The 72,089-nt window shown below is 37.6% G+C and overlaps 1 protein-coding gene across 1 annotated transcript; it reads left to right on the forward strand.

Moving 5' to 3' along the window:
- Nucleotides 1-4,782: 4,782 nt before the first annotated feature.
- Nucleotides 4,783-56,210, forward strand: ZPLD1 (zona pellucida like domain containing 1). The gene is made up of 10 exons (XM_005910174.2): nt 4,783-4,888; nt 28,593-28,813; nt 33,796-33,977; nt 36,333-36,405; nt 40,865-40,962; nt 42,376-42,456; nt 46,177-46,348; nt 48,332-48,440; nt 55,365-55,394; nt 56,035-56,210. Exons 1-10 carry the CDS (start codon nt 4,783-4,785, stop codon nt 56,208-56,210), a joined length of 1,248 nt encoding a protein of 415 aa, XP_005910236.1.
- Nucleotides 56,211-72,089: the final 15,879 nt, after the last annotated feature.

Raw genomic sequence — 72,089 nt, forward strand, 5'->3', positions numbered from 1 at the left:
GCTTTAAAAAACATTCTGATACATAGTCAGCCCTGAACACTCACTGGTACTATCATTAAATCAATTTGTGAAAAGAATACTTTTTTTTAATGACTCATTGCTTAAGTGAAATAGAGTCATGACAATTAAGTAGATATTAAACATATTTTGCCTCAATTGTCTGAATCCTTTAGTTCAAAGCATATTTTAAGAATACATTATTAATATAACTTACTTTTTGAAAAGTAACAAGACAATTAAATTTATTTGACAAACTCCAATTAAATCAAACAGAGTATTAGAATAATTCCAAAGATTAAGCTTGGTTTTGAATTGTGCTCTGCCATTTACTAGGTCTGTGACCCTGGGCAAGTCAATTGAAAACCTTAGGCTTCAGTTTTCACATGTGTAACATGGGTGAAAATTAAGTCTATGTCAGTAATTTAATATTAAACATAGCACAGTACCTGACACATAACAATTCTTGATAAAAGGAAGATCAAAAAAATATTATTAAATGTATAAAATCTAGTGAAAAATGTTTGTGACAAAGCTATCTCAATTTACATAAAATTGAGTGAGGATTAAAAGTGAAATTATTTTTTTCTGACCCCAAGTTTAAGCAAATAAATTTGAAATTCACATTTTGGAAGAAATTATCATTTTCAAAAGAGAACTTAATACAAGAAATACTGACATTTGATGCAAATCACTTAGCATATGACTTCCTTTGTATTGCTAAGTATAAAACACAGAGCCTCTTAGTACCAGTTTAAGGATGCAGGTGTCCTTTTAAAATCAACACTTCTAAATTCCTGAAAAGCCAACATATATACAATCCTCTGCTTCCCTATCCCAATCAAATTTAAACTTATGGAGGTACTGAGTTAGAAAGATGTTCAAAAACCTTATGATACATGTCTTCAAGGTCATTGTTATCTAAGAATGTGTTATTAATGTTTTATTATATGGGCCATTTAGGCAGTCTTGTACAACATTTTTAGCACCAAAGTAGGGGCATTGGATGCCACACTTAGTTATGGTGGAGAAGATGGGAAATGTTTCTGCTCAGGTTCTCTACACAGATTGCTGGAGCCGCAGTGGGAAAACAAGCCTTTCGGGTCATCCCAAGGTAGACCACAGACACTGGGTTCTACCTTGTGATATAAAGCTCAATGAGGTTTCTCGAGCCAGATCAAGACTGGAATACACATGTCTATAATTGTCCAGGATCTGGGAAGCCTGAGGAAACAGGACATTGTGCTCTAATGAGTGTAAAGAGTCTCAGCATTGTCTCCAAATCCCAAGCAACCCCATTTCAGAAAAGAACTTTAGAAACTGTGACAAATAACATCTCCAAGCTTGCTACTACTGTGAGCTGATACTCAAGTTTCCTGTGTACAAAGGAAATGATGGCAATAGGGTTGAGGATGGGGAATGTACAAGAAAATAGTCCATCTTGTTTTTAACTTATGGAATATAAAGAGCCTCTCAAAGTCTTGAAAATGCCATGCGTGCTGCTAATGTTACAAGGATCAGAATGTGGATATTGCCTGCATGAGAGATGTGGGTGTCCTTCAAAATTCCCCTGCTTAATGTACCTTAATATTAAAACACAGACCAGTACAAATAATGTTTTTATATAATAATGTGATTCAACTAATCAGGGCTGTTTCTAGGCTGGGGCCACCTTCGTGTCATGCAGTCTAGCACAGAAAAAGGTGGCTTAGCCCAAGGAACACAGGCCCTGTCACTACCCCTCTCTATTGGATTGAGAAAATCTTCCATATGTTCAGACCATGCTATTGATAGCTTACGGTGAACGATGTCAGATTTGTGGTCTCCAAGAAAGATTTAGCTTTGGGATCAGGGGCCAGGCTTGAATACTCAGAGCTTTTGTGTGGCCGAAGTTTTATTACAGTGAATAAGGACAGAGAACGCTTCTGACATAGACATCAGAAGAGCAATGGAGAATTCCCCACTTGCTAGTCTTATCAAGGCCTTACATACTTTTACCAGACTCACTCCCACAACATACATTTTAAATTAACAAGATTAGAACTAACAATAGAAAGGTCTTACCAGACCCACTCCCACATAAAATAACAGAATTAGTCAGAAGGTTCCTGTTAAGGAGAAACATGTCCTTAAGCAAGATACATTGTTGTTATATAATTAGTACAGAGCTTAAGAGAAAACATACCCTTGAGAAATATGAGTTGTTTTGTTGTGTAATCATTATCTCTGGGATTAAAGAAAATAACTTATGTCTTATGTGACTAAGACAAAACAATGTAGAAAAAAACGTTTGTCCTTTTCTCCTGCTCCAGAGCCCTGGCCCTTTCCTCCTTGAGGGCCCCGGACTCCTTATTAACCTACTTAAGAATTAACTCTCTCACTATGTCCCTTTTGTGTTTGTAGTTTATAAAGTCTTATGATCATCTTCTTGATTTTCAAATGTTACATATAGAAGATGCCTGAGGGAGGACTTGAATCTGTATCTGCTAAAATAAAAATCAGTGGGTTTTCTGTTAAAGCAAGCTGCCTTCTACCTCTACCTTCTACTCTTCAAAAAAATACTTATTAAGAATTTTAATATCTATGACAGGCTGTAAGTCTTGTTCAAAGAGTAGGGCTACATCTTTTAGACAACCTCAGATCTGATCTAAAGTTGTAAAGCAAAGGCTTTACTAAGCTGCTGTTAGTGGCCTGTTTCAAGTAACATGTGTTTCTTAACCATTTTTGGTAAACATATATGTGTCCAGTTTAGCCTGTAATAATAATTCTCAATTCTTCCACAATGAGGCCCTCCTCTCTGATTTTAAAAAATAATTTTCTTCCTCACAATGCCCATATTATAAAATACATCTATTAAACAAATTGCATTCACTACATAAGAATTTGTTTTTATATAAAAAGATCTATTAAAGGGTACACAATTTTAAAAGCTAAAAAAAAAAATGATGATAAATGGCAACCAAAATAACACTAAATATGTTTAATAACAGATGATGTTTAGGTAGCTTATGCAGCAAACTCTCATCAGAAAGGTCTGGAGTTGAATTCTAGTCCCTCCACTTGTTTTCCATGTCACTTTAGTATCCTGAGACTTATTTTTCTTTTTCAGTACACAGAGTAGTAAATTCAATATCATCAGGTTATAAACACCTGATGTTTATGTATGAATGAGGGACTATAGGAAAATTATCTGGCAATACACTGCTTTCTTTGTATACAGCATCCACTCAATAAATATTATTTTTCTCCTGTGGGAGAATATAAAAGCTAGAAAGCATTTCTGAATAATAAAAATGACTTGCCAATGAAAATTCCTGAGTCCCTCAGGCTGGGAGACCTCTCTAGATAGAGAGATAACAGTGTGTGTCTCCAGTGCCTTCTAGGAATTAATGGAATTCATCATGAGCAGGAAGTTGTAGAGACTTCACTGTGTGTGTGGTGGGATGTACCTTTCAGACATAAGCTGCTGTCTTTCCTAACAATCTTCTGTAGACTCCAAAAGAACAAGGCTGTTGTAGTCTATCTGAAATGTTCCGAGGAGCTAGACATTGAAGGCATAGGTGTGGTCAAGAGACCCCAGGGTCTGGGTCAGCCATTTGTGTGAGCCTTTTGTTATAGAGTGTCCTACCAGATCAGGCATATGGTTGTTCTTCCAAAAGTCATTAGGTTTGTGTCTGAGTGGTAAGTGACAGTGACAAAGAAGGAAGCTCCTGTTGAATTAATATTTTTTTCTGTTTATTTTTGGGAAGAAACTCGTGCTTTCCTTTCCCACATCCTCACCAATGTGACTTTGTTAATAATAAACATGTTATACTAAAAACATGATTCAAAAGCAAGATGTATTTCCTTCCTTTTGCTAAAGGCTACGCTTGGTCATCTAAGGGCAGATCATTAAGAACAGCTTAGACGTTATTCTTCCCCCAAACCCAAAAGCTTTAAACATGCAATAAATTATTTGAGTAAGCTATTTACAATTTTATTTTATTTTTGTTTTTTATTCACAGATCAAAACCACCAACCCAAAAGAATTATTTTCCCAATGCACAGACTGTGCTCTGATAACAAGCTGGGCACTTCTAGAAGATATTTTAATTCTATAAGGCCAGTAAACGACTTAGGAAAAAAAATTTAAACATCAGGCTGACTGGTATTTAAGTATTAAAGTCAATTTATATTTATTTGTTCAACACATAGACAATTTCTATTATACTCTTCTAAGAATTCAAGGTTTTCATAATTCTATATCAGATATCATCCACTAATGAGCAGTCACTGGAGGAACCATAATATTATTCCACACACAGTATTTTTCTGTTCTCCCTTTGCTTTATTCCTTTGTTTCCTGAGAAAATGATATATAAACCATCAATTTTGAGAAATATCAATATCCTGGGATTCCTTTGCTGAGAAGAAGGATTTCTTGACATTATTTGTTCATTAATAGCATTGAGGATTCTCTGAAAATCGACTCTTGGGGGTTAAATCCCTCAGACTATGGATATTCTACTTTAAATGGTATCTTTGCCTCCACATCATCAGTCTCCTTTGCTATGCTGTTCTACTCTACCAAATACTTGGTTTGAGTTCTTCCTATTTATAATAAAAATCTTTCATTTACAAATGTTTTGATTTATATCTTAGCTCTTCTACTACAAAAGTATAGCTTTGTTATACTTGGCAAACTGGAGTCAAAGAATGAGTTGAGATCAGCCTCAGTCTTCCCAGCAAGTAAGAGTGAAGGCTGGTGATGTCCACATGAAAAATAACTCTTTTCTAGGTTTTGCAATGGAACAGATATGGTTGCTGTTGCTACTAACAACTAGAGTGCTTCCAGGGTCTGCTCAGTTCAATGGCTACAATTGTGATGCCAATCTCCACAGTAGATTTCCTGGTAAGTCTGAAACCAATCTTTTCTCTAATTGTATCTGTAGAGAGTGATTATGTTTAAATAGAAAATCATTTAAATGCATATGTAAAATGAGGGGGATATCTGTCTTTATTAAGTGGATATTAACAAATGGAAAATGACAAAAGACATTTTTCTGAAGTTGTAATTTATAACCATATTAACATATAAAATGTTCATTGTATTAGTTTATATTATTATAATGGCTGCTCACAGATGTGAAAAATATTAGCTAATGATTCATAAAATTGGGAGAGGCTAATGTCATTCAAAGTTTGTCTACTTGATGGATTTTTTCTCATAAATTAATTCAGACTTTAAAAATTTCCATTATATTCTAATAGATTTATTTAGGAAGAATACTTAGAAAATGATTGTGAAATATTATATAGTACTCAAACAAAATACTCTTCCAATGAAATGTTGGTCACCAAAATACACAGGCCAGCTTCAGAATGCATTTCAAGCAATCCATTAATATTTTGACAGACATGAGACTTTGACCATCTTGATGGATGTGTCCCACAGGTTGTTAAAATCTGCATTTTTTTAGAGGTAATTTAAGGTTTCACTTAAGTATTCATCTTTTTATATCAGCTGAAGTTATAGAGCCATAGTTCAATATTTACAAAAAAAGGATTAGGTAATCTGAAACTATTTTTCTACATATGTATTGCAAACTGAGATACATTCTGTCATGTTTTACATGCTCCTATGTTTGGAGCACAGCAGAGCAACAGCACATCTACACAGAGCAATCAGTAGGTAGTTATTTAGTTGATGTGAAGTATTGAACACAGGTAATCTGGCTTGCTCCAGAATAAAGAAAGAATATGTAGAAATATCTTCATTAGCCCAGATCTAGTAGGAGACTATTTGGTAGGTTAAGTAAAATAAGGAGTTCAGGATGGGGAATGTCTAAAAGCAAGTATACAAAGGTAAGTTCAGGCAGGGTTCTTAATAATTTTGAGTACACAAATGATAGGATTTTTTTTTAACTGTTTTACTATGGAAAATTTAAAACATATTCAAAAGTAGAGATTAGTAAAAAAACAAAAACAAAAACACACACCCATAGTAATCATCCAGCTTCATCAGTTGTCAGCATTTATAAATTTTGTTTCATATGTCTTTCCTACTACTCCCATCCCTAAAATATTTAAAATAAATTAATTATTCATGTTTCATTATATATAAGTGACAAGAACTTTAAAATCATTACACTTATTTAACAAACTTAATAATAATTCTTTAATATCACTCAATATTCAGTCAAGTTGCCTCTAAATCAATACGGTACATTTGTTGATGTATTTCTTGAGTCTGTTTTAATATATAGCATGCCTTAGCTTTCCTAAAATGCCATTTATCTCTGTAAGTAACTTGGTCATTTGTTTCTTAGAATTCCAACACTTTGGATCTGGTTGAGTGTAACTCCTTTGTGTCATTTAACGTACTCCTCTTTCCCTATATAACCTGTTAACTTATTAGAGCTAGAGGTTTGAATAAATAAATGCAGGTTCAGTTGTTTGGGCAAAAGTAATTTGTGTAATGAAAGTGTTTCAACTTTATTTTGTAGGCAGTGAAGAGCCATTGCATCTTTTTAAACACACCTTTTTAAGGATTTTATATGGTCACATTTTATTTGAGAAAGTAGACATTGGGGAAAAATGTGAAAGACAGAATCAAGTTAGAAGAGACTAGAGGCAGAGAGCAGAGAAGGCAATGGTACCCCACTCCAGTACTCTTGCCTGGAAAATCCCATGGATGGAGGAGCCTGGTGGGCTGCAGTCCATAGCGTCGCTAAGAGTTGGACACGACTGAGCGACTTCACTTTCACTTTTCACTTTCATGCATTGGAGAAGGAAATGGCAACCCACTCCAGTGTTCTTGCCTGGAGAATCCCAGGGATGGCAGAGCCTGGTAGGCTGCCGTCTATGGGATCACACAGAGTCGGACACGACTGAAGCGACTTAGCAGCAACAGCAGCAGCAGCAGAGGCAGAGAGAAATGTCACGAAGCTATGGCAAGGGAAGCAGTAGAAGGAGGCAGCTATTCAGAGATAAGTATTTTGTGGTGGATACATCAGAACTTGAGAACTGATTTGATTTGGGAGGTGAGCCAAGGAGAAGACCAGAGGGTATTTTGAAATTGAATAATTGAATGTTGATACTGTTAACTGACACTGAAAGCATAGGGCATTTACATGTTTTAGAAAGGAAGTTTGGATTTGAAAAGAATGACTTTGAAGTACTTTTAGAATGTAGAGAGGCAGCCTCTATCCAGAAATAGGAAATACAGACCTGGTTTGAGGAGAGAGGCTGAAAATGGAAAAAAGCTGTGTGAGAGTTGAATCCCCGTGCAGCGAGTGAGCAATGAATGAGAGACAGGAGAAGGCAGAAGGAAAGGTGTGGAAATACATTACTCTTTAAATAACTTTGGTGGTAAAGAAAAGAGGGGGAATAAGCTGAGCCAGCAATTAAGTGAAAAAAAAAGGATTTGGGGATTAGAGCACTAGAGACACCTAATCTATTACATAAGAATATGAATCAGCAAAGGGGAAATATTCAGAGACTGGGGATACTAACAAAAAAAATACTAACAAAGTATATACATGAGCAAAGGGAAAGTATTCAGAGATTGGAATACTAACAAAGAAATACTTCATGTAATGAGGAAAGTAAATATGGAAGAGATCAAAGGTACAGGTGGGTAGGAGTTCACTTTGGAAAAGTGGTAGCTATTTACTTGATTTAGGAAAGAAGAGAGATAAAAGATACAGGCTGAGAAGTTGAGAGGTTTTAATTGTGTTCATCTCCTCAGTGAAGTCGGAGGCTTAAGCCCTCAGAGAGGGAGGGGCCATAGGCCTGGCCGAGGCCTGGGAAGGGTAGTCAAGTCTTAATCTATTATGGATGGAAAAGAAAGCCAAAATGTAGGAAGATTGCTCAGTAGAGAGAATATAGCTGATGTTGTAGTTATTATACTTGTAAAGGTAAACTGAACATGTAAATGATCCAAGGAGTGACTAGGACAGCAAAAGGAAGTATTTTTCATGTGAAAGTGAAAGTGAAGTCGCTCAGTTGTGTCCGACTCTTTGCAATCCTATGGTCTATAGCCTACCAGGTTTCTCTGTCCATGGGATTTTCCAGGCAAGGATACTGGAGTGCATTGCTATTTTCTTCTGCAGGAGATCTTCCCAACCCAGGGATCAAACCCGGGTCTCACACATTGTAGGCAGATGCTTTACTATCTGAGCCACCAGGGAAGTCACCATTTTTTTTTTTAATGTGGTAAATTTTAAAAATGATGTGGAAGCTTCCATCTACAGTAGTACTTACAGATCACCAGCATCAAAATCAGCTGAGATAGTTGTTATGTTTGGACTTCATCACTTCACCCCAGATGTGCTGTGCTGTGCTTAGTTGCTCAGTCATGTCTGACTGTTTGCGCAGCCCATCAGGCTCCTCTGTCCATGGGGATTCTCCAAGCAAGAATACTGGAGTGGCTTGCCCTGCCTTCTCCAGGGGATCTTCCCAACCCAGGGATTGAACCCAGCTCTCCTGCATTGCGGGCAGATTCTTTACTGACTGAGCAACCAGGGAAGCCCTTACCCCCGATATGTAGTGTCAGAATCTCTGAACGTGGTACTGGGCATTTTTAAAAAATCCTGCAGGTGAGTCTCATATGCATTTTGATTGAGAACAATTGACAATAATGTGTTAGATTATTGAGTCCATTATTCCAGTCAAAAGCATAATCATGTATTAAGGAAATATAACTAAAAACAAAATCTTCTCCCAACCCAGAAATCCTTTCCACTAACATGGAAGATATGAAAACACTCATTGAATTAGCATTAAACCAGAATAGGATATTCAATACAGGCAATTCACTGAAAGTTTGCAAAGGCAGAAAGGAGTCTCACTCTTTTACATAGTCAAGCAGAGACAACAAATTATATGCATATTTTCAAAATAAGTAATAACTGTCCTAAAGTAAGAGGGCTTGGCAGCACCATTTGTCATGTATAGTTCATCCTAAATTTACCTGGTTATTGGAGTGACCATTCATGCTAGTGTATTAGCTTTATCCAGAGAAAAAATAAAATTCTCACATCTTTATGAAAGGAGGTACTTTTGCAATTTGAAGCAAGGTTCCAACTGAAGTTAGGCTCCCAGCCTTCCCAAACTGTGATATAAGGGTACTACTTTCCTTGATGTTTATATTTCTAAGAGATAGTTCCCAAGTCCTTGAGAAAGAAGTCTCTCAGTCATAAAGCTAATTTTCAAAAGAATTTATATACATTTCACGAAGATGAGAAAGTACTTATGTGTTTTCTGATTTAAAATGATCTCTTTATTTTCAACAGGGAAAATTAAAATTTGTATTTGTTCTTACACATTTTTGCATTTTTATTTCTGTTGGGCTTAGACAAGTATCCAAACTTCCCAAACCTATGCATATACAAACACATATTGTTGCAATTTAAAATTTATATTAAAAAGTATCTAAAATTCAGATAAATTAGAAAGCCCAAGAGAGGCTTTAGTTATATGGATATTCTTTTCAAGAATTTTTGCAGCCCAGTTTTTAAACCCATTTTTGCAGATTGCTTGCAAAAGAAGATCAGAGTGAATAAATAAAGCCTGAAGGTTAATTGCTCACTTCCCTCTTGACTTGTGGCTTCTCTTCCACATCAAGATCACCCTTGATGTCATCAAGAGTTCCACAAGCTGCTCAGATACTAAGCAAAGGCCTAGAATGAGAATGAGTCTGGCAAAGGAAGGAGCTATCTAAATGCAAAGTAATGTTAATAATAATGAGAGTAATCATCTCACCCTATCTGACCTTTGCTGTTTCATGATATTAGAACTATTTTCTTTAATTTCCATGGCATTCATCCTTGAGTCAAGGGAACTATCATGGTTTAATTTATTTTAAATTTAAAGGGATACCATTTAATTTTAAAGGTAGTTAACTCTTGGCTATCCAAACTAATAGTAGGGAATAGACTCTTGCCCCACTGACATTATAATTATGCTCTTCCAAGAATAAAACTCAAACCATAGTTGACTTTTCGAATACCAAGGAATTATTTGGCTGCCAAAGTGAAATATACAGGTAAGTCTTTTTGGCTCCTGCAATAATGTACACTAGTCTCTTTTTTAGAAGACGGTGTATATAAGAGTCTGCTAGAGCTTCTAAGTCCCTAAAGAAATCTGTAATGATAAAGGCACAATCAAGGAAAAGATTAGGTTTATGACACCAGAAACTTTGTGACCTGACATTGTTTTATGATGAACTAATGAGTCATAGGAAACTGAATGTTAGTGTTATATAACTTGTCATTTTGTATTCTATTTGAAATAGCACCAAGAAGGAGTAAATACAATACATTACATAATTTTCTCTTTTATTTCTTAAAACAAACCTACAAAACTGTTTTTAATTTTCATTTTACAATACAAAGATTGAGAATTAGAATTTGTCTAGTATTGGGAAGCTAGCAATTGTCAGAGATATAAAACTAGAACTCTTTTCATCAAACCATGATGCTTAAAGTAATTTTGAACACTAAGTTTAAAAAATGTTATCTATAGAAAACCAAACAATCCAATTATAAGTGGGCAAACAAATGAATGGACATTTTTTTCAGAAAAGCTGTATAGATGGCCAAGAAACACATGAAAAGATACTCAATATCACTAATCCTCAAGGAAATGCAAGTCAAAACCACAATGAGATATTATCTTACATTTTTCATAATCGGTATTATGAAAGAGACAATAGATAACAAATGCTGGTGAGAGTGTAGGAAAAACAAGAACACTTGGGCACTACTGATGGAAATGTAAATTGGTGTAGCCCCTACGGAAAACAGTTTTATAAAGATTCCTCAAGAAAGTAAAAACAGTACTACCATACAATCCAGCAATTCCATTTCTGTGCATATTATGTGAAGGAAATAAAATCTTTGTGACAAAGAGACATCTGTACCTGTATATTCACTGTAGCATTATTTACAAATAGCCAAGACATGGAAACAATTGAAATGATTATCAATAGATGAATTGATGAAGAAGATGTGAGATACACACACACACATATGTGCACAATTCAACTATAAAAAGGAGGGAAATTCTGCCATTTGTGATAACATGGATGGGCTGTAAAGGTTATTATATTAAGCAAAATGCAATACAGAGAAATACAAATCTACATGATCTCATTCATAGGTAGAATCCAAAAGGCAAAACCAAAGCTCATAGAAAATGAGAATAGATTTTTTGTTACCAGACTCAGCGGTGGGGACATAGGAAAATGAAAGAGAGTGGTGAAAAGGTACAGACTTTGTAAGATAAGTAAATACTAGGGGTGTAATGTTCATTGGAAGGACTGAGGCTGAGGCTGAAACTCCAATACTTTGGCCACCTCATGTGAAGAGTTGACTCATTGGAAAAGACTCATGCAGGGAGGGATTGGGTGCAGGAGGAAAAGGGGACAACCGAGGATGAGATGGCTGGATGGCATCACTGACTCGATGCACATGAGTTTGGGTGAACTCCAGGAGTTGGTGATGAACAGGGAGGCCTGGAGTGCTGTGATTCATGGGGTGGCAAAGAGTCAGACATGACTGAATGACTGAACTGAACTGAATGTTAAACATGAGATTATAGTTTACACTGTTGTGTATTTAAAACATATTAAAAATTGCTAAGAGAGTAAATCCTAAAATTTCTCATTACAAGGGAAAAAAAGCACTTTTTCCTTGTTTTTTTTTTTTTTTTTCCTTTTGGTATTTATATGAATGATGGCTCAATATTCAGATCAGATCAGATCAGATCAGTTGCTCAGTCGTATTTATATTAAATTTATTACTTAAATTTATTTTTATAATCATTTCACAATTAATATAAGTCAATTCATTATGCTGTAAACCTTAAACTTATATGGTGTTGTATGTCAGTTAGGAAAGAAAGCTTACAGTGAATGGTGCTGGATTCTTGATTTCCAAAGAAGATTTAGCTTTGGGACCAGAGACCAGGCTTGATCACTCAAGAGCTTTTGTGTAGCATGGTTTTATTTAAGTATGAAGAGGGACAGAGAAAGCTTCTGATATAGACTTCAAAAGGGGGACAGAGAGTGTCCCCCACTCACTAGTCTTAGCAAGGGAGCTATATACTTTTTTAGTTGGTTATTCAGTTCAGTTCAGTTCAGTCACTCAATCGTTTCCGACTCTTTTTGACCCCAAGAACCACAGCACACCAGGCCTCCCTGTCCATCACCAACTCGCAGAGTTCACACAAACTCATGTCCATTGAGTCAGTGATGACATCCAGCCATCTCATCCTCTGTCGTCCCCTTCTCCTCCTGCCCTCAATCTTTCCCGGCATTAGGGTCTTTTCAAATGAGTCAGATCTTCACATCAGGGGGCCAAAGGATTGGAGTTTCAGCCTCAACATCAGTCCTTCCAATGAACACCCAGGACTGATCTCCTTTAGGATGGACGGTTGGATCTCCTTGCAGTCCAAGGGACTCTCAAGAGTCTTCTCCAACACCACAGGTCAAAAGCATCAATTCTTCTGCTCTCAGCTTTCTTTATAGTCCAACTCTCACATCCATACACAACTACTGGAAAAACCATAGCCTTGACTGGATGTACCTTTGTTGACAAAATAATGTCTCTGCTTTTTAATATGCTATTTAGGTTGGTCATAACTTTTCTCCCAAGGAGTAAGTGTCTTTTAATATCATGGCTGCAATCACCATCTGCAGTGATTTTGGAGCCCCTCAAAAATAAAATCTGACACTGTTTCCACTGTTTCCCCATCTATTTGCTATTAAGTGATCAGACTGGATGCCATGATCTTAGTTTTCTGAAATTTTTCTGAATTTTCTTAGTTTTTCTGAAGCCAATTTTTTCACTCTCCTCTTTCACTTTCATCAAGAGGCTCTTTAGTTCTTCTTCACTTTCTGCCCTAAGGGTAGTGTCATCTGCATATCTGAGGTTATTGATATTTCTCCCAGCAATCTTGATTCCAGCTTGTGCTTCCTCCAGCCCAGTGTTTCTCATGATATATTCTTCATATAAATTAAATAAGCAGGGTTAATTGGTTATTACAGTAAATCAAAAGAATGTCTCAAGGCTGTATAGATCTTACTAGACCCACTCTCACCATTTACATTTTAAGATGACAGGTTTAGAACTAACAGTAGAAAGATTTTACCAGACCAACTCTCATAAAATACAGTTTAGGATAACAGGATTAGTCAGAAGGTTTTCAAGAAGGAGAAACTCTCCTCAAGAAGGCTACATTGTTGTTATATGATCCTTAGTACAGAGTTTAAGCTGAGTTGTTTTGTTGTGTAATCATCTGCTCTGGGCTTAAACAAAAAACATTTTATGTGACTAAGACTAAGGAATGTAGAGAAAATAAATGTTTGTCCTTTTCTCCTCCTTGAGAATTCCAGATCCCTCTCTCTTCCTCTAGGACTCCGGACTTCTTATCAACCTGCCTAGGAATTGAATCAATTAATTGCATCCCAATAAAAGTGAAATTTGCTAATAACCTCAGATATGCAGATGACACCACTGTTCTGACAGGAAGCAAAGAAGAACTGAAGAGCCTCTTGATGAAAGTGAAGAGGAGAGTGAAAAAGTTTGTTTAACTCACCATTCAGAAAACTAAGATCATGGCATATGGTCCCATTACTTCATGGAAAATAGTTGGGGAAACAATGGAAACAGTGACAGCCTTTATTTCTAGAGGCTCCAAAATCACTGCAGATGGTGACTGCAGCCATGAAATTCAAAGACACTTGCTCCTTGGAACAAAAGTTATGATCAACCTAGACAGGATATTAAAAATCAGAGACATTACTTTGTCAACAAAGGTCCATCTAGTCAAAGCTATGGTTTTTCCTGTAGTTATGTATGGATGTGAGAGTTGGACTACAAGGAAAGCTGAGCACTGAAGAATTGATGCTTTCTAACTGTGGTGTTGGAGAAGACTCTTGAGAGTCCCTTGGACTGCAAGGAGATCTAACCAGTCCATCCTAAAGGAAATCAACCCTGAATATTCATTGGAAGGCCTGATGCTGAGGCTGAAACTCCAATTCTTTGGCCACCTGATACAAAGAGCTGACTCATTTGAAAAGACCCTGATGGTGGGAAAGATTGAAGGCAGGAAGAGAAGGGGAAGATAGAGGATAAGATGGTTGGATGGCATCACTGGCTCAATGGACATGAGTTTGAGTAAACTCTGGGAGTTGGTGAATAACAGGGAGGCCTGGTGTGCTGCAATCCATGGACTCGCAAAGAGTCAGACATGACTGAGTGACTGAACTGAACTGAACTGAACTGAAAGGTAAAAACAGCATGTAAATGGAGAATCACAATAGAAATTTCCATATTAAAGAATTTGAAACATGCTGTGGTAGAAAAATTTATTTAGCTTTTATCCAGGAGCATCTTTACTAAGGAAATCTTTTTTTCCTAATTCAGTTTAGTTCAGTTGCTCAGTTGTATCCGACTCTTTGCGACCCCATGAATCGCAGAGGCCTCCCCGTCCATCACCAACTCCCAGAGTTTACTCAGACTCACGTCCATCGAGTCAGTGATGTCATCCAGCCACCTCATCCTCTGTTGTCCCCTTCTCCTCATGCCCACAATCCCTCCCAGCATCAGAGTCTTTTCCAATGAGTCAACTCTTCGCATGAGGTGGCCAAAATACTGGAGTTTCAGCTTTAGCATCATTCCTTCCAAAGAAATCCCAGGGCTGATCTCCTTCAGAATGGACTGGTTGGATCTCCTTGCAGTCCAAGGGACTCTCAAGAGTCTTCTCTAACACCACAGTTCAAAAGCATCATTTATTCGGCACTCAGCTTTCTTCACAGTCCAACTCTCACATCCATACATGACCACAGGAAAAACCATAGCCTTGACTAGATGGACCTTTGTTGGCAAAGTAATGTCTTTGCTTTTGAATATGCTATCTAGGTTGGTCATAACTTTTCTCCCAAGGAGTAAGAGTCTTTTAATTTCATGGCTGCAGTCACCATCTGCAGTGATTTTGGAGCCCCCCAAAAATAAAGTCTGACACTGTTTCTACTGTTTCTTCATCTATTTCCCATGAAGTGATGGGACTGGACGCCATGATCTTCGTTTTCTGAATGTTGAGCTTTAAGCCAACATTTTCACTCTCCTCTTTCACCTTCATCAAGAGGCTTTTTAGTTCCTCTTCACTTTCTGCCATAAGGGTGGTGTCATCTGCATATCTGAGGTTATTGATATTTCTCCCAGTCATCTTGATTCCAGCTTGTGCTTCCTCCAGCCCAGCATTTCTTATAATGTACTCTGAATATAAGTTAAATAAGCAGGGTGACAAGATACAGCCTTGACGTACTCCTTTTCCTATTTGGAACCAGTCTGTTGTTCCATGTCCAGTTCTAACTGTTGCTTCCTGACCTGCATACAAATTTCTCAAGAGGCAGGTCAGGTCGTCTGCTATTCCCATCTCTTTCAGAATTTCCCACAGTTTATTGTGATCCACACAGTCACAGGCTTTGACATAGTCAATAAAGCAGAAATAGATGTTTTTCTGGAACTCTCTTGCTTTTTCCATGATCAAGCAGATGTTGGCAATTTGGTCTCTGGTTCCTCTGCCTTTTCTAAAACCAGCTTGAACATCTGGAAGTTCACAGTTCACGTATTGCTGAAGCCTGGCTTGGAGAATTTTGAGCATTTCTTTACTGGTGTGTGAGATGAGTGCAATTGTGTGGTAGTTTGAGCATTCTTTGGCACTGCCTTTCTTTGGGACTGGAATGAAAACTGACCTTTTCCAGTCCTGTGGCCACTGCTGAGTTTTCCAAATTTGCTGGCATATTGAGTGCAGCACTTTCATAGCATCATCTTTCAGGATTTGAAATAGCTCTACTGGAATTCCATCACTTCCACTAGTTTTTTTCGTAGTTATACTTTCTAAGGCCCACTTGACTTCACATTCCAGGATATCTGGCTCTAGGTGAGTGATCACACCATCGTGATTATCTGGGTCATGAAGATCTTTTTTGTACAGTTCTTCTGTGTATTCTTGCCACCTCTTCTTAATATCTTGTGCTTCTGTTAGGTCCATTTCTGTCCTTTATCGAGTCCATCTTTGCATGAAATATTCCCTTGGTATCTCTAATTTTCTTGAAGAGATCTCTAGTCTTTCCCATTCTGTTGTTTTCCTCTATTTCTTTGCATTGATCGCTGAGGAAGGCTTTCTTATCTCTTCTTGCTATTCTTTGGAACTCTGCATTCAGATGCTTATATCTTTACTTTTTTCCTTTGCTTTTCACTTCTCTTCTTTTCACAGCTATTTGTAAGGCCTCCTCAGACAGCCATTTTACCTTTTTGCATTTCTTTTCCATGGGGATGGTCTTGATCCCTGTCTCCTGTACAATGTCATGAACCTCCATCCATAGTTCATCAGGCACTCTATCTATCAGATCTAGTCCCTTAAATCTATTTCTCACTTCCACTGTATAATCATAAGGGATTTGATTTAGCTCATACCTGAATGGTCTAGTGGTTTTCCCTACTTTCTTAAATTTTAGTCTGAATTTGGCAATAAGGAGTTCACGATCTGAACCACAGTCAGCTCCTCATCTTGTTTTTGTTGACTGTATAGAGCTTCTCCATCTTTGGCTGCAAAGAATATAATCTATCTGATTTTGGTGTTGACCACCTGGCGATGTGCATATGTAGAGTCTTCTCTTGTGTTGTTGGAAGAGGGTGTTTGTTATGACCAGTGCATTTTCTTGGCAAAACTCTATTAGTCTTTGCCCTGCTTCATTCTGTATTCCAAGGCCAAATTTGCCTGTTACTCCAGGTGTTTCTTGACTTCCTACTTTTGCATTCCATTCCCCTATAATGAAAAGGACATCTTTTTTGGGTGTTAATTCTATAAGTTCTTGTAGGTCTTCATAGAACCATTCAACTTCAGCTTTTTCAGCGTTACTGGTTGAGGCGTCGACTTGGATTACTGTGATATTGAATAGTTTGCCTTGGAAACAGAGATCATTCTGTCATTTTTGACATTGCATCCAAGTACTGCATTTCGAACTGTTTTGTTGACCATGATGGCTACTCCATTTCTTCTGAGGGATTCCTGTTATTTGAATGAGTACCAGTATTTCACAGGAAATACAATAGTTAATCAGCTTATTTCATTGATAGACTTCTTGGGTGAGTCAATCAAAATGAGCTGTCCTATTTTGTGTTAAACTTTGCTTGCCCATTGCACTGTTCTGTGCCCAAAGCCAGGGTGGAAAATGGGATAATTATTCCAGGGAATATGCTCTGGCCCTCTGTGCAGATCAGAAAGGCCAGCACTCCTTCTTTCCTACACAGCAGTAGTGTTTTGGCCCCACGCTGTGAAGAGGATGCCTGCTTTCACTTTGCAGAAGAACTAATCCAGACAGCGATTGCTGATCACATCCTGATTAATCTTCAGTGATAAAGTGCACTGTTCAGAAGAGGAATTCGTCAGCAAGTGCATTGACTGAACGATTCAGAGTCCCTCCCTTTCTTTATTTTAATAATGAAGTTCTTTACTGCATGAAATTTTTTATGTCTTCTACTTGTGTAAATAATACCTATATTCCTTCTTCTGCTTGAAAAAGTCTGAACTCTTCTAATTCCAAAGAATGTGCAGCAGCAAGTTCAAATAGAAGTCTGCAGTTAGTCTGAGACTGTATATTCATTTCTTACAACCCTGCAAACCACAGCTTTCACTCACTAATGAAAAACAGATGTGGAAAATTGAGGTGGCTAGGTACCTGTTCAATACAGAGAGGAAACCTGAATTCCTAATCCACTTTAAAATCTTCATCAACTGCTGATATTTGGGGTAGATAAAATATCAGTACCCCTTTAAACTTCTTGCTTTTTTAGCACCAAAACCTTAATATTGTATAAAAACTCAGGAGGAGAAGTAGTTTTCAAAAACGAGTTAAAACCACGCAAATAACATCTGTTTTCTAAGCAATTTTTAAAAAGTTTATGTGGTGTCAAATATCACTACTCTCATTTTATAGAGATAGAAATGGAAATAATATATAAATTACTTTTATAATCTGCTAAGATTATATAGTTTTGGAACATCTATTGGAGTACAAGAAATAAATAGAGTTGACCCTCTGTATCCACAGGTCCACATCTGTGGATTCAACCAAACTTGGGTTGAAAATATTGAGGAAAAAAAATAAAAATTCCATGAAGTTCCAAAAGTAAAACTTGAATTTGCTGCATGCCAATAAATATTTACAAATAATTTACATAGCATTTACAATTACTTACATAAAATTTACATTTGGCACCCTACTCCAGTACTCTTGCCTGGAAAATCCCATGGACTGAGGAGCCTGGTAGGCTGCAATCCATTGGGTCGCTAAGAGTCAGACAGAACTGAGCAACTTCACTTTCACTTTTCACTTTCATGCATTAGAGAAGGAAATGGCAACCCACTCCAGTGTTCTTGCCTGGAGAATCGGACACGACTGAAGTGACTTAGCATAGCATAGCATAAGTAATCTAAAAATGATTTAAAGTATACAGGAGGATGTGCATGTAGGCTATATGCAAATACTATGCACGCTATTTTAATTAAGGGATTTGAGCATTTGTGGATTTTTATTTAATTTTGGTATCCAAGGATGGTTCTAAAGTCAACCCCACATGGATATTGAGGGATGACTGTCCTGTATTTCCAGGTGAGATTTCTATGGCACTATAAGGCAGCATGGGGCTTCCAGGTGGTAACGAATGGTAATGAATCTGCCTACCAATGCAGGAGACCTGAATTCGATCCCTGGGTTGGGAAGATTGCCTGGAGCAAACAGCAACCCATTCCAGTCTTCTTGCCTAGGAAATCCCATGGACAGAGGAGCCTGGCTGGGTATAGTCCATGGGATTGCACAGAGTCAGACAGGACTTAGTGACTGGGCATGAACTCACAAAGTGCACTCTTCAGCTTACAGAAAAGGCTCTTCCTATTGTATTGAATATCCAACATCCGCTGGATCATGGAAAAAGCAAGAAAGTTCCAGAAAAACATCTATTTCTGCTTTATTGACTATGCCAAAGCCTTTGACTGTGTGGATCACAAGAAACTGTGGAAAATTCTGAAAGAGATGGGAATACCAGACCACCTGATCTGCCTCTTGAGAAATTTGTATGCAGATCAGGAAGCAACAGTTAGAACTGGACATGGAACAACAGACTGGTTCCAAATAGGAAAAGGAGTTCATCAAGGCTGTATATTGTCACCCTGTTTATTTAACTTATATGCAGAGTACATCATGAGAAACACTGGACTGGAAGAAACACAAACTGGAATCAAGATTGCTGGGAGAAATATCAATAACCTCAGATATGCAGATGACACCACCCTTATGGCAGAAAGTGAAGAGGAGCTAAAAAGCCTCTTGATGAAAGTGAAAGTGGAGGGTGAAAAAGTTGGCTTAAAGCTCAACATTCATATCATGTATGAAACGAGTTGCCAGTCCAGGTTCGATGCACGATACTGGATGCTCGGGGCTGGTGCACTGGGACAACCCAGAGAGATGGTATGGGGAGGGGGAGGAGGAGGGTTCAGAATGGGGAACACATGTATACCTGTGGCGGATTCATTTTGATATTTGGCAAAACTAACACAATATTGTAAAGTTTAAAAATAAAATAAAATTTAAAAAAATACATTAAAAAAAATTGAAAAAAAATTGAAAAAAAAAGCTCAACATTCAGAAAACGAAGATCATGGCATCTGGTCCCACCACTTCATCGGAAATAGATGGGGAAACAGTGGAAACAGTGTCAGACTTTATTTTTCTGGGCTCCAAAATCACTACAGATGGTGACTGCAGCCAAGAAATTAAAAGACGCTTACTCCTTGGAAGGAAAGTTATGACCAACCTAGATAGCATATTCAAAAGCAGAGACATTACTTTGCCAACAAAGGTTCGTCTAGTCAAGGCTATGGTTTTTCCTGTGGTCATGTATGGATGTGAGAGTTGGACTGCGAAGAAGGCTGAGCACTGAAGAATTGGTGCTTTTGACCTGTGGTGTTGGAGAAGACTCTTGAGAGTCCCTTGGACTGCAAGGAGATCCAACCAGTCCATTCTGAAGGAGATCAGCCCTGGGATTTCTTTGGAAGGAGTGATGCTAAAGCTGAAACTCCAGTACTTTGGCTACCTCATGCGAAGAGTTGACTCATTGGAAAAGACTCTGATGCTGGGAGGGATTGGGGGCAGGAGGAGAAGGGGACGACAGAGGATGAGATGGCTGGATGGCATCACTGACTCGATGGACGTGAGTCTGAGTGAACTCCAGGAGTTGGTGATGGACAGGGAGGCCTGGCATGCTGCGATTCATGGGGTTGCAAAGAGTCGGACATGACTGGGTGACTGATCTGATCTGATTGTATTGAATAGGTTTTGGTTTCTATGATCAGTTTTAAACTAATGCTACCTTAAAACCCACTGATACAGGGACAATCATATTCACAGGAATACCTGCATCACAACTGCACAGAGCCCTTGTCTGCTCACAATAGATTCACCGAGCTCACCAGTGTCTGCTTTAATTGTTTCAAACAGTGTTCAGGGAATAGTTGCCATTTGAAGTGAAGTTCCTGCTCTTCTGGATACTAAACTGCTATGAATTGTGGAATGGGGTAGAGTAATGTAGGAGAAAAAGGTTCTATTTCTAATTTTATTTCACACATGGCCACCTGAGCACTAAAGTAGACCTATTTGGGCTCAATCTCACAAAGCCTTTCACAAGTGCTCTTTCATTGCAATTCAAACTAGTTAGTTCCTCAGAAAGAAAGTGAATGAGACACACACCCATCCCCTTCATTATTCGGGTCTCTCTCTTTCCTGTTCCTTTTCCATTTAAATCTCTCCCACTTATAAGCATATAAATCTTACAATTTGGTGGGAGTGCTTAATCCCACCAGATGGAACCCATCTAAGGATTTGTTTCTGCGTAATCAAAATGTATTGTGTAGGGGAGAAAAAATAATTTTTCCTTTACCCTTCTAAGTCCTTAGGTGAGGGCCCCTATAATAAAAGAGAGATTAACAGAAGAAAAACAAACAAAAGTTTCGTAACATGTTAATCTTTTTGGGCTCTAAAATCACTGTGGATGGTGACTGCATCCATGAAATCAGAAAATGATTGCTTTTTGTCAGGAAAGGGATGACAAACCTAGGCACTGTGTTGAAAAGCAGAGACATTACTCTGCTGACAAAGGTCTGTATAGACAAGGCTGTGGTCTTCCCAGTCACATATGGTTGGGAGAGTTGGACCATAAAGAAGGCAGAATGCCAAAGAATTGATTCCTCTGAACTGTGGTGCTGGAGAAGACTCCTCAAAGTCCCTTGAACAGCAAGGAGATCAAACCAGTCAATCTTAAGGGAAATGAACCCTGAATATTCCCTGGAAGGACTGATGCTGAAGCTCCAGTATTTTGTTCATCTGATGTAAACAGCCAACTCATTGGAAAAGTCCCTGATGCTGAGAAAGATTGAGGGCAGGAGAAGAGGGCATCAGAGAACAAGATGGCTGGATGGCATCACTGATGCAACGAACATGAACTTGGGGCAAACTCCAGGAGATGGTGAGGGTCAGGGAGGCCTGGTGTGCTACAGTCCATGAGGTCTCAAAGAGTTGGATACGACTGGGCAACTGAACAACAAAACCTCCTATATTCATGGGTGATACTTAGAAAAACTGAGTAACTCCCTGAAATGGCCCAAGTCACCTCTTTAAATACTATCTCCAGTTAAAGATAAAAGAGATGTAGGGGAAGCTGGCTATGGGACATTATCGAGCAAAGCATAGCAAACAAGAGTATTGTTGTTATGCAGATTTAGGTCAGTAGCCTCCATTTTTAAGAGTTTCTGAAGATCTAGTTGTTCTACTCTTCCTTCCTGGTAGGAAGAGGGAGACACACAAATGGAGAGCTCCCTTATAAATGTAAATGTCTCTTTGAGAAGAGTAACTTCCACTTGTTTTCAGGGATTCTCTTATGTATGCTGTTTCTTAAAACTAATCGACTTAAGATAGTCCTTCTGCCCAGGAGGCATATTTTGAGGTAGCAAATTCTTCTCCCTTTCACTTACAACACTGGCATCACATGGGAACTTGTGAGAAATGCAAAAATGAGGCCTCATCCCAGATCTACTGAATCAGAATCTGCATTTTATTAAGATTCTCTGTAATGCATATTCATAAGAAGTGCTGATTGGAGCATGGTACTCATGATGTCTTGCCAGATTTGTGTTGTTACATAACCACAGTATTTATGCTAACCTCAACTGGGTGCCACATACTTGCTCACTGTTAATGACAAGAGGGATTAGCAAATCTATTGCTATTAAAGGGAAGTGATTTGTAAGATGAATTATTAATAATAAAGCAAGATAATTAATTGCTAGACTAATACACTTAAAAAGGCTAAATACCTAAACAAATAGCAAGAATTCATTAATTTCATATTATTTACCATATTGAATTAGAAAATATCTGATGTAGAGAATTTTGATGTTCATTTAAAATTCTGAATCTCGCAATTGGCAGAGAAAGGATAGGATATATGAGTTCTGGATGAACAGTGAAGATGAGCCCATATCATTGTGTACATATTTTCTTTGTGAATCTTGAAAGCTGATATTAAAGAGTTAGACACTGTGAATGCAGTTTGTCAAAGAGTTTAATTAAACATATTTTAATAGACACTTCCTGAGTATTTGTTGGGCACTCTGACAACACCCCGGAGAAGGCAATGGCACCCCACTCCAGTACTCTTGCCTGGAAAATCCCATGGACTGAGGAGCCTGGTAGGCTGCAGACTATGGGGTCGTGAAGAGTCGGACATGACTGAACGACTTCACTTTTACTTTTCACCTTCATGCAATGGAGAAGGAAATGGCAACCCACTCCAGTGTTCTTGCCTGGAGAATCCCAGGGATGGGGGAGCCTGGTGGGCTGCCGTCTATGGGGTCGCACAGAGTCGGACACGACTGAAGCGATTTAGCAGCTTAGCAGCTGACAAAACCCACAGCATTTAATGATTTCATAATCTAGTGGAGAAACAAATATCCACTCTCAGGAATAATGTATGCAACTTTGTAGACCCATAGGGTAATGTGGAATAGGGCAGAAGAGAATGATTATATATCATTGGAAAGATGAAGTCTTATAAAAGGACACCATAGAAATTACTTTTCTGTTCTCAGCCCACTTCTATTACCTGACTACTATCAATGAATATTTCATCTATTATTAATTGATATACTGAGTATTGATGATTATCAAGTTTATAATTCTTACTCTTTACTATCCTCTAAATATTAGAGGGAGGCCTGGTGTGCTGCAGTCCATGGGGTTGCAATACTCGGACACAACTGAGCGATTGAGCTGAACTCATAAATTATGAAGCAATAGACTGGTCTAAGGATTACAAAGTAGTCCTTTTTCTCAAAGAGATCACAGTCCATAATGGGAGATAAGTATGGTGCACATTTACAGAATGATTGGGCAGATAGTGGAGTGGGATAGAAAGAGAGCCTCGCCCATACTAGCTGATAAGGAACAGTTTCCTGGAGAAGATGGCACTGAGCTGAATTTTGAAGTATCAGTAGGAGGTAACAACATAAAGGAGTGGAAAACATAGCACAAAGGGGACAGCGTGAATCAGGACACAAATGTGAAGCAAACATGCTCAGGCTGGTTGGGAGCTGGATGATTCCATTTTCCTTTGACTTTAAAAAGCAAAGAAGTAAATGGTGGGGAATGAGATCAAGTAGCAAGCACACAGGCAAGACCACAGGAAACCTTCCCATGCAAAATAATCTCTGTAAGGTAGCAAAATATCTACTTAAATATGAAATCAAATTGTCAACTACTAGAGCATGCACTGAGAACTCTATTTATGCCTAGGGAAATAGAGAGTGAGTATCACTGCCTTATTTGGCATACCATAAATGTATGGAAGTGAATAGATAGCATTAAATATGTCACAAGAGAGATATCATTCCCTTAATTTAAACCAATTGAAGATTTGATCTTCTTCACCTTTGTTCGAGAGGAATTAATTGATGCCTGTGCTAGCTTAACAAGGGCAATGATTGTTTTGTCCAGACTTTGTGCTCTCTTTTCTGTTTTATAACTGGAGACTAACCTGAGGAATGGAACTGAATTTGCTACAAACTGATCCCACTTGGAGAAATGATAACAAACTAAAGACTTTACATTTTAAGAAAGGGACCTGTTCAAATCCATCCTAATCTAGCTTTCTAAAGACTTGTCACTCTCCAGAGAAACACATTCTTCCCTGGTTGTATATAGTAAAGACATCTATTCAGCACACCTTTTCCATTTGTGAGGCTTTGAGGGAAGAAAAAAATACTACTTCATGTTGCCAAAGGGCACTTCTTTGAGTAGAGACATTTTTTTAAGTTGTTAACAGTTGCTCTCAACAACAAATTTTTTTTAGCCTTTTTATTGTCCAATCTCTGGCCAGAATTGCAACAATCCTTTGAACAATCAGTTCAATTCAGTTCACTTCAGTCGCTCAGTCATGTCTGACTCTTTGCAACTGCATGGACTGCAGCATGCCAGGCTTCCCTGTCCGTCATTAACTACCAAAGTTTATTCAAAACTCATGTCCATTGAGTCAGTGATGCCATCCAGCCATCTCATCCTCTGTCGTCCCCTTCTCCTCCTGCCTTCAATCTTTCCCACCATCAGGGTCTTTTCAAATGAGTCAGCTCTTCATATCAGGTGGCCAAAGTGTTGGAGTTTCAGCTTCAACATCAGTCCTTCCAATGAATATTCAGGACTGATTTCCTTTAGGATGGACTGGATGGATCTCCTTGCAGTCCAAGGGACTCTCAAGAATCTTCTCCAACACCACAGTTCAAAAGCATCAGTTCTTTGGCACTCAGCTTTCTTCACAGTCCAACTCTTACATCCATACATGACCACTGGAAAAACCATAGCCTTGACTAGATGGACCTGTGTTGGCAAAGTCTCTGCCTTTTAATATGCTATCTAGGTTGGTCATAATTTTCCTTGCAAAGAGTAAGTGTCTTTTAATTTCATGGCTGCAGTCACCATCTGCAGTGATTTTGGGCCCCCCAAAATAAAGTCTGTCACTGTTTCCCCATCTATTTCCCATGAAGTGATGGGACCAGATGCCATGATCTTCATTTTCTGAATGTTGAGCTTTAAGCCAACATTTTCACTCTCCTCTTTCACTTTCATCAAGAGGCTTTTTAGTTCCTCTTCACTTTCTGCCATAAGGATGGTGTCATCTGCATATCTGAGGTTGTCGATATTTCTCCCAGCAATCTTGTGGGATTTCTCCCAGCTTGTGCTTCTTCCAGTCCAGCGTTTCTCATGATGTACTCTGCATATAAGTTAAATAAGCAGGGTAACAATATACAGCCTTGACGTATTCCTTTTCCTATTTGGAACCAGTCTGTTGTTCCATGTCTAGTTCTAATTATTGCTTCCTGACCTGCATATAGGTTTCTCAAGAGGCAAGTCAGGTGGTCTGGTATTCCCATCTCTTTCAGAATTTTCCACAGTTATTGTGATCCACACAGTCAAAGGCTTTGGCATAGTCAATAAAGTAGAAGTAAATGCTTTTCTGGAACTATCTGGCTTTTTCGATGATCCAACAGATATTGGCAATTTACTCACTGGAGTGCATCATTGAATATCTTAGTTTCCTGCTCTCTGGGACTTTCAATTTATTGAGAAAACAATTATGCAAATGTGTATGTGATTCAAAGTTAATATGATAGTATAGGAACAGAGTAGCATACTTTAGGTTTGGGATCATGAATGTGTTTGGGAAAGAGACAATGAAACTTGAAACCTGAGGGGTGAGTAGGAGTTTCTCAGACAAGGACTGGGAATAAGAGAAGCATCTATGGAGGTGAAGAAGACCATTTAAAGGTCTTATGTAAGCTTTATTAGGCTTTTTAAAGTACTCACGGTATTTTATTGAGGAAGAACATATAAAATAACATATACCAACTTTAAGCGCGTGGCTTAAAAATTTCACCATAGGTTTACACTCATTATCAACACTCAGATTAAGACAGAGAACAACTTTGTCACCCTCCAAATTTTCTTTATTTCCCCTATTCTAGACAGTTTCCCTCCGGAGGTAACCACTATTCTGGCTTCTGTCACTTAGATACATTTAAAGAACTGAAAAAAGTTCAATGAAATGGTTGTAGAGACCGAGGGGGATAGTAGAGAGGAGATGAGAATGCAGTGGTAGGTAGGTGGCGGGCCACAGAGAATCTTGAGGAACTGGTTCAAGATTTGAACTTTTGGCTGGAATGAAATGAATAGCGGTTGAAAATCTGCACAAAGAAATAAAATGATTAGATTCACTTTTAGCAGTTGTACTAAACAGAGGTCATTAAGAGCAGAATTAAAGGAACCAGTTAGGAAGTTAATGTAATATTCTAAGAGAAAAGATAATGGTTTACATGTGCAAAGGAACAGCATGAAGATGGAGAAAAATCAACAGATTTAAGAGCTAATTTGAAGTTTAAATGTTTGAAACACTTAAACATTTGTTAAAAAGAACTCATTATTTTAATAAGAGCACCATTTAAAAATTATAGTTGCGTTTGAACAGCTACTGTCATTGAAAGCTAATAGATATATTCTCAAATTTAAAATGGTATTTATTATATTCTATCTTGGCACAGTATAACTTCACGATGAATTCATTTTATTTTCCACCTACAAAGGGAATGTTGTTTGGAGTTTACCATAAGAACTAGTCTAATATTTTCCTTTTGGCCATAAACAAGATTTTCCATCTTTCTTTCACTATGAGAAAATTTAAAATTTTTTGTATTGAGTTTAAAATCATAATCAAACATAGAAATTTCCATTTTGATTTATTCATGTCCTCAAAATATGACTCATTTTACTAACAAAAACCAGTATGGAGAATAAACACTCCAAAGAAACATGCCATTGAACATTTTTACCCTGAGGTTAGAACTGATATATTTAAGAAAATTTACTTTATGCTAAAAAATCATGAGTGAGATTTACATATTACTTAGATCATTAGCCAAAAATATTTTATTTTGCTTGTTTTACCTTTTTGGAACAATTAGGGTGATTTCTCCAAATAACCTAATCCAATTTTGTTTTTTTTTTTTCACATTTTGAAAACCAATTGTATGTTTCAGATTCTTTATCCCAGTGGTAATAGCAAGAGTGGTAAAGAGTAATAAGGTTACTGTATTAATTTCCTAAGTTTGCTGTAACAAAGTGCCACAAGAGAGTGACTTGAAACAACAGAAATTTATCATTTTCCAATTCCAGAGGCCAAAAGTCCAAAATCAAGGTGTTAGTAGGGCTAATCTTCCTCAGAGGCTGAACAGAATTCTTCCTGGCATCTTCCTGGTGGTTTGCTGGTGGTCTTTGCTGTTCCTTGGGCTTTCAGGTGCATCACTGTAATTCTTTGTCTTCACATGGCATTTTTCCTGTGCCTCTGTCTCTTCAAATGATAACACCAATCATATTGAATTAGAAACCCATCCTATCCAGTATGAACTCATCTAAACTAATTACAACTTCAATAACCCTATTTCCACATAAGGTCACATTTTGAGGTACTGGGGGTTAAGATTCAATGTATCTTTTTCTTTTTTTTTCCTGAAGGGAGGGAAGTAATTCAACCTGTAACTGTTACCAAATCCAAAAAAATAACAGCTTCTGCCACTGTGAAATTACCTAGCAGCAATTGAATTGGCCATTTTTTACATATATTGTCTTCATTACATGTAGAAAAATAACTAAATAGATATATGAAAATGTTGTGCATGTATGTGTGTGTGTGTGTGTGTGTGTGTGTAGGCATGCCTGCTCACCTCTATAGACCTGGAATGGATCCCATCACTGATAACTCATGGAATCATGGAAAAGTGCAAATTTGTCTTACGTTTTAATGCTGAGCTCATTGCTTTTATTCAGTCATAGTCACTGGAAAATTTTTTTAGGATTGACTATGCATTTCTGAATGAAATATCAACAGGTTAGTTTTCATTTTCTTCCTCTCTAGCATAGCTTAGTAAAATAAAACAATCTGGATGGATGGCTTCTGTTTCTATATCCTGGATAAGATGGGTTACAAAACACCAAGGTGCTCAAAACTTTGGCTTAGGAGATTTCTTCCTTACACTTGGGAAAATGCATCGTTTGTAGTGAGTCTCTCTACTCTAGACATGTGTTCTAAATAATTCAGTTACTTTCTTCTGAATTTCCTCGAGACCTAATTTTTTCCACTCAATTCTCCAACAATCATTTTACACCACTTGACCAACATTTAATGCACATCCACTGTATACCAAGCACTAGGAAACAGAGATGAAATATAATATCTACACTCGAAGATCTCTCCGGAAATAACAAAGTCAACGACTGCTTTTACTGGGTGTTTATCTTAATACTTTCACAGTGGATTATGGTGTGTTCAAGTATACAAGCCAGTTAAACAGACAGAGGGGATGAAAATAACTCAGAGGATGTTAAAGTTATTCTTGGACCCTGTGCTATGCTTTTGTGACTTGTTTGTTTTTTATATTTTTTATTTCAGCTGAGAGAGATATCAATGTCTACTGTGGGGTCCAGGCCATTACAATGAAGATTAATTTTTGCACAGTTCTTTTCTCCGGTTATTCTGAAGCAGACCTGGCACTGAACGGAAGGCATGGGGATTCCCACTGCAGGGGGTTCATCAATAACAACACCTTTCCTGCTGTGGTCATTTTCATCATCAATCTCAGCACCTTGGAGGGCTGTGGAAACAGTTTAGTGGTAAGATTAGAGTGAAACTATGTGCTAGGTTTGGCGATCATAACTAAAAAAACCAAAACAAAACTCCCCATATCATGAAATACTCAAAAACCCAATCTATCTTTTAAGAACAAAACCCCAATAAAACTGAACAAACCACTTTCCTTTGCCTGTTTGAGGCTTCTGATCCCAAACGTATGATTTCATTTTCCAGTAGTGGTTCTGTTTATTGTAGCTGGTGGTTGAGGGGCCTGAGATTAACTGTGCTACTCTAACCAGCATTATTTTGTATGAGAGACACTGAGGAGTATTTCTCTACAGTTTTTCATTAGCTGTGTTCCTCATGCTTTTTATGGAAGTATCTTTTATATTCCAGTGAGTTTGGCACTGAATCACTTGGCCTATTATTTCTTAGTGACCTCGTTCAGGAAGAAAGATGGAATACGGAATGAGAGAATCATCTAGGTATCGTGTTTACCATTGAATAAGCCACAACACTGTTTTGTAAAAGAGGGCTGTTAGCATTTCCAGCATGAGTTTCTTCATACTGTGGATCTATCCTTTGAATTAAAAAATGCTTATCATATGAAATCTTACCCATGAAATCCCTGCAACATGCTCCATCCAGTCATTGTGAAAATTAAAGCACCACTTCAGATATTTCTACCTTGAATGAGAGCCACTTGTCTACACTATTCATTTACTTATTCATGTATTGAATACAAAAAATAGAATTATAACAGGCATTCACTCTCCTGGGACTTAAAAGTTAATTGAAGTAAAAGATAATTGTGATTTGGTGGGGGTGTTAGGCTAAAATTTATTTAAAATAGTTTTTCCTTTTGCTTGTTTAAATATAGTTTTATTGGTTAATCCTAGCAAAGACAAAAAGAAGATTCATTGAACATGTCCACTTAGGCCAGTAAAGAAGGAGAGATTGGCTTTTCCTCTTGATAAGTTATTGTTTGGGACTAAGGGGGAAAGCTTGATTATTCTAAGGACAGAGCTTTTAAGACCTGATGGGAGATAGGAGACAGGAAAAAGGGATTTCTTTGAATCTCCTTTATCTTTTCTCAGAGGGTAGTTAGAATATTGTGCCCATGACAGTTTCCAAATATACAGCTTGAGTATTGTTGACTCTTTTTATTAAAAACGTTTATTCATCTCTCGCGGTTGTGTGCAGAGAGGTTATGAAGTGGGCCTAAGGGACAGTGAGGGGAAGTGAGGCAGGTTGATTATTATACATCCAAGTTTCCTTGTGGAGGGAGGGAGGGAGGGGGAAAGGAAGGGACAGAGGGAAGTAGGGAAGAAGGGAGGGAGCTCAAGTGGAGAGAAGCAGCGCAGCCTCTCCCCTCAAGGACTTTGCTTCAGGGAGCTTCCTATTCTCCATTTCAGTCTTATCTTGCTCCCTGTTGCCAAAAAAAGAAAACAATTCCAGAGAAATGCCAGGCAAAGCACCCACGTGTGTGTGTGCATGTGTGTGTGTGTGTATGTATCATTTCTTTGTGTGTTTTTTTTTTTTTTAACTGAATGAGCCTGGTATGTAATGTACATGTATGTTTGTGCACACATACTTTTTTTCCATAGATAGAATTTGCATGTTTAGCTAGCCAGTCAGGCAGGCAATGTGTAGAGAGGAAGATTTACTTAGTTTATATTTTTGTCTTAGATATCACCAGCTTTGGTATCTGCTCCAAGGACAGTTCTATATGGGAAAAATTAAGTAGACTACTAAATCATATGGATTAGAATCAAAATGTTTTTTCATAAGGGTTCTGGTTCTCTTCATGAATCAGTTAGATAATTGCTTCAGCTTTGCCCATGTGCTCTTAGGTCCATGTATAAAGTGTATTCTCTTGTTGAAAATTAAATGTTATAGGTCTCCATAATAGCTGCTAGAATATTAATTGATCATCATATTGTATTTGACATGGGGGGAGAAGTTCAACGGTATTATGACAACCAAGAACATTATTGATGTCAGAATTGTTAGTTCTCCATGAGCACAGGGGAGGCTACCCTTCCCAGCCCCTTTGCAGTTAGTGAGGGCTTTGTAACTGGTTCAGTCCTGTAGACTCTTATTGGACTTGACATGTACACAGCAAAAAGCCTCTACATGACCTACTAGCTCCGGCATTTTCTGTCTTAGCAGTACTAGAAGCCACATGCTGAGATGGCAGTGCTACAGGGAAATAGACCCAGTCTGAGGCAAAAACACTGTGTAAACACTTGGAATGGAACCCCCTTTACCAAACTATATTGGACATGTAGCATAAACAAAAGGTGAACTTTTGTTATGTTAATATACTGAGATATAGGGGTTGAATTGTTACTCCCATATTACATAGCCTGTGCTGACTCAAATAATATGTTACCATGGTTTAAAAATCCTCAGAGTTTAATGATCATAGGCCCATATAAAGTTTGTTTCACTGGAGAGCCTGAATTTTGACAAACATACTGCTAGTAGTCACTGTTGATAAAAGAAGTATTCAGGCGACCCTCTACTTGGTAATTCACACATGAGAACAGAGAGCCTGGGCAATAATAACCTTAGAGCTGAGTCACTTAGTCATGTCCGACTCTTTGTAGCCCCTTGGACTGTAGGCTGCCAGGCTCCTGTGCCCATGGAATTTTCCAGGCAAGAATACCAGAGTGAATTGTCATTTCCTTCTCCAGGGATCTGCTGAACCCAGGGATCAAACCCATGTCTTTTATGTCCCTGCATTGGCAGGTAGATTCTTTACTATCAGTGCCATCTAAGAAGTCTAATAGGCAGTCATTCCTGTATGTCATTACCATCTGAGTGTTTTAAGATATTGATACCATCATCAGAGACAGAATTCATCCAAAATCCTTGACCTCCAGGTTAAAATATGTGACCGTGAGCCTGTGCTGTGCTATGCTTAGTCTCTCAGTCATGTCTGACTCTTTGCAACCCCAAGGACTGTAGCTTGCCTGGCTCCTCTGTCCATGGTGATTCTCCAGGCAAGAATACTGGAATGAGTTGCCATGCTGTCTTTCAGAGGATCTTCTCAACCCAGGTCTCTCACATTGCAGTTAGATTCTTTACCAGCTGAGCCACCAGGGAAGCCTAAGAATACTGGAGTAGGTAGTCTGTCCCTTCTCCAGAGGATCTTCCTTACTCAGGAATCGAACCAGGGTCTCTTGCATTGCAGGTGGATTCTTTACCATCTGAGCTACAAGGAAGCCCAACTGTGAGCCTACTGCTTCCCAATAAAATGTATGATGTCAACTTCACCCAAACAATATTTCATCAGAAAAACCTTCATCTAGTTATAGACTTGAAAAACATCTATAACTACGGTAACATAATTTAAGGCCTCAGTTTTTGAAAGTCTTCCTTCTTTGACTTATTCTAGATATTTCAGACTCGGAATTGCAATTTAAATGTTTGAATTTTCTATTAACTTTTTAATTAAGATATTAACATGTAATAAAATAAGTGGGAGAGGATGAGATGCTTAGATAGCATTAACAACTCAATGGACATGAATTTGAGCAAACTCCGGGAGACAATGAAGGACAGGGAAACCTGGTGTGTTGCAGCTATGGGGTAGCAAAGAGTTGGACATGATTTAGCAACTGAACAACAAGAATAAAATCATTTGTGTTAAGTGTAACAAAAAATATTAATAATTCCTTAAATGATGTTTATTAAATTTTAGTGGAATTGGAGAATCCAGTGAAAACTGTTCAGTCCCAAGAGAATACACACATGGACAATATTTTTATATAAATTCTAGAAGTTCATGATCCCTCTGCATCATCCCTGTGAACTATTGCCCTGAAAGGAGATGAGAATCTCCATGTACCAGAGGAAGACCCTAGGGAGATCGATCATCAGAAAATTTGTGACCTTCATTCATTTGTTTAAAATTTATCTCAGGGGTCCCAGGATGCTGTTGTCACTGAAGGGACAAAGGCAAATAAGACCTAGAGGGTCCCTGCCTGCAAAGAGCTCTCTGATTATGGATGGAGGTGTGCTGAGTCAGACCACTCATGCGCTATGACTGCTTCTGTGAGACAGAAAGTATGCGGGGTCGGGAGAAGTTCCCAAGGAAGACGAGATCCAGGGAAGTAGGATATGTTGTGGTGAAGAGGGCCAGAGAGGAGGCAGTAGTATGCACAAATGCTAGAGCAACAAGGGCCTGGACGCTGGGGCGTTACTAACCAAGAACGGGAGCCTGGAGATATGAAGCTAACACTGACAACAAGGTCATGCTAACAGGGGTCTTTTAGTCCAGGCCATGAAATTTGGCTTTACCCGTGAGTATTTTCAAATTACTTGCTCTTGCACAACAAGTAACATATAGTTTCTCTCCTTTCTTATTTATGAAATATGAGTACACCATCTCTGGTAATATGAAGCTTTATTTATTTAAAAGAAATATATGAGTCAGATAGAGAAAGACAAATATGATACTGCTTATATGTTGAATCTAAAAAAATGTTACAAATCAACTTATGTACAAAACAGAAATAGAGCTACAGATATAGAAAATAAAGTTACAGGTACCAAGGGGGAAAGTGGCAGGCGAGGGAAAAATTGGGAGACTGGGATTGACGTATGCATACTACTATATATGAGATAGATAACTAATAAGAATCTACTGTATAGCACAGGGAACTCTACTCAATACTCTGTAATGATCTACATGGGAATAACATTGAAAAAAGAGTAAATATATGTATAATCGATCCACGTTGCTGTATCACAGAAACTAACACATTGTAAACTAACATTGTAAATCAACTATACTTCAATAAAAATTAATTAAAAAAATTAAATCACCCTCTTATTGAGAGAAAAAAAGACATATGATCACTTAGAATTATGTGTGTATAATTTCAAAATTATGTCATGTTATAGTTGCAACAGCCCCTGGAAATGATCTGATCTAATGTTTTATTTTGCATATGAAATGCCTAGATTTATGAGTAACTATTTAATCACTGAGCTTGACCTACAATTCTAACAGGTATCCACAGTTCCTGGAGTCAGTGCTTACGGAAATGCAACTTCAGTACAAATAGGAAATATTTCAGGATATATTGATACTCCAGACCCACCAACAATCATCAGCTATCTACCTGGGCTTCTTTACAAATTTAGCTGTAGTTATCCATTGGAATACCTGGTTAATAATACCCAACTTGCTTCGTAAGTCGCATTTTATTCTTTTCTCATGTTGTCTTTTTATTTGGGTCATTTTTATCCTTGAGGAACTTACAAAGATATTAATAGCAGGATTTGTTGAGAAAGTTAAACTGAATCTAATGGAAACTGTATATGGTCTTATGTATCTATCTACTTAAGGCTATGGTTTTTCCAGTGGTCATGTATGGATGTGAGAGTTGGACTGTAAAGAAAGCTGACCACTGAAGAATTGATGCTTTTGAACTGTGGTGTTGGAGAAGATTCTTGAGAGTCCCTTGGACTGCAAGGAGATCCAACCAGTCCATCCTAAAGGAGATCAGTTTTGGGTGTTCATTGGAAGGACTGATGCTGAAGCTGAAACTCCAATACTTTGGCCACCTGATGCAGAGAGCTGACTCATTGGAAAAGACCCTGATGCTAGGAAAGATTGAGGGCAGGAGGAGAAGGGGATGACAGAGGATGAGATGGTTGGATAGCATCACCGACACAATGGGCATGGGTTTGGGTGGACTCTGGGAGTTGGTGATGGACAGGGAGGCCTGGTGTGCTGTAGTTCATGGGGTCACAAAGAGTCAGACATGACTGAGCTACAGAACTGAACTGAACTTATCCATCTATAACGATTATTGTTTTGAAGAACATCAACAGTTCAGTTTTAATCTGTTCCTTAAATTAATACCAGCTCATGTTAGTCAAATATTTGCCTTTGGTTCTCCTGGCTCCCTTCAGAACTGCCCAAGAACCCAAGAATCCTGGGGGCTTATGCAGTCCAGAGGATCTGTCATGTTTCCAGTGCGTAGATCATTCAGTCACTGTAGTGTTGGGTCCTGCTTGGGTTCAGTCTCTGCTGTCTGTGCTCACTGTTGGACTGCTGCCTCAGAATCTGAGGTCTCCATGCCTCCTGCTAAGGTGTCCCCTGCACAGATGCTGATGATTCCCAGCAAAGGTGGTATCACTCATAGCCAAAGAGCTTCAGACATGGATTCATTGCCCAGGTGGCTCAGTGGTAAAGAATGCACCTGCCAAGCAGGAGATGCAGGCTTAAAATCCCTGGGTCAGGAAGATCTCTGGAGGAGGAAATGGCATCCTCTCCAGTTGCCATAGGAAATCCCATGGACAGAAGAACTCGGCAGGCTATAGTCCATGGGATCTCAGAGAGTCATATCAGACTTAGCGACTAAACCACTACCACATTCATTCATTACTCCCAAAGCACACACTCCAAGACGTGTTTACATCCATATTGCAATATAATCATATGGATTTGTGAAATATTTTTGACAAAATGGGGTGATTAAATAAAAACTTTCCCTCTTCAGCTGTAGGGTTTTCTTTCACAAAAGTGAAGTTATTGTTTAATCTCAGTCGTAAGGGAACAGGGAGGACACATTTTGCTTCAGTTTAAAAAATATTCATAGATAATTTAATGGTACAGTTATGATAAATGGCTTGGTCAAAAGCAAGATTTTGATGTAGAACACAAGAAAAGAAAGGCATTGAGTCAAAAAGAAGCAGGTGCAAGAGAAATGGGTCATAGTCTTTCACTCTGCTCCCCTCAACTTCCTCACTAAATTCATTCCTGAACTTCAGTGCACATGGATATGCATTCATTTAAATGGGACTTCCCTGATAGCTCAGTTGGTAAAGAATCTGCCTGCAATGCAGGAGACCCTCAATTCCTCAGATGGAAGATCTGCTGGAGAAGCTAAAAAGCTACCCACTCCAGTATTCTGGCCTGGAGAACTAGTCCATGGGGTCGTAAAGAGTCGGACAGGACTGAGCAACTTTCTCTTTTGGAGAAGGAAGTAGCAACTCACTCCAGTATTCTTGCCTGGAAAATCCCATGGATGGAGGAGCCTGGTGGGCTATAGTCCATGGGGTTGCAAAGAGTCGGACAGGACTGAGCGACTTTACTTTCACTGTTTCTTTATTCAACAAATATTTATTATACACCTAATATGTACCATGCAAAGTTCTAACAGTGAAAAAAGTAAAACAAAATTCCTGGTCTCATGAAGCTTGTATAGAAATGGAATTGATGAAAATGTATTCACATTAGATTCAGACTTTATTGGAATGACTTTTTTTTTCTGCAAGTCTCATATAGGTAATAAAAATGTAAAAAAAAAAGATTCCTTTATAAATAAAAAGATCAGAAAGAGCAGTTTGCCTTTATTTAGTCCCTCTTGCTTTCTGATTACTTATCTGTTCAGTGTTTTAAACAATATGCTCTTTCCAGACCTAGTTATGTCAGGATTGCTCAAGAATTTTGGTGCCTTGAATCTAACATTAAGGTGTGATTGAAGCTGTTAATTTAAAAATCTCATCAGTGCCTCTCTTTTCCTCAATCTGTTTTAGGTCCTCAGCTGCTATTTCTGTGAGGGAGAACAATGGTACGTTTGTCAGCACTTTGAACCTGCTCCTTTATAATGTAAGTTGATCGTTGAAGGATGCTATTTTTTTTTCTCTCACTGTTCTGAGGAGCCATTTATGTGAATGGCTTTCCTATAAAGATCCACCAAAAGTTACATTAACCCTGTTATACTTTGGTAACATTTATTCATCTTCACCACCATTTCCAAATATCTTAGTAATAAAGGTATGCTAACGATTCCATTATTTTCCAGAAGTTGATAAATGATTTAAATTTTACTTCATATATGTGATTCTGCATAGTTACTCCAAGTGTCTATCTACATTTATATGTATATATTTATTTGTGTGTGTGTGTGTGTAAACATATTCAGGGTCAAGATTTTGGAAATAATATATATGTGATAAAAAGGTAGGAAAAGTCCAGACGATACTTCATTTGAAGGCAAGATACTTGGTGTTCAGTGTGTTACCATTCCCAGTGTGGGTTTTGACTGTTGTCAATTCTGTCGTATCTGAAATAGTTTGGGTTTGACTACATAGTATTGTCTAAACTTTTGTCATATAAATATTGACAGTGGCAGCAAAATGTGAAAAATATATGAATTTCTATTTATAACTCTAACGTTAATCCCCCAAATGATATTTTCATGTTGATTAAAAATTTTATTCATACATTTTAAATGCCTGATTTAAATATCAATTTTTCAATATATCAACCAACATTTTTGTAAATTATGAATCTGATTTTTACATTATTATTCATGTCATCATGGCACTGAGTTATAATTCATGCAACTGATTTAAAAGTCAGTGCTTTATACTTTGCATATAATGAGCTATAAATATTGTAGTAGGACACTTTCCAAAGGCATTTAAAAAATCATGTTTATAAGTTTGTAGTCTGACACCACAGAGTTCTAAACAACAAATTAAAATGTGTTGGAATGAAGATTGCGTTTCTGTCATTTCTAAACTTTCTTCTGCAAGGAGAAGCGGCCAAGATACTTGGTTTTACAATACTCAGCAAATATGTGCCAATATTCATTCCCAGTATGACCAGATATTTATTATTGTTGTAAGCAATATTTTTAAATTGGAAAGTTTCTATCTGTTAATTTATATGTGTAATCTTCCTGAGATAGCACTGTGATGACTGCCTTGGATTCAATATTATTTGTTCCAATTGACTGAAACAAAGATGAGAATTCCTGATCAAAAGAGTGAAAAATATACTCACATGACATCTAAGGATACCACTATTTTCTGTGAAATTAAGCTATTCTCTTAATAAAAATTTAGAAGTGTGGACTTGAGGAGAGCTTTGCTATTAAGCTCTTTCCTTTATCATTAGAAATAGTATAGTAGTCCTATTGTTAAACTACACCTAATCCTTGAAAGAGTTCCTAGAATCTTAGTGCCAAATGAAAGCCTATAATCTGATGATAACCTAAGATTTTAATTTGATGGTTAAAAGGTAATTATTTGATATGACTATAAACAAAATACATAGTATCAAAATCATTCTCATTTTTAACCAATTTGCAATGATATTACTAATGGTTGAATTAACACATTGAAATTTAAAATTTGTTTACTAAACAGTTATTTAATAAAATTCAACCACTTCCCTACAAACCAGTTTTTTTTTTTTTTAATCAGCAGACTATTTTTTAAGAGCAGTTTTAGGTTTATAGAAAAATTGATCTAAAAGTACAGAGAATTCCTATAGACCTCCAGGGCCTACATACAATTTCCTTTATTACTTACACCTTGCATTATAGGGCATGTAGCATATTTCTTATAATTTATGAGCCAATATTGATATATTAAGTAATTTTCATAATTTACATTTAGGTTAATGCTTCATGTTATATATCCTATGGGTTTTGAAAACTGTGAGTGGCATGTGTCCATTATTGTTGCATCATACAGAAGACTTTCACTGCCTCAAACTAGTTTTTTAACTTGGCACCATTGTAGTATTTTGCCATCTTTCAGGACATTAAAAAAAACTGGCAATTTATACTGGAAAAGAATTTTTGTTATTGTTCAGTCACTAAGTCACGTTTGACTCTTTGCAACCCCATGGACAGCAGCATGCCAGGGTTCCCTTTCCTTTACTATCTCCCGGAGTTTGCTCAAATTCATGTCCATTGAGTCAGTGATGCCATCCAATCATCATCCTCTGTCGCCCCCTTATCTTCCTGCCCTCAGTCTTTCCCAGCATCAGGGTCTTTTTCAATGACTCGGCTCTTCATATCAGGTGGCCAAGGTATTGGAGCTTCAACTTCAGCAGCAGTCCTTCCAATGAATATTTTGAGTTGATTTCCTTTAGGATTGACTGGTTTGATCTTTTTGCTTTCCCAGGGATTCTCAAGAGTCTTCTCTAGCACCACCATTTGAAAACATCAATTCTTTCGTGCTCAGCCTTCTTTCTGGTCCAACTTTTACATCTGTACATGACTACTGAAAAAAAAACTATAGTTTTAACTAAACAGACCTTTGGTATACTTTAGTGAAATTATCCAAAACCATATTTATTATTTGTTTGGAACTCTAACACTTAGCTACCCAAATGTGATTTTATTGCAGCATTTCAAACTAAGTATTATGTTACAACCATTTGGGGCCATATTTTCCTATTTTACATGCAAAGGTTTTGATTTCTAACCCTTGGGAATTATGAAAAGTTATATTATTTACCTACTACTTTTATTCTGTGGTTAGCTATTTGAAAAGGAAAAGTTGTACTGAATATGGATTCAGTACAATTATTTCTGTGTGTTATGGGATTCATTGAATGTACTTATGAAAATTTTACTTGTAAAAAAATGACATTATTGATTTTGTGATTTCAATATGTGCAGTTTACTTCGAGTTGACCTTGGCCCTTATTCTTACATAGTATAAATATATTAGTTTTCTTCTCTGTGGAAATTAAGTGAGGATGATTTTGAATTTGAATTGCACCTAAGTAATAGTGTCTTCTGAGCAGATAAAGAAACAGAGTAAATCTAAAATTGTGCTATGGTAATTATGAATTATTTTTAAAGTTGAAGAAAAAATCTAAAATAAATATAATTGATTTTAGGGACAATATTTACTAACAGGAGTAAGGCAATTATACAAAATAAAATCTAAACATTACTGTTTAGAAGAATTTTAGGAGAAAAAGGTGATGATTAAGATTAAACCATAGCTGAGTCATATCATTTGCAAATGACTTTGTAGTATAACATTTGTAAAAAAAATGAAGTAAGATCCTTTGGGACAATACTGATGCAAGTACAAGATGAATGAGCCATAATAGTCGATGAAGTGTGTATAACTTGAAGAAGTTGGAAAAGGGAGCCAGGAAGAGAATTAATTAAAAATACTACCTATGAGAAATGGTTAGAGGAGCTGTTATCATTTATCACAGAAATCTAGAAAATAAGTACAGCAAATAATCCTTCACTTATCAGGCTTAATTTGGGAATGAAATGCTTCACATGAATACAACCCTTTCAAAAGTGAAGCATCCAAGTTACTACTGCGTTAAGTTTCAAAATTCAGTATCTGTTGTTTCTTCTCAGCCTTCTGAAACAGAGTGAGCTCTGTATTCTGCCTTTGCTTGATGATACTGAGATTTCATTAAATATTTCCCTTTGCTGCAAAATAGCTTTATCTTCAGAGTTACTAAATTTGGGGGAAACAATTTGCCTCCATGATAAATGATTTGACAACTTAGATTTTGAGTTTCTTCTTTATTCTTCATTTTTTCTTCTGCTTTTCTTTACTATCAATTTCTAATTTACTGCCTTAATCTACTGTAAATTGGGGAATTATATAAATAAGCTCTGCAGAATTGATCTAAACTAACAGTAAAAGGTAGAAATTAAGCCCTAAGACACCCTTCTGTAAGTCCTCACCACGTTATCTAGTACAGGAATTCCATGGCATGCATTTTTGGCAACTTGGAGAACACACTGGTCCCTTTTTTGTTTTTGTTTTCAGTTAAATTATTGTAATTTAAAATTGCGAGATAAGTGACTTTGGGTTAATGAGAGATTATTAAGAGTACAAAGATTTACAACTCCAGTGGCAAAGGGCTTAAACTGAAGCAGATATAATTTAAATAAACTGAATATTAGCTACTAATATAATTTAAATAAATGAAATATGAATTTAAATAAACTGAATAGTGATAGTTGAATATTAGCCAAACTAAATACTAACCTCTTACTAGTAACCATTGCATGTAATTTAAATACATTGAACATTAATCATCATAAATGATAAACTATGGACATGAAAAGATTTATGCATGGAAGTGAGTTTGTTACTTGGATATGATTTAAGAACAGTTCTGCCAAAAACTAGAGGATTAACTAGGTCCTTTTAGGAGATGGTTCAGTAAATTTATGTTGATTTGCTCTCTCTTTTTTTTTAATAGGCCATTATTGTCTTAAGTAAACGTGCTGTTGTTGGGAAGGCAATGACGGGTTAATTGCTTATTTATTTTTTATCATTAGGATTCGACCTACAATCAGCAGTTAATTATCCCAAGTATAGGACTACCTTTGAAAACCAAAGTATTTGCAGCTGTACAAGCCACTAATCTGGATGGCAGGTAATTTCAAGCTCCCATCTTTTGTTGGTTAATACATTTTGGCTGCCTAAAGCCTGATGTTGGAGAAGGCAATGGCACCCCACTCCAATACTCTTGCGTGGAAGATCCCATGGAAGGAGGAGCCTGGTAGGCTGCAGTCCATGGGATCGAGAAGAGTCGGACACGACTGAGCGACTTCACTTTCACTTTTCACTTTCATGCATTGGAGAAGGAAATGGCAACTCACTCCAGTGTTCTTGCCTGGAGAATCCCAGGGACGGGGGAGCCTGGTGGGCTGCCGTCTATGGGGTCGCACAGAGTCGGACACGACTGAAGCGACTTAGCAGCAGCAAAGCCTGATGAATCATAAAGTTAGCTTATTCACAAAAAAAATATTGTCATTGCCGCATCATTTAGGAATGCCTAATAAATAGAAATAAATTATAGGATTAAAGGGTGATACTTTAAGTCATTAATTGGAAAATAACATTTTTTCCCTTAAAGAAGGAGAGATAGTGATGGGAAGAGGGCATGGGGAGAGCTCTGGGATACCAGAATATTCTGCTTTTTCATTGAAAGGTGATTAGTCAGATACAGTAATTTTGTGAACACGTGGTCTGTACATTTTCTATGTACACATTTTCTATGTGTGTGTGTCCGCGTGCTCAATTGCTCTAGTCATGTCCGACTCTTTGTGACCCTATGGACTATAGCCCACCAAGCTCTTCTGTTCATGGGATTCTCCAGGAAAGAATACTGGAATGGATTGCCATGCCCTCATCCAAGGGATCTTCCTGACCCAGGAATTGCACCTGCATCTCCTGCATTTTCTGCTTTACAGGTGGATTCTTAATTGCTGAGCCACAGGGGAAGCCATCCTATGTTTGTGCTAATATTCAATAAATGTTTATTTAAAATAACAAAAGAACTCTGGCCCACAAATATATTTAACAATCCCCAGAAACATCTCTTCAAAATAACCAAATAAGTCATTTCGTCTGATTCTTAGAAAATCCAGGATGATCAAAATTGAAAGGAAATTCAAAAGTAAAGATCCAGTTCTACCTTAATAAAAAATTGTAACATGCATATGATTTATTTTGGGTTTCTCGTATATTATTATTTAAACTTTGCATCCTGAAGAGATTGGTGGTCTTGAGAAATTTGGTTCTACTTTGCCTTCTCCCTTTTTGTCTTCTTGGCATTTCTGTTCTTGGTTTTATGTGATAGTTGATGTGCAATGGCAATCTGTTGCAGACTTTTAAACATTCTGAGTTTAGGAGAACATTTTATTAAACTAGAAGTCTCAGGAAATAATTAGTTAAACAACTATATTCCCTGGAGTAAATGTTTGTGAATATCTGCTTCCTTTGGGTTAATAACTAATATCCAAAGGAGACTCTGACTCTAGATTATTCTCCCTTTTCCTTGCAGATGGAATGTCTTAATGGATTATTGCTACACGACCCCATCAGGGAACCCAAATGATGATACTCGATATGATCTCTTCCTTAGGTAGGTGTCTAAGTCTTGTATTGATAGCAATAATTCAATTGTAGATAATTCCAATAGAAAATTGAAGACAGATGAATTACAAGGTACTTTTATAGCTTTTAAATTTAAAGTTCTGAACATTCTGAACAAAAATTAAAATATAGTTGGAAGTGTAAACGTGGAGAACAGTTTTCAACATGAAATGCTGAAAGGGCTATTGTTGGATGAAAGTTACAAGTAAGTTTGGCACATCAAAGATGTTTTATTCATGTTTAGGTCATACGGGAATATTTCATTGTCTTAGGAAAAGCATGGTTAAGAGATTATTGGCAATAAGAGAAAGGCAGTGACTATTTTTATGAAACTAGACTGTCTCATGGTATGTCAAAAGGAGAGTAAAATTAAAGTAATGGTCTAGATAATTTAGACCCCATAATGCTTTTCTTCATTTATCAGCATTTAAAATGAAAACCTACCACTTTTTTTTTTTAAATCAGATGCAATAACTTTGACTTCATTCCCCAATAGACAGTGATAGAGTGAACGTAATCTACATTTGGGAAAAAGGGACATGGATCATAAAAACATTCAATCATCCTAGTTCCTTTTCAGCTTTTTTATCTGACAGGAGAACAGACTTGAGAGTCAAGCAATGGCTTCTAATCATGCTTATAAAATACAGTTGGCTCTGATCACTGCTGCTTATTGACACATGATGGGAATAATATGATGGGAAATCAAAAGAATAAATTTTATTGGTTAATCAAGGTTAAGGTGCTACTCAGAGTGTATGATCAAACTGACACTCATCCTATTGCTGGAAGTGTTCATTTGGTTAACATTTTTGGGAAACAATATCCTTAAAAAAAATTCTTAAAAGATTTCATATCTTTTGATTCTACATTTGTGAGTTAGGAAGCATATTCTAAAAGTATTTATCATCTTCTTGTCTATCAGTGCTATTTAGAATAGTAAAAATAGGAACCAACTGCATGTTCAGCAGCAAGGAAAGGGGTAGGCGAATTATGGAGAAGCAGCAAGTTGAAAGCTCACGTAGGCATTATAATCACACAAAGTTATTTATAAAATAGAAAAAAAGATTTGTTCTATTTTATCTCTTTCCCTTCTGTCTTCTCGATAGTCCTATCTTTATAAATATGTGGTTGTTTACAATTTAAATGTATTAAAATATGAAATGAAAGAATTAGCATACACAATTGTACAATTGACCTCATTTATATATTATAGAAAAGAGTGTAAGGAAATATTAATACATCAAAAGATTCACCATGGTTATGTATGCACAATGAGATTGTGGATCATTTTGCTTTGACATTTTTGTTTTTCTATAATCTATAGAAATTTCACAATTTCTATAATCATTGCATATTATAATCTGGAATATGATCGTTAGACTTCTAGTATGACTATTGTTTCAGCTTAGTTCTTTCAGTTTTCTTCTTGGAAACTATAGAGACCGAAATCGTTCCCCAAATGACATTTTCAGTGAGATTAGGACGAAAAGAAAACCTAGAAATTACAAAATATTTGTTAGTGTTGATAAAATTAGTTAATAAGACCAAAACATACAGTATAGGAAAAGGCTGGGAGGAAGTGGTGTGGGAAGAGGTGGCAGGAGAAGTGGGGAAGAAAAGTGAATGCTGAGGGTGCCAGTGCCGTAGAACCTAGAAACAGCCTGGAGAAATGCACACCTACAAGGACAGAGACTCATAAGCTAACTGAATCGAGAAAAAACAGATGAACAAAAAATTTATAAAATACAAAAGAGAGGGGGAAATCTACAAGGAAATGAGAAGGATATGATACTACCAGAGGTTGCAGTTAATAGACACTCTAAAGTTATTAAGAAGTATGATATTATGTGAGGCTAGACACGTAGATAAAAATTTACAATACTCAGTTGAAAATAGATCCAAAGCATGGTCATTTATTAGGTGATCAGTCAGTTCAGTTCAGTCGCTCAGTCGTGTCCAACTCTTTGCGACCCCATGAATCACAGCACGCCAGGCCTCCCTGTCCATCACCAACTCCCGGAGTTCACTCAGACTCACGTCCATCGAGTCAGTGATGCCATCCAGCCATCTCATCCTCTGTCTTCCCCTTCTCCTCCTGCCTCCAATCCCTCCCAGCATCAGAGTCTTTTCCAATGAGTCAACTCTTCGCATGAAGTGGCCAAAGTACTGGAGTTTCAGCTTTAGCATCATTCCTTCCAAAGAAATCCCAATAGAGTGCGATAATATGCAAATCAGTGGGATTGACAGAGAGTTTTAAAAACAGTGCAGGGCAGTAGATAATCATAAGAAAAATAAAGTATGAGATCTGTACTTTGCTCATTATACCATGATAAACTTTAAATGGATTATTAATTTAAATGTAAAAACTACAGATTTAAAAGTGATGGGAGAGAAAATGCAAAATATCATTAGAACTTTGGAGTATGGAAAATCATCTTTAGCCCACATACTAGAAGCCATAAAATAAAACATTTAAAGTTAAATTATATAAAAATAAAATTTCTCAAACATATGTACATAGGCAAATGCACACACAGACACACACACACAGTGAGGACTGGCCAAAGCCAAGCAACAAAGTAAAACAATTCACAATTTATATAACAAACAAGGAACCACATTTCTTAAAAACCAAGGATTTAAAGGAATCAGAAAGGAAAGGCCAATAATACAATTAAAATTTGGGCAAAAAACATAAACAAATTTCAGATAAAGAAATACGAATGGCTCTAATATATATGATAAATGCACATATCCATTCACATTAACAAAAAGCTGAAATAATATTACATGATGATGGTTTATTGTCCCTGTCAAATAGGGAATAATCCAGAATTTTATGCATATACTTTGTTGATATAGCTCTGAGGGAAATTAAGTATTTTTTATACATTACTGGGACAGTACAAAATGTGGCAATACTTAGGGCAATATGGCAAAGTCTGTTGAATGATCCTTACAGACATATAAGGATATATGTAAGATATATATATATAAGATAAGATAACCCTGCACATTTTCCAAATGATGCATTGTAATGCTGTTCATTATTATTTGTAAAATTCAAAAGATTCAAAACAAAGCAAGGAAATATACATGGGACACAGGTTTTGTCAACTCCAGCACATGTGCATGATGAAATAGTATACAACTGTGAGAAAAGATGAAGGAGGGTCTCTATTGATACAGAGAGATCTCTAAGTTACATTGTTAAACTTTAAAAAGGCAAGATACAAAACAATATAGAGAGTTTGCTATGATTTGTTTAAGAAGAGGGGAACATTGAGAATATGGCTTCTGTTTCTACTTGCATATGTCCTGTGAGGCTGCAGTAACATGTGAGATCACCTCAGGCAGGTTTGTGTGTGGGCGTGCAAGGGCATGGACAAGGGCAAAGATAGATGTTTTACTTTGTATATTTTATGCTGTTTGGATTTTTCAACATATAAGGGTATGATTCCTCTAAAATTTGGCAGAAATATTGTAATCATAAACTGATTTGTTTAAATTTTATGAACTATGTCACTCCTACTTCTGTTGAGTTAGCTTATTTTCCTATTACAAATCTGTAACACGGCATAATTTTGTTAGCTCTTAATGTAATGGGCGCTGGGGAAACCCTCTTAATATTGCAGAAATTAATGTACAAGTCATGGTGGGTTCGTACTTTCCAGTATTAATTGTTGTCACTTTCTCTAACATGCAGCTGTGACAAAGATCCTCAAACTACCGTCATTGAAAACGGCAGAAGCCAGCGGGGCCGCTTTTCTTTTGAAGTGTTCCGATTTGTGAAACACAAGAATCAGAAAATGTCTACTGTCTTCCTGCACTGCGTTACCAAGCTCTGCAGAGCTGATGACTGCCCCTTCCTCATGCCAGTAGGTTTTTGATAACTTTATTCTGAACTGTTGTATTAAACTAAGCTGAAGGTTATCAAGTGTTAGGAACTTATTTCTACATAGAAAGTGAATATGCATCAGGTCAGATAGTTTGAAGTACAATTTTTTCATTCATCCAGTAAAGATGTCTTGAATACCTACTTTGTGCCAAGCATTATACTGGGAATACAGAGATGCGTGCATGAATTCTGAATTTAATTAGCTTAATTGTTATAAGCATGAGATAGTCAAGGAATAAAATATGACAAAATGTTATGATGCAAAGGCAGACATATATATGCGTTGTAGCAAAAGGCACTATTCATCATTGTGAGAGAGGTGAAACAGAAGAAGATGAGAGACTTGATTGAAGAGATGTGATTTTGAAGACAGAGACATTCTACACCAAAGGATGGTCAAAGCACAGACACAAGAAACAGAGTAACCTGCGAACTTCCAGTCTCAGTAGGGCTACGGAGAAGATCAGAGGATGATGGGCAAGCCTGTGGTGGGGGCAGCACTGGCACTAGAAAGGTTGATTGACCAGATGGCCAGGGAATCCCTGGTATTAAAAGATAAAAACTATAAAAGATGTGGATCTGTACTACATATCTGTTAGTCACTCAGTCATGTTCGACTCTGCAATCCCATGGGCTGTAGCCCAGTAAACTCCTCTGTCCATAGAGTTCGCCATGCAAAATTACTGGAATGAGTAGCCATTTCCTTTTTCAGGGGGTCTTGCCTATCCAGGGATTGAAACCTGGGTCTCCAGCATTGCAGGCAGATTCTTTACTATCTGAGCCACCAGGGAAGCTCATATAGCTGCCACTAAAATATACACCCATTTACTAGTGAAGAAATAAAATTCTATTTCTGATAGGCCCTCTAGGATCATACCAATATTAACATGGATTAAATAATGGCAAGCCAATCTGGTATTCTTGCCTGGAAAATTCCCTGGGCAGAGGAGCTTGGTGGGCTACAGTCCATAGGATTGGAGAGTTGGACATGACTAAATGACTGAGAATACACACACAAACTCAATATTAACCTGAGAAAAATGCAGCCATTTTTTTTTGATTTAAAATAGCTTTAATGTCTGTATAGTCAACGCTATGTTTTTTTCAGTAGTCATATATGAATGTGAGAGCTGAGTGCTGAAGAGTTGATGCTTTTGAACTGTGGTGTTGGAGAAGACTCTTGAGAGTCCCTTGGACTGCAAGGAGATCCAACCAGTTAATCCTAAAGGAAATCAATCCTGACTATTCATTGGAAGGATTGATGCTGAGGCTGAAGCTCCAATACTTTGGCCACCTGATCCAAAGAGCTGACTCATTGGAAAAGACTCTGATGCTGGGAAAGATTGAAGGCAGGAGAAGGGGACAACAGAGGACGAGATGTTTGGATGGCATCACTAACTCAATGGACATGAGTTTGAGCAAGCTCTGGGAGATGGTGAAAGACAAGGGAAGCCTTGGGTGCTGCAGTCCATGGGGTCACAAAGAGTTAGGCATGACTGAGCGGCTGAACAACAACAAGCTTTAATGTGTTTATATGTGTGCTCAAATTCATGTATTTCTTTACAATCATTGATTATATTCATTCTGTATCAGGTGGGGTTAAATGAAGAGTCTGCATTTCCTTGGCTCTGTGCTGACCAATTTTTCAGGGAAAAATTTATTAAAGGCTTGAGAGAAATAAAAGTAGAAAAGTTTGATAAACACATCTCTTTTTCAGGAGAGCTGTTGAGCTATGTAAATTAATGAGGTGATGCACAATTACATCAGAAGGAAATAAGAAATGTGGCCTAAGCCAGGATAAGAAACACTGTAGCAGTTATATGCAAAGTAATTAAATGCACAGAAGTAACTGAATAAAATTAAACATGTGGTATCTCTTCTAAAAGAATCTGCTTTCCAAATGGCCATAAAGAACCAATTTAGTGCTGGTGTGGAATTTCACTTCTTTTCATTAACTCCTTAGGTTTGCGGCCACAGAGAAAGGCGAGATGTGGGGAGGAGGACCACTCTGAATCCCCAGAGTATTTCTGGAAACGCCGTACTCTCTGCGGGTCCCATCATTACTCGGAGTGGTAAGAGTGCGCCTCCTTTTGTGTGTAGTAATAGATGGTTCCAAAACGGCTTGTTCTTTGGCTTATAGGCATAACTCAAAATAGTTCCTAAATAGCATTAATTAACTGTGAGACAAGATAAATTGCTAGACAACTTTAATTTCATGGTAGTTTCCTCTTTATTCAACTGACTCACAAAGGGCAATATTGTCTTTACCACATTTCCCTTCACACATACACACACACATACACAAACACACACACACATACACAAACACACACACACAGTACGCTTTTGGACATGTTTCATTTGCCCATCCAGATCTACTCTGCCCTTCCCAGCCCCTCTCTGACCTAAAACACTTATCTCTGTGAACTGCATCTGCTGGATGGATGCCTTGCCAAGTATAGTTTCTGGTTGGACTAGACCCATAGGTGGCACTGTCAGAGGATGGGTGTGAGGTTCACATGGCTCCCACCAGACAACAGTCTCCATTCAACTACTCTCTCAGAGTTCTGGAATCTCTCCCTTTAACCCATAGTCCTAGTAACTTGACTTTCTCTTGTGAATTCCCTCCATCTTTATAAAGTGAGTGAAGTGAAAATCTCTCAGTCCTGTCCTACTCTTTGCGACCCCATGGATTGTTCATGGAATTTTCCATGCCAGAATACTGGAGTGAGTATCCTTTCCCTTCTCCAGGGGATCTTCCCAACCTAGGGATTGAACCCAGGTCTCCCACATTGCAGGCAGATGTTTTACCAGCTGAGCCACACGTTAAGCCCAGGAACACTGGAGTAGGTAGCCTATCCCTTCTCCAGGGGATTTTCCCAACCCAGGAATCAAATCAGGGTCTCCCACATTGCAGGCAATTCTTTGCCAACTGAGCTATCAGGGAAGCCCCCATCTTTATAAATTGTCCTAGTCGGTTCAGTTCAGTTGCTCAGTCGTGTCCGACTCTTTGTGACCCCATGAATTGCAGCACGCCAGGCCTCCCTGTCCATCACCAACTCCCGGAGTTCACCCAAACTCATGTCCATCGAGTCGGTGATGCCATCCAGCCATCTCATCCTCTGTCGTCCCCTTCTCCTCCTGCCCCCAATCCCTCCCAACATCAGGGTCTTTTCCAATGAGTCAACTCTTCACATGAGGTGGCCAAAGTACTGGAGTTTCAGCTTTAGCATCATTCCTTTCAAAGAACACCCAGAGCTGATCTTTTTTTTTTTTTTTTTTTTATTTTATTTTATTTTTAAACTTTACATAATTGTATTAGTTTTGCCAAATATCAAAATGAATCCATCACAGGTATACATGTGCTCCCCATCCTGAACCCTTCTCCCTCCTCCCTCCCCATACCATCCCTCTGGGTCGTCCCAGTGCACTAGCCCCAAGCATCCAGTATTGAGAATGGACCGGTTGGATCTCCTTGCAGTCTAAGGGACTCTCAAGAGTCTTCTCCAACACCACAGTTCAAAAGCACCAATTCTTCGGCGCTCAGCTTTCTTCACAGTCCAACTTTCACATCCATACATGACCACTGGAAAAACCATAGCCTTGACTAGAAGGACTGTCCTATTAAATCTCCTTAAATTACCAGTTTGAATACCAATTGCTTCCTTCCAGGATCCTGAATAGTAATAGTATGTAAATACCCCTACCAGTACACACATTTGTGCTCTTGAATCTAATGGCCACAGTTGTTTATATAATACATTCTCATATATACAATTATCTGTGCATGTGCGTCCATACACATACACTTACAAACACTCTCCAAAGGGATACTGCTTTTATGAATGTGAACTCAGAGACATCCAGAATTACTTGGATCAGGATTCCCCAGCCTCTGGGATCTAATGCCTGAAGTAGATCTGAGGTAAAGCTGATATAATAATAATAATAAAAATAAAGTACACAATAAATGTATTTCTCTTGACTCATCCAGAAACCATGCTCCTATTCCAACCATGGTCCATGGAAAAATTGTCTTCGATGAAACTGGTCCCTGGTGCCAAAAGTTTGGGGACTGCTGAGTTGGATGAAACAGACATGCATTATAAATAACACACACTGAAGTCTGAAAAATTGGTTCTAGTTCAGCTTATGTCCTAATAAGATGTAGGACTTGGGATATTACTTCACTTCCCTGGGAAAATGTTTCTTTATTTCTTTATTTTTAAAATAAAAGTTTTGAAAAAGTGGACTTTCAGATTCTATCTAACTCTATTGTTCTAAATTTGTCTAAAAAGAAAAGTGGAGTTCTGATTTGGATTATATGGTAATCATTTTTCTCCATTTTATATTAGGCATAGGTTATTATTATGTTTCAATTAGATTATCTTTACCTTTTCTCCCATACCTCCTATCCCAAAGTGAAAAGAAAGTTTCATCTGAAAGAGATAATTAGGAAAAAAGTCACTTGGTTCTGAAAAATCCAGATAATTGCTTTAATTATTTACCTCTTTGTGTTTGTGTAGACATATTAGTAATTAAAAAAAGCAAACAAACTAATAGGCCATTTAAAAAATTCATGAATTTATTAAATATAAAATTTCAAACTTAGTTCATCCTCTTTGATAATTTGGAATATTTTGAATGGTTTGAAAATGACTGGTTTGTGGTTTGTCAGAGGCCCAATTCTTATCTCTAGCTGTCAGAAATAGCTCATAGAATTATGCTGCATGGAAACTCAGTTCTTATTGCCAATAATTATGAATGCTTTTGAGTAGGCACAAAGAAAAATATTCTTATTTCTATAGAGCATTTCAGTTTGTTGTAAGAAAAGAACCTTGAAAATCACATCTCTCTGCGGATGTTGAGATGTAGGAAAGTGGATCACTTTCTTCCTTATTAACCTCCTTGCTTCTTTCTTACATGGATCAAATCATACTAATGATAACAAATTTTAAATACTTTGCAATTATAATGTAGGGCTTCTCTGCTGGCTCAGTGGTAAAAAATCCTCCTGCAATGCAGGAGACCCAGTTTCAATCCCTGGGTTGGAAAGATTCCCTGGAGGAGGAAATGGCAACCCATTTCAGTATTCTTGCCTGGAGAATCCCATGGATAGAGAAGCCTGGTAGAGTCCATAGGGTCCCAAAGAGTTGGATATGACTGAGTGACTAACACTTTCACTTTCAGTATAATATAATTTTAAAAACAGATCAAAATTATTAAGATATCCAAATCCCAGTAGCAGTTTCTATTCCTACTGTAGCTAACCAGCTATCCAGGTTTATAAGTTTCACCCATATCATGTCTAGTCATCCAAAATATCTATGTTAAAACCTCAAAGAACTAATGCTTTTGATAACAGTACATCTGATGTCATGCCTGAATTTCTTCCTTTCCAACTGAGACTTATTTCCACCTCAGAGATGACATTTATTTCCCAAAGCACTAAGATTGTCTCTTAGTCACCTTGGTCTCTCTATTGGTACAGCTCCACAGGGTCATGTTTAAACTTCATTTCTTTCTCACTCTCTGTGGATTTATTTATCATGATTTTGATAAATAACAGTAGGATGGTCTTTATTTGGATATCATGGTGGCCTCACTACCTAGAGGACCATGTACAATAATGTTTTTGCTATAATACTATAATATCCTTACAATTAAAAAACTTTAATTCCATGTAAACACTGTAGACTCTGGAGAAGGAAATGGCAACCTACTCTAGTATTCCTGCCTGAGAAATCCTATGGCTAGAGGAGCCTGGTGGGCTACAGCACATGGGGTCGCAAAAGAGTTAGACATGACTTAGGAACTAAACAACAAATGCAACTCAAAAATCAAGCCATATCCATCCACGGGCAAATTCTATATAAATTAAATGTCCAGCTTAATGATCAGGGATACCTTATTCCCTGAGTTTCGCTTTATTTTTACCTTAGTTCAGCTAGAATTTCTCTCTGCAGATCCTGTGACTTTCAAAAGCAAGTCTAATTTCAGGCATGATTTCCTCTCTTTAGAGTTCTCTGATACTTGGAATTTTTGCTCTGTTTACTCATTGAACCACTCCTTCCCATAGACATCTGTCTTGGATCAAGTTTAAAAAGTTGTTAAACCTCAGAACTTCTGTCTTGTTTGTATTTTAATGAAATCAAATCCATTCTGGTTATTTTTTACCCAATATTGTTTATCTTTTGTTAGCTGATTTAGAAAATTATATACATCCTCAGAATTCAAAATCCTCAAAGTTCATGAAATGTTCTTATTTTAGGCTCTAAAAGGCTATAATTATTTGGTAGGGAAATGCTTATCATGGGGTACAATTCTGGAAATTTAAAGGTACAATCACTGAAAAACAATAGTACCTAATTTTTTAAAATATAAATTCCTGTGGAGAAGTCCAAGCCAAACACTTGTTAAACTAGGGTCATTGAGTTTCATGGATAGGGAATAATTCACTCTAGCCTATTTATTTAGTCCCTCCATGGACAGCAACTCTTCTAGGAACTGGAAATAAAGCAGAGAAGAGGCCACAGTCCTTGCCCTCGGGGATCTTAGAATTCAAAGGTAGAGATGAAATGGCTACTCCATGACACAGTGGAGAGTAAAAACTTCCAAGGTTCTCAACTTGAAATATGTGGTTCCTTTTACCACATAGGTAATTGAAGACTTAAAAAAAAAGTTTGCTTGTGCTAAGAAAGGAGAATATTCATTCTGTATATAGCTTTGTACAGATGTTTACGTTTTCCATCTATTTCAGCTACTTATCTGAGAGAAAAGCAGAGAATGACAATTTATCTGCCACTTCTGGCTTTTAAACAGCTGTGGTATTGCTGCTATCACTTTCCTGCTATGAGTCCTCAGCTAGCTATGTGTTTTTTTGAAGATCTCCCCAGGTTTAGATTTCCAATCTGGTCAAATTCCATAAGATGACTTTTAGTGTAGAAGTGTGTAAGACCAAGTTGGTGTGAGAAAAAAACTGAAATGTGTGGTGATAGAAAGTTCCTGGAAAATCACTACCACCTCTTTCTAGACAGAGCTTTGATTTTCCTTTTAATTGCAATGATCCTAACATTGCAGAATGCCAGGAAACAGCAGATAACGGATAACCTTATTCTCTCTGACCTTATTTAGTATCAAGTACACTTGCAAACAATATTCAAGTGTTACACATTCTGATTTCAGCCATCTGCCAAAGGTAGGATGCTTTCCGTTTTTCAGAGTCCTGGAACCTGCAGCGCATGTAGCTCCTTCGGCACTTCTGTCTCCACATGGAGATTTTGTCCACATCCAAGTCCTCGTGGGTGACAAGTGGGATGTTGTTCTTACAAAAGTGCTGGTAGTAACGTAAAAGATGAGGGGATATTCTGATTTCTTCTGTGAATCTGAAAGTGCAAAAAATAGGTCATTACAGTCATGGAACTTTTGCTTAATTTGAGATATATACCAGGAAGCTTTTCATTCTTTAAGAGAAACCTTTTTTAAAATAACAAATAAATGTAATTCCTAAACAAAGAATAACTTTTAGAAAGGAATTTTACAGCATTAGATATTCTCTTCCATATCCTAGTGAGGCATCTCATTTTGGGAACATGGATCTTTTGGATCAATTAATCACAGTGTGCAAATCCTATCTGTTTCCATGAGAAGCAGTTGTCCTTGTAGGATAGTGTTAGTTGGAGGTAAGGATTTTCCTAAACATGTCTTATAATGAAAACTGATATTTTTTTCTATTTGTCCTATAACAATGCACTACACCATTTAAAGAATACTATGAATGAGTGCTCTATTTATTTTGGACATTGTACTTCAGGACCAAACAGCAGAACCATCATTTCTGCCAACACTCATATGTTTGAAAAGAAATGCCATCAGCTGTTTTATAAACATCTCACAAGCTTCTCCCATCAATTGTTTCAAATATTAATCCTAGAGTTTTGTCACTTGAGATATTTATCTTTTTACTAAAAACATTTTTCACACTTGCTAGTTTATATTATTTTAGGAAAAGGATTCTGAAACTAAGCTTTTATTTAAGTGTATGTTTATTATAAAGGCTGTGACAGATGGAAGTTTCTTCATCTGTAAAATGGGAGTAGCAATAATATCTAAACCATATGGCAATTATGAAAATAAATGTGATAACATATGAGATAGCACTTTGTATACTGTGTGGCATTACACACATATTAATTATAATAATATTTATATTCCAGAAGCACTAGCCAACTGCACACACTTTGTGATTCAAATAATACAGGCACACATATACACCCACATGTTTAAACACAAATATAAAATCCACTTGTTGTATAAGTTCAAGGGTTAATTGCTATATGATTGAAAAATGGGTAACAAAAACTGGGAAACCAAGTGAGAGTGGTCACTGCATTTGCTGTGTTTGTCAGGGAAAAGTGAAGAACCAACAGCTTCAGTCTCTTAACAAATGCAAATAATTACAACTCAAGCTCAAGAGTCATGTTTTCCTTTCATTTAGTTATTAAGTATGAATTTATCTTCTGGGAACTTGATGTTTTCTGCAGAATATGATGGAAAAATCAGCATCACTTAAAATAGAGTGGCACTAAATAATGAATATTTCTCTATAAAAGAATTAAATAGCAGGTTATACGGCTCTAAAAAATGTATTAATAGTAGATGTTAACAATTACTTCCCCCACTAACCTGACTAGAGATATAATAATAAAGTGAAGTCAGCAGGAAAGAATTTAGCATAGTATGTTGTACGATTTTATTTGTACACTCAGAGTAGTGTCAGAGTATAGATATGGAGGAATGGATAGATGAAGAAATCTTGGACATGTGGAACAGGAAATGAGAAAGCAGAGAGTCTAGGAGCCTTTCATTATTGCCTTTCCCAAGGAGCTTGTGGATGAAGGTGAGGGGACATATAGGTGAAAAGCAATTACAGAATTAGACATTGGTAAATATTTGGAGACACAATATTACTTTCATTTCTCTCTTCTTCCCCTCAGATGAGACACCGACCAACAATTCACAGCTTGGTAAGATAATTAAAATATATTGAAAGTGAAAGTATAATTTTTTAAAATGTTAAGTATTTTTTGGTAATTAGTTGCAAAACTGTCATCAACTAAATATAATGAGCTCTGGTTTTACAAGTTTATTGCATTTTAAATAACAGTTCACTGAGAATTTCTGAACTCATATGCAATCTGTTGGTCAATTTTTATAACATATTATAAGTGAAATTTTTGGCTACTCAGGGGATACCAGGCCTCTAAATTGTACAGTCCTTTGGGCTTCCCTGGTAGCTCAGATTGTAAAGAATCTGCCTGCGATGCAGGAGACCAGGTTCAATCCCTAGGTCAGGAAAATTCCCTGGAGAAGGGAATGGCTACCCAATCTGTTATTCTTACCTGGAGAATTCCATGGACAGAGGAGCCTGGCAGGCCTACAGGCCATGGAGTCACAAAGAGCTGGACATGACTGAGTGACTAACACTTTTGGGTAATGAATTGAAGTCAAATAAATTGTAGCATAATCTGATGCTACTATTGTAGCATAGTCTGATGCTATTATTCTACAAGATACTGCTGACAGAGGCTTTGCAGGCATAAATTGGGATAAGTTAAGATAAACCTGATGTTGGACCTTTCTATTGAGTGTGTTTATTACTTGCAGGTTCTCCGAATGAACCTCCTTTTCAGCTGAACGCTGTCACCAGTGCCCTGATATCAGGAATGGTCATTCTGGGAGTCATAAGCTTTTCCCTTCTTCTGTGCTCACTGGCCCTGTTACATAGGAAGGCACCCACCAGTTTGGTGTTGAATGGCATACGCAACCCAGTCTTTGACTGACTGTCACAGGCCCCAGCTCTCGAGAAAGGGCTTCACTGACTCTACAGTGTATGACTGCAGTTGAATGCCAGCCAGCATTTGATATTTGCAGGCTGGATAGAGTGTAGCTTGTTAGCATAACAATAGTGAGAGAATTTTGATAATATTACTTTTGTCACATATGTTTGTGGTCAGCCCTATTTGTATGGCACCTCTGGGTATACTGACAATAAGCAAACAACATTCAGGATTTAGATCTTACAAGGTCTGTCATTATTTCATTTCATTTCAATTTTCTTTTGATTATTGGTTTTGGAGAGAAAAGGTGGCCATAGGAAAAAAAATTGTTGCATTTTATCCCCTAAGTATTAAAAATTATTGTGATGGCACTTAGATTTGCATATATAGTCCTGAAATGAAAGTTGTTTTTTGTTTTATTCAGATAACTGCAGCTTGGGGATAGGTTTTAATTGGATTAGCCAATTTGGACACCTGAGATTTAATTTCTCATTCTATGACCTCCTACATTTTTGGGTGATTTCCATGTCTGAAAACATATATTAAAAAAAACAAAAATAAAAACTCGGGTAATGTATCCTAACCTGGAGGGAGCATCCATTTTTGCAGCGAACAGTAAAAGTAGTTGTAAGCCTCTAAAGGATACTAAGTGACACTTGATCATTATTCATCTGGTAGAAGAAGCTGTGATCAGTTTTCTCCTGGTTCAAGCAAGAACATCAGCACGTGTTCACTCTGCTCCCAGGTAAACCCCTCAGCTGCTTCTGCAGCTGTGCAACAACTGCAGATTATTCTTAATTCAGGAACCATCATGTGGGAAAACAAATAGTAATTGTGGGAGAGGACATTGTCCCCACACACAAGCATAGTGTTCCTATGCGGGTTTTTAACAACCTAGGTTCCTTTCTTTCCCTAGAACAAAGAGGAAACAGGTTAAATATGTTTTGCAGAACTTTGTTGGGGTCTGCATGGGGGAAAAATGTTTCTTTTCTTACAAATTTCTCATGTAGAGAAAACATATAGTCTGGAGGAGGCCTACTTTTTCAGAAATAGTATTTTCCTCTAATAGTAACCCACAAGAAGCATTTTATTTTTTTTCAGTTTTGGAAAAAGTTTTAAAAAGCCAACTTTTAAACCTATATTCTTACAGAAAAAAATCAACCTTTCCTTTGTCTAATTTATTCATGCAGTGGAGCAAATAAAACAACTCAGTGATAAACACCAAAACCTAGCACATGCAGCTACTCAAAGTGCTGTTTTAACTGTAAAAACTGCTGTAGAGACTAGTTACTATTTAATATTTGTGACCCATTATTCAGGACTCAATTTTACCAAACAAGTTTGTGATGCAAAGCAATATGCAAGTTTATATTTGTTTTAAATGAAGTGCCTATGCGCTAAAGTTAATAATTAAATCAGTTATCAAATCAAAAAACACCTTTTTTCCAATTTTCCTGAACAGTTTAGAAAAAAGTATTTGTATTACACTAATTAGCTATAGAGTAATAACTGCCTCAACTTTCTCTTTCAAGGAAAAGACACGATCAGAGGAAAGTGGGATCTATAAAGTCTCTGGATAATTTCTTCAATATAACAAAGTCTAAGACTTAAAAAGCCAATCTCCTCTTCCTCATGTTACTTCAAACTAACTTCAAAATGATTGAAGTAACCATTCTGAACTTTGTCTGTATTAGCAATTTATTTACTAATATAAAGGGGAAAATCTTACAAAAAAAGCATGAACCATGCTATTTATATGACCCTCCATATACATGGATAGCATTGGAATATTCTGGTAAATCTGTTTCAGATACTGTAAATGACTTGACATTGATCTAAGTATTAAATCCCGTGAATAGGACATTATATCATTGAAACTGGTTTGTCAGTTTGGTTTTTGTGTGACTACCATTTCAGTTGTTAACCTTTCAAATTCTAGACACTGTTCTCTAAAACAGAATAATGGGCATATCAATTTGCAAGCAACTTAAATTACATATTATTTTTGCCACCTTTAATGTCACGAAGGTGAGGTCCAAAGCTATAATGAGACAAACCAGTTTGCTTTAAATAACTTTATTCTTATATACCTGCAGTTATATGTAGCATTTAGTTATACTGAATATTCCAGTTGTTATAGTGTGAAAACCTTACAAAATATGTGCAAATATTCCTTCAGTTTTAATACCTCAAACTGTTTTTTGCACTTCAGGGGTAAGGTGTGATGACATGTAAAAGATGATTGTTTAATAAAATAATTGTAAATGAATATCTTTTAAAAAGTGACTTTTTTGTTGGGTGTTTTTTATTTTTTTAAGATATATTTCTTGTGTTGTTTTTAAGTTATAATGGAAATATATTGTGTCCTACTCTCAACATTTTATTCCTACTTTTACCAACTTTAAGAAAGATTAAACTTGAAATAAGCTGCCTAATGCAACAGGGAAGGGCAGTAGCTCTGGGCGAGATGAAGCCTGCCCTCTCCACCCTGAGCTTCAGCAGCCCTGTGATGGGAGCATATTCATGAGATCAGCCGAGGGTAAAGAAATACTTTACCTTGAGTTTGGGCTCTGATTAAAACTGAGCCTATGGTTTTTTTTGTTTTTTTGTTTTTTTTGAAATTCTGAGGGGAAAGTAAAAACTGGAAAGACAGGAACTCAGCTTCAGCCCAAGGTTGCATAGTCTCTCATGACAGTTCTGTCAGGGTCTGGCTGTCATTCCTTGTTTTGGAATATGACACAGAGCTGAGGAGAAATCCTTTTCCTCACTTAGGGAGAATCCAATCTTACAGAAGTGAGTACTTCTCTGGGTCCTCAACTATTGGCAATTAGCTTTGGGAGCAGCACAGACATCATGGTCCATGAAGGAGCATTATTCCCTCTGGAGAAGGTAAGGCAGAGAATTTCTAGAAGTTAGAAAACAGCAGCAGAGAAGTATATGGGAGACATTTGTTTGCAAACACACATGAGGCATAGTCTGAAGGATTCTCAGAGCACTTGGCAGGAGAGAGCTGTAACAGGATGGAGAGCCTTCTGTCAAGGCAGTGGGGGCTATTAGGCTAGCACACATTTGCTTTCATTTTATATTTATAAGGGAAATAGCAAGCTGACCATAGATCAATTGCTTTCAAAAATTAAGTTCCTCAATTATTTATGAGTGGGGAGACATTTAATACAAAACAATCCAAATCTGTAATTTAAAAAATATATATACTTGGGTAGTAAACAAAACAAATACCAGGATTAGCTGGTGTTTTAGGGTTCTCCAGAGGAAAAGAACAAATAGGATGTATGTATTTAAGGAATTGGCTTTCTTTATTATGGAGGCTGACAAGTCCCAAGATTACAAAGAGCAAGATGGAGACCCAGGCGAGCCGATGATGTGTTTCCAGTCTGAAAGGCAGCAGGCTCAAGCCCCCAGAAGAGCTCTTGTTTCAGTTCTAAAGGAAGGACTAAACCAGTGTCCCAGTTAGAAAGGCAATCAGGCCTTCCTAGGCCTTTCAGGGAGGAATTTCTCCTAGTCATGGGAGAGATAGACTTTTGTTCTATACTGACTTTCAACTGAATAAATGGGGTCCAACTCACATTAGGGAGGGCAGTCTGCTTTACTTGTGTATTCAAATATTAGGTCTCATCCAGAAACATTATACAGACACACCCAGGGTAATGTTTTACCAAATGTCTGGGCAAGCTGTGACCCAGTCAAATCGACACAAAATGAACCATCACAGCTGGTAAGGTTGCAAACATACCATCAATATGTGTCACACTACTAAAAGAGAACACGTCCTAATGTTCTCTTTTTCGGGGGAACTAAGGAAATGAATAAATACAAATAGCACACAATTTGATAATCTCCACTTGAAATTATTTTGAAATATTTAATGTCTTGAGGTAGGGGCTTGTGAGCAGGGGGTTGTCTTTTACCTTAGCTAAAAATACAGATCAAATAGAGAAAAAACAGGGCCATGAGTTGGTGGGCAGCAATGTGCTTGAAAATTATAGTGAATTATCTCCCTCCTCTTATCAGGAGAAACAGAGCAGAAGAAGACCTGGCATCAAAGTACTGATTGGATCTACATCCTGCAGGCTTGGCATTGAGGGTGCTGGGAGCCAAGGAGTGGATTGAGGGAAATCATCAGCTGTGACAACAGGCCAGAAGCACTAAGCAACATAAAATAGCAAAGCAGAATAATAGGAGCAAATGCAACAAGGCAATTGCTGAAATCTGGGAAGACAGGCAGCTTCTCAGAGGGTATGAGTTCACTAAAAGTGAAAATGTTAGTTGCTCAGTCGTGTCCCACTTTTGGGGACCCATAAACTGTAGCCCACCAGGCTCTTCTGTCCATGGAATTCTCCAGGCAAGAATACTGGAGTAAGTAGCCATTCCTTTCTCCAGGGGATCTTCCTGACCCAGGGGTTGAACCTGGATCTCCTGAATTGCAGGCAGATTCTTTACCATCTGAGCCACTAGGGAAGCCCATGAATTCACTGGTAGAAGACAAAAAACAAATCTCCTGGAATTGTTACCCATATTCCTCATGACAGTGACTTGTCTCCTCCAGATGCTCAAAGGAAGTGAAAACTTGATAAATATAAATTATACTTTCATGTTTCTGAGAATACCTTGCCTGATAGCTTATAAAAAGCACTAGTCTCTACAAATTTGAATGACACAGGAGAACTAAGATAGCCTTGATTAGTACCACTTTTTGCTTAGATAGAAAAGAGAGAACTCATTTTGGGTTCTAGACATAATATTTGGAAATCTCTGTTCAATAAACTTCACTTAAAAAGTGCTTTGTATTCTTGGCAAAGTGAAATTGAGAACTCAGATTTTCTGCACAGTTCAAACCTCCAGTTCCTTTTTGACCTGAGGATCTGGCTATTTTTTGTTTTACTTAAATTGCCAACATAATCACCTCAATTTTCTCTTCCATTTTCCATGTTGAAAAGAGAAGTGACATCACTCTATGGAAGTTTAGTCAAAGGCAACTTGGCCCAGATGTTGACATTAGTTTTCATCAGGAGCTTAGCTGTTTTGGGCTTCCCTGAGGGCTCAGATGGTAAAGAATCCACCTGCAATGCAAGAGACCCAGCTTTGATTCCTGGGTTGGGAAGATCCCCTGGAGAAGAGAATGGCTACCCATTCCAGTATTCTTGCCTGGAGAATTCCATGGACAAAGGAGCTTGGCAGGCTACAGTCCATGGGGTCACAAAGAGTCAGACACAACTGAGTGACTGAACTGATAACTTTTTTAGCAATGCCCAAAGTGGAATCCATTACTAAATAATCCTGCTGGTTTGGCTAATCAATTAACACTGGAAGATGCTGGGCGAGTTTGGGTTTGACAATTTCATGCAACTCTTATAAAGGTCCTGAAGCTATTTTTCCCGTAGTACTTAGTTTTCTAACTTTAGAAATTATTTACCACTTGGGGATTGGAACTGATTTTATTTTAAAAGCTATTGATTTGCTAATATATATTTTGTTGTTCATAAACCAAGATGGCAGAGAATAAGGCAGAGTGCCCACTAAGAGAGAACTGAACAAATTTTATCTCAAATTCTCTAAAGGTAAGTCACAATTTGTTTTTGCATCACACTCACTCTCAAAACTCAATATGGAACAAAGGTTATTCACTATCTCTCATTAAAAGATTTTTCAATATTTTAGTTTTGATACTGCCTTCTTTCCAGTTTGTCAACAGATCCATAATGAGAATTTCTCTTATTTCACACTCCATAATCCCTGGTCTGCAGCCCTTGTCCTATGGTCCAAAATGGAAAAAAGGTCCAAAAATAGAGATAAAAGCCATACACACACCATAAATACTTTAAGGAAATTTCATGAAAGCTGCTGCTGCTGCTGCTAAGTCACTTCAGTCGTGTCCGACTCTGTGCGACCTCATAGACGGCAGCCCACCAGGCTCCCCCATCCCTGGGATTCTCCAGGCAAGAATACTGGAGTGGGTTGCCATTTCCTTCTCCAGTGCATGAAAGTGAAAAGTGAAAGTGAAGTTGCTCAGTCGTGTCCGGCTCTTAGCGACCCCATGGACTGCAGCCTACCAGGCTCCTCCATCCATGGGATTTTCCAGGCAAGAGTACTGGAGTGGGGTGCCATTGCCTTCTCCAGGACAATTTCATTATTTCACTGGTTGGAACTTAGTCACATGGTCACACTACCAACACGGGTGTCCCGGAAATGTACTGTGGGTGTTCATGTGCCCAGCTGTTGACAGAGGATCTCACTTAAACCTATGTTACTAAAATAGTGTCATTATTTACTCACAGCTTTAAAACATTAAATATATTGATGTATGTACAAAGACTTTTATCACCATTATTTTTAATAAAAATATTAGATGCCACAAACATTTCTAAATACAGAATTCTTAGATGTATTATGGTACTTTGCTGTGATTTAATGATATGTAAGCACTAAAATCAGTTATAAAAATCCTTTGTGTGCTCAGTCACTCAGTTGTGTCTGACTTTTTGTGATCCCATGGACTGTGCAGCCCACCAGGCTCTTCTGTCCATGGGATTTTCCAGGGAAAAATACTGGAGTGGGTTGCCATTTCCTTTTCCAGGAAAAAATCTACCCAAATAGAAAATGCATATATGACAGAACATGAAAAGAAGCAGAATAGAATAGAAGGGGAAGAAGTGGAAGAAGTGACATACTTTATTTTCTTGGGCTCCAAAATCACCACTGATGGTGACTGCAGCCATGAAATTAAGAGATGCTTGCTCCTTGGAAGGAAAGCTATGACAAATCTAGACAGTGTGTTAAAAAGCAGAGACATTACTTTGCCAAAAAGGCCTGTATAGTCAAAGTTCTAGTCTTTATGGTAGTGATGTATGGATGTGAGAGTTGGACCACAAAGAAGGCTGAGCACCAAAGAATTGATGCTTTCAAATTGTGGTGCTGGAGAAGGCTCTTGAGAGTCCCATAGACAGCAAGGAGATCAAACCAGTCAATCTTAAAGGAAATCAACCCTGAATATTCACTGGAAGGACTGATGCTGAAGCTGGAGCTCCAATACTTCGGCCACCTGATGCAAAAAGCTGACTCATTGGAAAAGACTCTGATGCTGGGAAAGATTGAAGGCAGGAGGAGGAGAGGGCAGCAGAGGATGAGATGGTAAGAAGACATTTCCAACTCAATGGACATGAATCTGAGCAAACTCTGGGAGATAGTGAGAGACAGGGAAGACTTATGTGCTGTAGTCATGGGGACACAACTTAGTGACTGAATAATAGCAACATATATAATATGAGCTCACACAGAAAAAAGATAGGCAGGAAATTGATAGAAAGGTTAACTATGGTCAGTTCGGGAAAGTAATTGGTTTTGAGATTAGCCTTCCTATATTACTACTCTCTAACATGTTTTCTTTTTTTCTGTTTTTTTTTTTTTTTTTTGAGAAAGTATCCAGATAATTTAAACTACCAGAAGGTAGTTTCAGTGGTCTGGTAATTTGGAAGCTGAAGAAAGTGTTTTGTCTATATTATAATTGTCTATAGATAATTGTATCAATTCTTGGCTTTATTTCATCTACTGAAAAAAAAAAATTCTTTGAATGTAATCTAATGAACATATAGGAAGAAAACAAAAATCCAAACCTTTCTGAGAGACAATGGAAATGCAACTACTCTATTTATTCTAAAACAATTCTAACATTTTACTCAACATGAAAATGGTCTGCAAAGTACTTAAGATTATACAGTGGAAGACACTAAGCAAATTTGGGGAACTCAGGATTCCTGACAACAATAAATGAGCTGTCTTACTTGTTTTTCATTTGTGCATTTGTTTCTCCCATATCACTAGTATTCATTATGGTCACACAGCCAGGCTCACAATGAAACTGAGTTTATGCTCTGGGAAATGCTGGAAAGCACCATCTTCATTATGTCAAAAATGAAAATTACGTTTGTCCGTGTTCTTTGGAGCTGGTGGCTGAAATGTCTGAAAACAACATCCAGGCATTTTCCCTCTCACTCTGGGGGAAAAATATACCTACTGACATTATTATTATTATTATTTTTACTAATAATCTGTTTCCCCTTTGCCCTTTAAGACTGAGAAAAACTGCATGTAATGAATGCTATTTGTACATAAAGGCAATTTCCAGAATAAGTATAATGCCACAGCCTGTCGATTCTTGAGAGAAATGGCTTATGAAACATTATCCCCTTTAGCTGAACACTACTCATATTTTGTAATGAACAAATGACCATTTTCTGTGCATTTTTGCCTTACCCTGTCATCTCATCAAACCCTGAAAATTGCTTTGTTGTTGTTGTTCAGTCACTAAGTCGTGTGCCACTCTTTGGGACCTCCTGGACTGCAGCATGCGAGGCTTCCGTGTTCTTCACTATCTCTCAGAGTTTGCTCAAACTCATGTCCATTGAGTCAGTGATACTATCGAACCATCTTATCCTCTGTTGCTATCTTCTCTTTCTGAGTTCAGTCTTTCCCAGCATCAGAGTCTTTTCCAGTGAGTCGGCTCTTCCCATCAAGGGGCCAAAGCACTGGAACTTCAGCTTCAGCATCAATCCTTCCAGTGAAACTTCAGGGTTGATTTCCTTTAAGATTGACTGGTTTGATCTCCTTGCAGTCCAAGGCACTCTCAAGAGTCTTCCCAGCACAACAGTTCGAAAGCATCAATTCTTTGGTGCTCAGCCTTATTTATGGTCCAACTCTACATCCATACATGACTACTGGAAAAACCAGAACTTTGACTACACAGGCCCTTGTTGGCAAAGTAACGTCTCTGCTTTTTAATACACTGTCTAGGTTTGTCATAGCTTTTCTTCCAAGGAGCAAGCATCTTTTAATTTTGTGGCAGCAGTCAGCATCTGCAGTGATTTTGGAGCTCAATAAAATAAAATCTGTCACTTTTTCCCCATCTATTGACATAAAATGACGGGACTGGATGCCATGACCTTAGTTTTTTGAAACTTGAGTTTTAGCCAGATTTTTCACTCTCCTCTCACACCCTCATCAAGATGCCCTTTAGTTCCTCTTCATTTTTTGAGAGGAGAGTGGTATCATCAGCATATCTGCAGTTGTAGGTGTTTCTCCTGGCACTCTTGATTCCAGCTTGAGCTTCATCTAGCCAGCATTTAACATGTTGTACTCTGCACAAATAAGCAGGGTGATAATATACAGCCTTGATGTACTCCTTTCCCAATTTTGAATCAGTCCATCGTTCCATGTCCGAGTCTAAGTGTTGCCTCTTGACCTGCATACAGATTTCTCAGGAGACAGGTAAGGTGATCTGGTATCCTCATCTCTTGAAGAATTTTCCACTTTGTTTTGACCCATGCAGTCAAAGGGTTTAGCATAGTCAATGAAGTAGAAGTAGTTTTTTTTTTTTTTTTTTAATTCCTTGCCTTTTCTATGTATGATCCAAGGGATGTTGGCAATTTGATCTCTGGTTCCTCTGCCTTTTCTATATCTAGCTTGCACATCTGGAATTTCTTGGTTCACAGACTGCTGCAGCCTAGCTTGAAGGATTTTGAGTATTACCTTGCTAGCATGTTAAGTGCAATTGTACATTAGTTTGAAGATTCTTTGGTGTTGCCTTTCTTTGGGATTTGAATGAAAACTGACATTTTCCACCTGTGGACACTGCTGATTTTCCAAATTTGCTGGCATAATGAATGTAGCACTTTAACAGCATCATCTTTTAGGTTAGAAAGAGCTCAGCTGGAATTTCTTCACTTTTAGTAGCTTTGTTCCTAGTAATGCTTCCCAGCCGCTCACTTGACTTCATACTACAGGATGTCTGGCTCTAGGGGAGTGATTACACCATCCTGGTTATCCAGGTTATTAAGATCTTTTTTGTATAGTTGCTCTGTGTATTCTTGCCACCTGTTCTTAATCTGTTCTCCTTCTGTTAGGTCCTTCTGCTAGTTACCCTTTCTGTCCTGTATTTTGCCCATCTTTGTTTATATTCCCTCCATGCCCTACTCAGTATCCTTTGGTGGCCAGGACTCCATTATAAAAAAAGCAGTAAGGTCTGAATTCCTGCACCTTTCACGGAAAAGGCTGTAGCAGCTTCCCTGCATTAACTCAAGAAATCTTTGAGCTAAATTTTTTAAAGCAGAGATCTTTTCTTAAAATGTCAACCAGTGACAGTATCTTCATATATACCCAGAGGGTTTGAAATAATGCCTTGAATACTACATGGTTTTTTCTACATTGGTAACTGCAGAGTTCAAAGGGATCACATCTTGCCTCAGCCAAAAATCATCGTTTTTCTTTCTTGGAATGGGATTCAGAGAATTTGGGGGACCCAGAGGCGCAGGGTTGGGCGAGGCCAAGCCACTGGGCACCAGGCATGCTAGGGCCCGCTCAGGAGAGCTGCTGGGAAGAGGGTTTAGCTGCTCTGTGCATCAAGAGGGACAGGCAGCCGACTTGAGGGACACGTTCTTTGTCGTATGGCGTTACAAGACTGCCATCTTTACAGACGCCAAGGAGTTAGACGTCATATAGAAGCCGCAGCGCATCTTGAAGGGCACCATCAAGCCGCTGCCAGACGAGCTGCGCCAGCTTCTGGACGCCTGTGAGTGTGGCTCTCAGGCCGCCCTCTGTGGGACTAGCCTTCGGGGCAGATGGAGCATTTGAGGCCCTGTGCATGGAGCCCTTCTCCAGCTCACCTGAGCTGCGGATGTGATCACTCAAGAAGCAGCGCCAAGGAGCAAACAAGCTGTGCAGTGAGAGACCCTTCCCTCACCACTCCTTCCACCTACCAACACCCACGTTCCGTGCCCCCCACCCCCCCACCCCCGTGTGCATAAAACAAATTTGGGTGTCTAAAAAAAAAAGAAAGATTATTCTCTTAATCCCATCAGAAGAAAGAAAAATGTATATCTTTTGCTCTTCATTTTAAATGACTTGCCCCAATATCTGAACCCTGGGCTAACTCTAAATGCAAGGCGAGAAGCAAAGAATAATGTGCTGTTTTAAATGTAGATGGAAGATAAGATGTTGAGGCTAAATTTTAAAACCACACCAAGATATAGTCATTCCCCTCTCACATTTAAATAATGCTCACATTAAATAATTGTTCCAAAGGAACTGTCAAATGAAACAGTCAGTTATAGCTTTTCCTAGCTGAGCTCTGACAACCATAAAAGTCTAAGGCTTACAGTGAAGCTATGAAAATAATTTTTTAAAAAACTCATTTGCAAAACATGAGCAAAACCTTATTTCTATCTGATATTGGCAGAAAAATGAGCAAGTTCTACAATATTGATTAGGTGAAGCTTTCTAGATTATATTGATTATGCAGGGCTAGCTCAAGGAATCTAAACCACGTAGGACAAAATTGAGTTTTGAGGACCTATGCATAAATTGCAAAGACACAGGCATTATTGTTTTTAACTTTTATCTTAGATGATATCTTTATCTGTGCTTTCTACTCTCAGGGAAAATGTAGAATTGACTATGAAATGCAGAAGCTCTGAAAATCAGTGCTTAGAGCTTCCTGGGGGCCTTACTTGAAGTCAAGAGATTGAGCACCTTGCTTGTAAAACAAGTTGCTCATTCCTGAGAGCTGATAGCACATCATGGCCAACATTGGTCTGGAATAAAGAGAAATAAACTGGAAACTTACAATAACCCTAGAATGCTAGTCCTGGATGTATGATCCCCTGACCCTCACTTGTCAGAAATGGAATTTCTCAGAACTCAGTTCAGATCTATTCAGTCAGAAACTCCAGAGGTGGAACCCCGTATTTTCTATTTAGCAAGCTGTCTAGTTGATTTTGGTGCTTTTTAAAGTTTGAGAACCACTGCTTGGAAATAAGCTTGAAGGCAATTCCAGAAAGCTGAAAAGAGATGACCGTGGATATATGGCATCATCTGTATAACCCCAAACAGAAAGAAGGAGCCACTACCTAGCGTGTGGAGCTCTTAACACCTCGATTAAGAAGTCCTCTATTATGTATAGCATTTTGACTCGAATGTTTACAATTATCCATCATTTATGATTACCGGGGCTGATTCAGAACTGGCTGGGCAGGTGTGTACCTTCTCCCTCATTTCTCCTTGCTTATTATCTATGCTTAGTATTTTATATGCTTAGTGAAAGGGGATGAACATTCCAGACTGAGGAGGATGGTTCTTTGGTCAAAAACGTCCACACCCCTGAATTCCTCTGTACCATATTCTTTAAGGACAGAGAGTGCTCCAGAATTTGGAAAGTTTTTATTGTCTAGATTGTGTTGATTTGGTCTCTAGAAATATTCTATAGTAGAAGAAAATAGGCAGACCTAATTTCAATCAGTTGTAACTTGTTAGCTGTATGACCTTGAGGAAGTCATTTAGCTTCTTTGAACTTCAGATTCTTTAGAAAAGTGAAGATTCTTATACCAACTTTTTGGGTTAATTTGAGGACTAGAGATAATCTGAAATTAAAGTCACTCAGTCATGTTCAACTCTCTGGGACTCCATGGTCTGTAACCCATCAGCCTTCTCCTTCCATGAAATTCTCCAGGCAAGAATACTGGAGTGGGTTGCTATTTCCTTATCCAAGGGACTCTTCCCCACCCAGAGATTGAACCCTGGTCTCCTGCATTGTAGGTAGACTCTTTATTATCTGAGCCACCAGGGAAAGGCCTGCCACTTGGAAGATATTAGACCCTCCACTCAACTTGATTGCCCCTTCCTTTTGTGTCTTTGTTGGCTATTATTGTGATTTCTGATTTAATTTTGTTTCTAATAGGGTGGTGAGAAGTTAAGAGCATGGGCTGTGGGTTTGAATCCCACATATTTGTGTTTTCCTCGTGTGTACAGTGTGAAAAATAATACTGTTTACCTTCACAAGGGAAGGGAATAAATGAATATAAGGTGCTTTTCAAATGACTGACAGACAGTAAGCATGCCATTAATGTTAGCTATTACTTTTAACCTCATTTCTCAGCCTGTTGTGATTTCACTTTTATTATTCTGCTTGTACCCTGAAAATAGTACTTTAGTGGAAAGAAATCATCTATTCACTCATTCATTCAGCAATTATTTTTGAAGATCTACTATGTGACTGAACTGAACTGTGTGAAAGGACTACAGCAGGAATAGATGGCTGCCTCAACCTGTCTGTTCAAAATCTGTTTTTAAAGACGTATTTGAATTTACCACTTACTTCTTCTCCAGGTCTCCAGGTTAGTTTTCTAATCTGTAAAACATGGATAACAATAATTCTTTCTGTATCCATGTTAGAGTGTTGTAAATAAAATGAGATAGTAAATGAGATTCCAAAAACTGAAATGAGAAGCCTCAAGACCTTACATATATAATCAAATCATATACAAATAGCATAGCATCAGGGTAGAGGAATACAACTACTGCTCCTCCTTTCCAAACACATCCCCCAGCTTCCTACTTGTATTTTCTTTAACAACCTTCGTGCTCTTAGTAGGATGAGATGAGTGAGAACAAACTATTTAACAAGTGTGAAATAAAGTAGAAAGGCCAAATTCACAAGATTTTCCTCTTTTTCAAAAACTTAAAGCTCTAGACACTACTGTAATGTTGCATATTACCAAGGCTATTTGTTGGAAAGAAAGTTTATCAACCACCAAGATAACACTCTGGAAACGAGGACTGCATTCTTGCACCCTGAATGACATCTGAGTGTTGGGGGAAGTGTGGCTCCTTGACTGCTCCAGGCTGCTGAACTACAGGTTACTACAGATCCACTTCGGAGCCAAGAAACATGGCAGTGATGAGGGCCCTTTCTCCCTCAGGGCTGTGATGACAGGGTCTTAAGTTTGACTTGCTGCTTTTCAGATTCATTGCTGCTGGATCTTTGGGAACTCCCTGGACATCTGTGTGTCCATCAGGGCGCATGCTTTCCTGTTACTTGTCACCTTCCACGACTGGATTCTAATTCCTGACTTGTTCTCCATTTTCCTGACAGCCTGCATAGCACTTTTCTCTGCCTCTACTCCTATCAGTTGCTACCAGGTCCTGTCTTGCTGTTAACTAGAATCATGAGCTGCATTGTTCCTGACCAAAGGTGTCACTCGTATTAGATTTCCCTCTGGGGACTCTTCTTTCACTTCTCCCCCATGGAATTTTACACCAGCCCAGCTTATGTCTAACTCTGCCCATGGTTTGATTTTTAATTTTAGATGGTTGGCCTTCAGGGGAGTCACTGCATGTAGGTTCTTAACCGTGTGCATTTTTGGCTTATTTCTTTTACGCTGTAGTCTGCTGAGCAGTTTCAGAATCTTACAGCCTGGAACATGTGGGTCAAGGCAGGGAATCTATTGAGGAGAGAGGGTCATTTCAAACTTTCCTAAACAGCAATTTAGGAGACCCAAGCCATTCAAATCATAAAATTTCTAAGAAGGCAAGCAAAAATATTGTTAATTAAATGTTTAATCTTTATTATAGCTAGCATATTAATTTTAAGTAGTTTAAATTTATAGCACAATTTTATGTATGTGTGGCATGTAGCCTTTATAGTGTAGAGTGCCCTCTTGTATATTCCATGCATATAGGGATGCTCATTTTATTGGGCTCTGAACATCATTTTAGTATTAAAAATATGGAAGAATTTTATGCTTGTTTTTATGACATCATTGGCCTCAGCTAGTCTTACTTTTATGCCAGTCTCTTGACAAGAATACAGCTCCCAATTTCAACATTGTTTCTATGGGAAAATACATAAATACACTGTCTTTCATGAACATTTGCTTGTTTATAATTTCAATAAACCAAAGGACAAAGACCTAGGTTTTCTTCTTTCTGTTAGAACTTTTTTCCTCTTTATTTTTCCTTTTGGGGTAATGATTTCCTTTTAGGTTATGTGGTCATGCCATGTGGTGGTTGAACCTTTTACTGTGAATGAAGCATTCATTTCCTGAGTCACTAAATTCTTAGGAAACTAACGTTCTTAACAATGCATCTAAGTATGGGGGGTTGTTGTATATATAAATGTATTACAACCAAGAAAAGAATCCTTAATTAGAAAGCAATTTCATTTTTAAAAAAAACTATTGAAATAGAAAATAAAAGTTGATTTAAACCATATCTGTCTTTTATTGTTGGCACTTTAACTGCTCTTCTCTCAGTATATTTTAGTTCACAGTCTTGTCCAGAGATCTAGATTTTATTTGGCCAGTGAGGCTGAAAACCCTCTCCCTGGTCATCTGGAACAAGATGGAATCTGACAGATGCAGCTGCAGTGCATAATATTCTCAAAAACACTGAACTTCTGGAGGTTGATAACAAAGTAAGTTGTACCCAGGGTCTTAGGTAACATACAAAGCAGTAACAATTGGTGATATACCAGAAAGAATACTGAACAAGAAGTTGAGAGACTGACATTCACTTTGACAAATCGTAATTTCTCTAAAATTCCATTCGATCCCTTATTTTTGTGCTTTATTAATTTCCTGTTGGAAATGCAATCAGCATTTCTTCTACTTCATGTGTCAAACTAATACATTAACACTTTAACAAAAGTGGTATAATTACATGTAGAAACATATGCATTGCAGCCTTAAGTTGTCTGTCCTTGGAGAGAGGGTAACTGTTAAGCCTAACTATGAAGATTTAGGTTAAGCCAGCAATAAATATAATTTGGTATTTTAAAACTCCCATCTTCAGACTTTATATAATAAACTATACATGCTAGAATAATAAGATCTTATAAACAGCAAACATATAATCATTTTTTGTTTGCACTTAAAAGCTTTTAATTTTATGTCAGTTGTTGTCATTATATATTGTAAGAGGCAAATCCTCAAAACTATCTTTCTATATGAATGAAAAGTCATATATATTGGGTGACTATTTCATTTCATCCATGTGCTGTTCATTTCAGTCCAGAGTTAGCAAATATTTCATACGCACACA

The sequence above is a fragment of the Bos mutus genome, chromosome 1 (assembly GCF_027580195.1).
Source record: "Bos mutus isolate GX-2022 chromosome 1, NWIPB_WYAK_1.1, whole genome shotgun sequence".
NCBI classification, from domain to species: domain Eukaryota; kingdom Metazoa; phylum Chordata; class Mammalia; order Artiodactyla; family Bovidae; genus Bos; species Bos mutus.

Coding starts and splice junctions, on each gene's coding strand:
- ZPLD1 (XM_005910174.2), top strand. CDS start 4,783: ATGGAACAGATATGGTTGCTGTTGCTACTAACAACTAGAGTGCTTCCA. Junction 36,406..40,864: donor TGAACCTGCTCCTTTATAAT/GTAAGTTGATCG, acceptor TTTTATCATTAG/GATTCGACCTACAATCAGCA. Junction 46,349..48,331: donor ACTGCCCCTTCCTCATGCCA/GTAGGTTTTTGA, acceptor TTAACTCCTTAG/GTTTGCGGCCACAGAGAAAG.